Genomic DNA, 72,089 nt, shown 5'->3' with positions numbered 1-72,089 from the left:
ACACTGTACCCTGTGAGCAAGTGAAGCTAAACTAACACAAAGGAAAAAAAAAGTATACCTTTTAGTGCTTGTTATCATTGGTGGATTTGTTTTCTGGTTTGGTTGCTCTCTTCTTTCTTTCATTCTTTTTTAAGTTACTTTTATATTTTTTTATTTTTAATAATTTTTTTCTATTTTAATAATTTTATTCTTTCTTTCTCTTTCATTCTCCCTTTCTTCTTTCCTTCCTTCCTTTCTCTCTCTCTCTGTTTCTTTCTTTCTTTCTTTCTTTCTTTCTTTCTTTCTTTCTTTCTTTCTTTCTTCTTTCTTTCTTTCTTTCTTTCTTTCTTTCTTTCTTTCTTTCTTTCTTTCTTTCTTTCTTTCTATCCCTTTTCTTCTGAGCTGTGTGGCTGACAGAGTCTTGGTGCTCTGGCCAGGTGTCAGGCCTGAGCCTCTGAGGTGGGAGAGCCGAGTTCAGGACATTGGTCCAACAGAGACCTCCTGGCCCCACATAATATCAAATGGAGAAAGTTCTCCCACATATCTCCATCTCAACGCTAAGACCCAGCTCCACTCAATGACCAGCAAGCTACACTGCTGGATACCCCATGACAAACAACTAGCAAGACAGGAACACAGTCCCACCCATTAGCAGAGAGGCTGCCTAAAATCATAATAAGATCACAGATACCCCAAAACACACCACCAGACATGGTCCTGCCCACCAGAAAGACAAGATCCAACCTCATCCACCAGAACACAGGCACCAGTCCCCTCCACCAGGAAGCCTACACAACCCACTGAACCAACCTTAGGCACTGGGGGCAGACACCAAAAACAACGGGAACTATGAACCAGCAGCCTGCTAAATGGAGACCCCAAACACAATAAGTTAAGCAAAATGAGAAGACAGAGAAATACATAGCAGATGAAGGAGCAAGGTAAGAACCCAACAGACCAAACAAATGAAGAGGAAATAGGCAGTCTACCTGAAAAAGAAATCAGAGTAATGAGAGTAAAGGTGAGCCAAAATCTTGGAAATAGAATAGACAAAATGCAAGAAACATTTAACAAGGACCTAGAAGAACTAAAGAGCAAACAAACAGTGATGACCAACACAATAAAAGAAATTAAAAATTCTCTAGGAGGAAGCAATAGCAGAATAACTGAGGCAGAAGAATGGATTAGTGACCTGGAAGACAAAATAGTGGAAATAACTACCACAGAGCAGAATAAAGAAAAAGGAATGAAAACAATTGAGGACAATCTGAGAGGCTTCTGGGACACATTAAATGCACCAACATTCGAATTATACGGGTCCCAGAAGAAGAAGAGAAATAAAAGGGACTGAGAAAATATTTGAAGATATTATCATTGAAGACTTCCCTAATATAGGTAAGGAAATAGTCAATCAATTCCAGGAAGTGCAGAGAATCCCATACAGGATAAATCCAAGGAGAAACATGCCAAGACAAATATTAATCAAACTATCAAAAATTAAATACAAGGAAAAAATATTAAAATCAGGAAGGGAAAAGTAACAAATAACACACAAGGGAATCCCCCTAAGGTTAATAGCTGATCTTTCAGCAGAAACTCGGCAAGCCAGAAGGGAGTGGCAGGACATATTTAAAGTGATGAAAGGCAAAAACCTACAGCCAAGATTACTGTACCCAGCAAGGATCTCATTCAGATTCGACAGAGAACTTAAAACCTTTACAGACAAGCAAAAGCTAAGAGAATTCGGCACCACCAAACGAACTGAACAACAGATGCTAAAGGAACTTCTCTAGGCAGGAAACACAAGAAAAGGAAAAGACTTACAATAACAAACCCAAAACACTTAAATAAATGGAAATAGGAACATACATATCGATAATAACCTTAAATATCAATGGATTAAATGCTCCAACCAAAAGACATAGACTGGCTGAATGGATACAAGAACAAGACCCATACCTATGCTGTCTACAAGAGACCCACTTCAGACCTAGGGACACATACAGACTGAAAGTGAGGGGATGGAAAAAGATATTCCATGCAAATGGAAATCAAAAGAAAGCTGGAGTAGCAGTTCTCCTATCAGACAAAATAGACTTTAAAATAAAGACTATTACAAGAGACAAAGAAGGACACTACACAATGATGCGGTGCAGAAAGTGAGGAAAGGGGGCCTAATATATTAAAATCAGGTGAGCCCACAGACATAGCTGCCATGGGAGGCTGAGGGAGAGGCCCTTGCTTTTTAAGTTCTCAAATGATTGATGGACTAATATCCTGAATGCAGACATGCATTATACACAGGTCAAAGAGAGTGTAAACTTTTTTCCCTCTAAGCCAGAAGCTGTTTTTCTACCTTTTGAAAAGTTATTGAGTACAAGCAGGCACTAAGACCTTTGCTCAGGAACCAGCCAAACTGCAGGCCGTGGTTAGTGGAAATGCATATTTGTTCTGGGAAGCAAAACTAGTGGGAGAAAAAAGGGCAACTTTTAAACAAAATACTAAAAAGAAACAGATCTGAGGAATCTGGTGAAACTGAAACTTTTAATCCAAAGAAGATAATAATGACTGAATGGAAAATAATCTTCATACTCATATTTTGATTTCAAACATTGGAAATTCTTTTATGGTCTAGAATTGCTGCCATCGCAGTGTATAATTGTGCTCGATCGGCAGTTGTTTATTGGAGTTATTTCTTCTCTTAACCTCAGGTTAACTGATCGCAGCAAAAGAATTCGTTGGGGAAATTACTTCAAAGATAACTGTTTCAAATGAAAGCCCGTCAGCTAATACTGGGCTCCTTTGGCTTCCAGTGGAAGAACGATCCCATTATAAAACAAGGGAGAGAACTCTACATAGGCATGGCTACTTTCAGCAACTAAGCTCTGCTCAAGAACATCTCTTCCGGGTACTGATGTGATCTTCCTAGTGAACAGGCTGGCTTACGTTGTAGGGGAAGTATCAGTGTAGATATGTGTCCATTCATAATCCATGTCCAAAAATGCCATGTTTTTCCCCATTTGGCAAATCCAGGTGGGAAAAAAAGAGATACTATGTATTAGAACTAGAAAGACAGACTTTCTAACCTATTGCTCATATTGAGCAAGGTGCTTCCTGTTTTTCTAGTTTAATAGTCTCCTCTGTCGTCCAGTGGGTACAATCTCTTGGTTATATGTTTTAACCAAGATATGCTTATATGTTTTAAGCAGGAATTTTAATTTTTATCTGAAGCCCTCTCGATCCTCTATGGAAACTTCTTGGACTTTCTTTTTTTGTCAGTGAAAACCGTAAGTGAAAGTGTAGTGAAAATTATATCCACTTTTTTTTTTAGTGAATTAATGTTTTATAACTTGAAATGATAGCAATAAGGTAACTTGCATTCTTTCCTTTCATTGTTTCTCAAACTATTTGCTTTACCAAAGCATTTATTTGAATTATTCATCGATATAAAATGTAGTGTCTCTAAGGCAAGCCTCAAATTCATCTCTTTCTTTAGGTAACTGTGAGCCTGAGATAACCAGTAGAAAAATTATATTTTATGATGAAACAACAACAAAGAAGTATTCTAGAGAAAATGTTAACCTCTTTGGTGGAAGAGAGTTAACATTAGATTTTTTTATTATAAAAATGTTACCTTGCACATTTTGTGACTTCTAGTTAATGTTCTCCAACTCTCAGTCTACTCTTTGCCCAACGCCAGACATCCGGTTAGTCTTTTGGAATAACAATATAGCATTTAGCCAAAAAAATCTAAAGCCACCTAAATTTTATGTCATTGTACTTAAATTACATATTATTTCCATTTCTATATTCATATTGGAGTCTGGTTAGTTTCAGCATCTAGAGTTGTGGTTTGGGCGACTATTTCTACTCTTTAAAAATTTTAGAATCAAAAAATGTATTCAAAACAACTAAAACCAAGTTTTAATTACATGCTAAAGGTTTTTAAACTATACATGAATGTGAATGCACTTTCATTATCATATTAAAATATTATATATTGGAATTTTTTTCTCAACCATCTATCCATGAAAGCTCAAATTACTGGAACATATAGTACTCTTTTAAACTTATGGGGAAAAATCTCTGCTTGACAAGAAACTTGATGAGATCTCTGAAAGGGAAAAGTTTAAACAGCAGAATTACATACCAAAATTTCAATGGAGAATGTAATCAAATTATGGTAGTTTCATAAATGTTTTACAAAATTCAAATTGCAAAAATGAAAGATTTATTTTGATTTAGGAGGAGGAAAGTCAAAATGTAAAAAATATTTTATTCTACAAATAATATGAGTTTATAAGAAGTTAAATTATACACAACAGAGTGCCTAACTTCAGGGAAGGATCAAAAAGATATTAATGCGTGTTTGATGATTTACTGTCAGATGGTGGATCCAAATCCAAGATCATTTCTCCTGTTGCAATTTTGGGTGAACATAGCAACATATGGAGAATCCATCTAAGACATGGTCCCTTGATTTTCTTTACTCAACTACTTTCACTTCTATAATCACTTGAGTGTTATTACTTATGATAACAATAGTTATTGTTATTATTTATAACCAGTTATTTGGTCTTTAATTAGGAACAATGCCATTATTCAATATTTATCAAATTTCCATTAATTCTCTAGTAACCATGTCAAGAAATCTACATACAAAATTGAGTAGTGGTTAAGAACACAGTCTGGAGTTAATTTGTCTGCGTTCAAATCCTGGCTCTGCCACTTACTAGCTGAAGATACCCTTGCTTATGGTTCAAACCCTATTCAGATTATGTAAAATACAACTCTGTTTTTAGTAGTGTGGTAAAAGAAATACTTTGAAAACCCCTCACACTTGAAATTATTAAAATTCTGCATAGAATATTTATTTGCTTTAATTCATTTCTGAGCTGACACAGAAGGAAGGAATCTGAGGAACGTTATAATAAAAGAGGAAGCAGGTGGGTAGCCTCATAGGGGACTTCACATAACGCTGGACCCCTTCAGTCAGTGTAAGAGAGGGTGAGAAATAAACCCACTACACAGGAGGGGACAGCTGGAAAACTTGCCTGACTTGATCTTGGCACTAGGTGGTAAGAAAATAAAATCGTCCTTGAGAATTTGTAACCACAACCTAGCCCTTACACGACAGATGTTTCCAGTCTAAATCCACCCTTTTTGCGGTCTTAAAAATCTGAATCAAGGAACTTAATTTAAAGTAGTTCCAGATTGGTAGCGTCCCTTTGGGACTAACTGCAGCAAAGGAAGCTCATCTTAGAGCGATGGGGCTTCAACCCAGGCCTCAGATAATCTACAGATAACCTTCCTGGTTGTGTGAGGTGGCGGGAAGGGAAACGGGGCATTGTCAAAATCACAACAAAAACAAACCAGCAAGAAATTCAGCTATTTGAATTAGCAGATACAGAGTATAAAATAACTATATTTAATTTCTTCAGGAATAAAAGAAGCCTATAAATATATAAAGGGAATAAGATGGTATAAATAATGACCAAGCAATTTTGAATAAAAGCCAGTTAGATCTTTGAAAATAAAAACTCAAATGTGTTGTCATTTTTTAGAATTATGTCTGTCTTTTTCTAATTGATTTATTCAGTAATTCTGGATATAAAAACTTCCAGAAGTGCATTTAAAGTGTTTCTGCCAGTTCATGCTTTGCTTTTTTTTATAATTGAAGTTGATTTATAGCAGTATATTAGTTTCAGGTGTAAAGCATAGTGATTCAATATTTTATAGATTATACTCCAGTTAAACTTTTTGCAATATAATAGCTCTATTTCCCTGTGCTATACAATATATCCTGTAGGTTATATATTTTATATCTAGTAGTTTGTACCCCTTACTCACCTACCACTCTCTTGCCCCTCCCCACTTACCTCTCCCCACTGGTAACCACTAGTTGTTCTCTATATCAATGAGTCTGTTTCTGTTTTGTTATATATATGTTTGTTTTATTTTTCAGATTCCACATATAAATGATAACATACAGTATTTGTCTTCCTCTATCTGACTTAGTTCACTAAGCATAATACCCTCCAGGGCCTTCCATGTTGTTGCAAATGGCAAAATTTCATTCTTCTTTATGGGCAAGTAGTATTCCATTGTGTGCATGTGTGTGTGTGTGTGTGTGTGTGTGTGTGTGTGTGTGTGTATATATATATATATATATACACACACACATATAATAATTTCTTTATCCATTCATTTATTGATGGACCCTTGGGTTGTTTCCATATCTTGGCTATTGCAAATAATGCTACTATGAACATTGGGGTGCATGTATCTTTTCAAATTAGTGTTTTTGTTTTTTTCAGATATATACCCAGGAGTGAAATTGCTGGATCATACGGTAGTTCTATTTTTAGCTTTCTGAGGAACCTCCACACTGTTTTCCATAGAGGCTGCACCAAGTTACATTCTCACCAATAGTCTGCAAGTGTTCCCTTTTCTCCACATCCTTGCCAATATTTGTTATTTGTAGACTTTGATGATAGTCATTCTGAGAGCTGTGAAGTGATATCTTGTGGTTTTGACTTGCATTTCTCTAATCATTAGCCATGTTGAACACCTTTTCATGTGCCTTTTAGCAATCTGTATGTATTCTTTGGAAAAAAATGTCTATTCAGGTGTTTTGCCCATTTTTTAATTGGGTTGTTTGTTTTTTGATATGGAGTTGTATGAGCTGTTTGTATATTTTAGATATTAACCCCTTATCAGTCATATCATTTACAAATATTTTCTCCCATTTTGGTAAGTTGTCTTTTCATTCTGTCAGTGGTTTCCATTTCTGTGCAAAAGCTTTTGAGTTTAACTAGGTCCCACTTGTTTAGTTTTACTTTTATTTCTTTTGCCTTAGGAGACAGATCTGAAAAAATATTGCTGTGATTTATGTCAAAGAGTGTTCTGCCTATGTTCTCTTCTAGGAGGGAGAATTCAATAGTGATTCAATAGTGATTCAATAGTGATTCTTTATGGTTTCAGTTCTTAGATTTAGGTCTTTAATCAATTTTGAGGTTTTTTTTAATATGGTGTGAGGAAATGTTCTAATTTCATTCTTTTACGTGTAACTGTCCAGTTTTCCCAGCACAACTTATTGAAGAGACTGTCTTCATGTTTTACCTTTTCATTCTCTTGATGCCATTTTTTGATAAGCAGAAGGTCTTAATTTTAATGAAGTTCAGTTTATCCTTTTAGGATAAACCTATCCTTTTAGGTTTAAAGTTTATTGTGTCTTGTTTGAGAATGTTTGTCTACCCCAAAGTTATGAAGTTCTTCTCTTAGGTTTCCTTCTAGAAACTTGATTTTTATACTTTTCACTTGTATATCTATGAGTCTATCTCAAATTAAATTTTGTGTATTGTGTGAGGTAGTGCTTAGTATTTTTTTCAAATGGATATCAGATTGATAAGGAACCATTTATAGAAAATATCAACCTTTCCTAATGAACTGCAGTGGTGCCTGTGTCATAAATCAGGAACCGTATATGTAGGGGTCTACTCATTTTGATTTGTCTATCTTTGTGCCAATACTACCCTGACTTTACAGTAGTTGTAAAATTAGTTCTGAGATCTGGTAATGTACTTCCTCCATTTCTTTGCTCGTGAAATTCAAGATTTTCTTGGGTATTCTAGGTTTTCTGCTTTTTCATATAAATTTTCAATTCACCTGACTGATTTTCACATACACACAAAAACAGACTGGAACTTTAATAGGGATTGTATTGAATTTGTAGATCAATTTGGAGGGTATTGGCGTCTTTAAAATATTGAGTTTTCCAATGCATGAAAAAGATATGTACATTTCAATCAACAATTGAATCAAACTTCTCTCAGCATTTGTTTTTTTGGGGTTTTTTAAGGTAAAGGTTGTACATATAATTCATTAAATATATAACTATGTAGTACTTTGGTACAATTATAAGTGAATTTTTAAATGTTCATTTAGTTTTAGTTGCTAGTAAGAAGAAATTCAAACTGGCATTTATATATGATATCTATAATGAGCAGTGACCTTGTTCATTTACTTATTAGTTCTAATTATTTGTAAATTCTTTTGGATTTTCTATGTATGCAATCATGCCTTGCACTAATAATGACAGTTTTAAATTTGTCTTTTCTATATTTTATATATTTTTCCCCTTTTCATATTACAGTGGCTAAGGCTGAAGTAGAAATATTGAATAGAAGTGATGATAGTGTACATCATTGTTTTATTCTTACCTCAGTAGAACATTGTGCTTGGTGTTTAACCAGATTAAGTAGGATGGCAGCAGTAAGACAGTTGTCAATAGCTTTTATCAGGTTAAGGAAGTTCCCTTCTTTTCCAAACCAATGAGAAATTACTTTTTTTTTTGTTAGTGTGCTAATTTTTATCAAATGATCTTTCTGATTTTATTCAGATGATATATGAATTTTCTTCTTTATTCTAATAATGATAATTACATTGATTTCTGAATGGTAAATAAACTTTAAACTAGTAGAATAAATATTCATCATAATAAACATAGTATGCTATCATATATATATATATATATTTTTTTTTACTGGGTTCTATTTGAATATTTTATTTAGTATTTTAGTGTCTTGGGTTGAAATAACTTTCTAGGCCCAAGATGGAGCAAGTACTGATGGGGGCAACAAATCAGCAAACTGAAAAGAAACTTAGATAACATTTGCATTTAGTGTTTTCCTGTAAATGCTCCCCTTGACCAGAAACACAGTATATTCAGTCAGCCAATCCCCAAACACCAAGCCAACCTGGGGCTTCTTACCCAAAACAAAGTTAACTATGTGGCCCCAGCAATCAGGCATTTTCTATTTGTCTCTTCCTTGTTCTTTATTCTTTATCCTATAAAAGCTTCTTGCCTTCTGCCCCATTTGGTAGTTCTCTGAAAGGAGATGGTCCACTTCATGAAATGTTAAATAAATTTTGTTTGTATCACCTAAACGTTTTTCTTTAACCTTTTTTTCTAACATGTATTTTTTGAGAGGTATTGGCCTGTAATTATTTTTTTCTTGTAATGTCTTTGACAGGTTGATATATCAATGTTATGCTGGCCACATAAAACAAATTGGAAAGTATCCTTCATTTTACTACTTTTTGGAAGAGTCTATGGAATTTTACTATTACATTTTCTCAAATTCTTGGATAATTCACTTGGGAAATCATCTGGTCCTGAAGTGTTCTTTGAAGGAATTTTTTTTTCTAAGTTTTTGTTTTTTAATTGAAGTATAGTTGATTTACAATGTTGTGTTAGTTTCTGGTGTACAGCAAAGTGATTCAGATAGATAGATATTCTTTTCCATTATGGTTTATAAAAGGATATTGAATATAGTTCCCTGTGCTACACAGTAGTGAAGGAATGTTTTAAATTACCTATTCAATTCATTTAGTAGATATGTTTTATTAAACTTTTTCATTTTTTCCTGTGGAAGTTTTGTTAAGTTTTCTCAACTGTTTTGCATATTTTATCAGAATTTTCAAATGCATTGGTATAAAGTTATTTATAATATATTTATTATATTTTAATATTTGCAAGATCATAGTGGGTTCCAGTTTTTCATTCTTGATATATCTTGTTAAGGGGGTATCACTTCTATTAATCTTTTCACATAAGAACCTTTTTGATTTGTCTGCGTTCTCTATCATTACCTGATTTCTTTCATCTATTTTTTCTCTTATTATTCTTTTTTCTTCTATAATCTTTGAATTTATTTCGTTATTTGTTTGTGAGGTTCTTGTGATAGAAGTTTAAATCATTAATTTTTAACTTTTTTCCTTTCTACTGTATGCATTTAAAGCTGTAACTCTATATTGAACAGTGCTTTAGTTGTATTACCCAAATGTTTTGGTAACTTTTTCATTATCATTCAGTTAAAGATATTTATAAAATCCTTGTGATTTCATCTTTGACCAATGGATAAATTACTTAATTTTCAAACAGTTGGGATTGTTTTATTTATATTTATCTTTTTTTTTCTAGTTTAATTTCATTATGATCAAAGAACGTACACTGTGTGATTTCAGTCTTGAAATTTGCTGCTTTCTGGCTCAGCATATGGTCCAATTTGATAAATGGTCCATTAACACACATATAGAACATTATTCTGTTGTTGGATGAACTCTTTGATATGTCTCTGTATGTATCAAATAATTTATATTGGTTGATCAGATCTTCTATGTCCTTCCTGATATTTTTGTCTGATAATTCTATAACTTACTAAGACGTGTTAAACCCACCCACCCTCTAAATTGTTGAATGGCCTATTTTTTCTTTTAGTTGTCATTTCTTGATATTGAAGCTATGTTATTTTGTGCATAATATTGATACTTCTTATATCTTCCTGTGGATCAAGATAAATATGAGTCTTTAATGTATAGTTGATTTAGTTGGATTTTAAACTAACATCCAGCCATTTATCTTCCCTTTGTCTCATCTGTTCTTTGTTTCTAAGTTCCTCCTTTCTTGACGTCTTTCAATTAATCAATTCCTTTCAATTTTCCTGATGTATTAGGTTTTTATTTTTACATTATTTATCTGCTCTAGAAATTACAATATGATTTCTTAAATTAATACTTAAATTAATACTGCTACCATTTCTTAATCAATGCAAGAATCTTATAACAGTTTAATTCCATTTATCCTCCTTTGTATCATTGTTATCACATATACTATTGTATATACATTTTAAAATCCACACAGCACCATGATTATCGTCATTTTAAGCAGTTAATATTTATTTATACTTACTCTCATATTCACCTTTCTGGTGTTCTTCATTGCCTCCTGTAACTTCATTTTTCCAGCTAGGATCCCCTTCAGTATAGCTGAAGAACTCCTGACAGTACCTCTCACAATACAGATATTTGGGCAACAATTCTCTTAAATTTATTTTCTTGTAATCCGCAAGTATGTTTATTTCTTCTTCATTTTTGAAGGATGGTTTCTATGGGTGTTGAATTCTGTCCTGAAGGTTTTCTCCTTTTAATACTTTAAGGACATTATTCCCTTGCATTCCATCTAATAGAGTTTCCATTGAAAAGTCATCCATCAGTCTTATTATTGCTCGCTTAATGACAAGGGACCTCTATTTCTAGTTACCTTTAAGATCTTTCATTGGCTTTGACTTTTAGCAATTTGACTATGATGGGCTTAAGTGTGATTTTCTTTTTATATGTCATGATTGGGAGTGTAGAGCTTTTAAAATCTGGCAAATCACTTTGGGAAAAATCTCAGTAACTCAGAGGCATGTATAAGTTGGGTTATGACTATAGATTAAAAGGGTTATGGGGAGAGGGGAATTAGTTCAGTTATCTCCTTCAGAAAACCTCTTAAGCGCCCACACCCACTCACAACCCCCAGGTCTCCCTTAGGTGCTCTCTCTTGGGACATAGCATTAGAGCACATTTCATACTACATTGTAGCTATCTTTTTCACTACTGAAATGAGCAGAATGCAAATAATATGGACACTTTTTTTCAATATTTACAAATGTGTATGTATGTGAAGCATATAAAAATGTTAATAAAATGATTTTATTATGGCATTAAGTTTTTGTTAGATCATTTTTCGTGTATTTTGCTTGTTTAAAAATTTTAAAAACCTAGAAAATAGAATAGGTGATTTAAAATGCCCTGAATAGTATCTAAATAGTAGAGTTGAATATAAACTAATTATTTATATAATAAAGTTATATTTGGCCAAAACTCATTAAAGTTACTTAAGAGGATCAACCCTTACATTGTAATCTGTTTCTAAATGTTTACTACATACAAATTACCTATAGTTAATTCAGCTTTGAAAATACTTTTCAGTAAATATAAAGTACAGCATTGAGTCATCTTTTAATATTTACAATTCTATGCCAGTTTCTCAAATTCTTTTTTTTTTAACATATTTATTGGAGTGTAATTGCTTTACAATGGTGTGTTAGTTTCTGCTTTATAACAAAGTGAATCAGCTATACATATACATATACATATATCCCCATATCTCCTCCCTCTTGCATCTCCCTCTCATCCTCCCTATCCCACCCCTCTAGCTGGTCACAAAGCACTGAGCTGATCTCCCTGTGCTCTGCGGCTGCTTCCCACTAGCTATCTGTTTTACATTTGGTAATGTATATATGTCTATGACACTCTCTTCATCCCACCTTACCCTTCCCACTCCCCATATCCTCAAGTCCATTCTCTACGTCTTCATCTTTATTCCTGTGCTACCCCTAGGTTCTTCAGAAACACTTTTTTTTTAGATTCCATATATATGCATTAGCAAGAAGTATTTGTTTTTCTCTTTCTGACTTCACTCTGTATCACAGACTCTGTGTCCATCCAGCTCTCTACAAATAACTCAATTTTGTTTCTTTTTATGGCTGAGGAATATTCCATTGTATATATGTGCCATATCTTCTTTATCCATTCATCCGATGATGGACACTTGGGTTGCTTCCATGTCCTGGCTATTGTAAATAGAGCCACCATGACCATTGTGGTACATGACTATTTCTGAATTATGGTTTTCTCAGGGTATATGCCCAGTAGTGGGATTGCTGGGTTGTATGGTAGTTCTATTTTTAGTTTTTTAAGGAACCTCCATACTGCTCTCCATAGTGGCTGAATCAATTAACATTCCAGCCAACAGTGCAAGAGGGTTCCCTTTACTCCATGCCCTCTCCAGCATTTATTGTGTGTAGATTTTTTGATGATGGCCATTCTGACTGGTGTGAGGTTATACCTCATTGTAGTTTTGATTTGCATTTCTCTAATGATTAGTGATGTTGAACATCCTTTCATGTATTTGTTGGCAATCTGTGTATCTTCTTTGGAGAAATGTCTGTTTAGGTCTGCCCATTTTTGGATTGGGTTGCTTGTTTTTCTGATATTGAGCTGCATGAGCTGCATGTTAATATGGAGATTAATCCTTTGTCACTTGCTTCATTAGCAAATATTTTCTCCCATTCTGAGGGTTGTCTTTTCGTCTTGTCTGTGGTTCCTTTGCTGTGCAAAAGCTTTAAAGTTTCATTAGGTCCCATTTGTTAATTTTTGTTTTTATTTCCATTTTCCTAGGAGGTGGGTCAAAAAGGGTCTTGCTGTGATTTATGTCATGGAATGTTCTGCCTGTGTTTTCCTCTAAGAGTTTGATAGTGTCTGGCCTTACATTTAGGTCTTTACTCCATTTTGAGTTTATTTTTGTGTATGGTATTAGGGAGTGTTCTAATTTCATTCTTTTACATGTAGCTGTCCTGTTTTCCCAGCACCACTTATTGAAGAGGCTGTCTTTTCTCCATTGTATATTCTTGCCTCCTTTATCAAAAATAAGGTGAACATATGTGCGTGGGTGTATCTCTGGGCTTTCTATCCTGTTCCATTGATCTGTATTTCTGTTCTTGTGCCAGTACCATACTGTCTTGACTACTGTAGCTTTGTAGTATAGCCTGAAGTCAGGGAGCCTGATTCCTCCAGCTCTGTATTTCTTTCTCAAGATTTCTTTGACTATTCGGGGTCTTATGTGTTTCCATACAAATTGTGAAATTTTTTGTTCTAGTTCTGTGAATAATGCCATTGGTAGTTTGATAGGGATTGCATTGAATCTGTAGATTGCTTTGGGTAGTATAGTCATTTTCAGAATGTTGATTCTTCCAATCCAAGAACATGGTATATCTCTCCATCTGTTTGTATCAACTTTAATTTGTTTCATCAGTGTCTTATATTTTTCTGCATACAGGTCTTTTGTCTCTTTAGGTAGGTTTATTCCTACGTATTTTATTCTTTTTGTTGCAGTGGTAAATGAGAGTGTTTCCTTAATTTCTCTTTCAGATTTTTCATCATTAGCGTATAGGAATGCAAGAGATTTCTGCGCACTAATTTTGTATTCTGCTACTTTACCAAATTCATTGATTAGCTCTAGTAGTTTTCTGTTAGCATCTTTAGGATTCTCTATGTATAGTATCATGTCATCTGCAAACAGTGACAGTTTTACTTCTTTTCCAATTTGGATTCCTTTTTCTTCTCTGATTGCTGTGGCTAAAACTTCCAAGACTATGTTGAATAATAGTAGTGAGAGTGGGCAACCTTGTCTTGTTCCTGATCTTAGTGGAAATTGTTTCAGTTTTTCACCATTGAGAATGATGTTGGATCTGGGTTTGTCATATATGGCCTTTATTATGTGGAGGTAAGTTCCCTCTATTCCTACTTTCTGAAGGGTTTTTTAAAATCATAAATTGGTGTTGAATTTTGTTGAAAACTTTTTCTGCAGCTACTGAGATTATCATATGGTTTTTCTCCTTCAATTTTTTAGTATGGTGTATCACATTGATTGATTTGCATATTGAAGAATCCTTGCATTCCTGGGATAAAGCCCACTTGATCATGGTGTGTGATCCTTTTAATGTGCTGCTGGATTCTGTTTGCTAGTATTTTGTTGAGGATTTTTGCATCTATGTTAATCAATGATATTGACCTACAGTTTTCTTTTTTGTGGCATCTTTATCTGGTTTTGGTATCAGGGTGATGGTGGCCTTGTAGAATGAGGTTAGCAGTCTTCCTCCCTCTGCTATATTTTGGAAGAGTTTGAGAAGGATAGGTGTTAGCTCTTCTCTAAATGTTTGATAGAATTTGCCTGTGAAGCCATCTGGTCCTGGGCTTGTTTTTTGGAAGATTTTAAATCACAGTCTCAATTTCAGTGCTTGTGATTGGTCTGTTTATATTTTCTATTTCTTCCTGGTTCAGTCTTGGAAGGTTGTGCTTTTCTAGGAATGTGTCCATTTTTTCCAGGTTGTCCATTTTACTGGCGTATAGTTGCTTGTAGTAATCTCTCATATCCTTTGTATTTCTGCAGTGTCAGTTGTTACTTCTCCTTTTCCACTTCTAATTCTATTGATTTGAGTCTTTTCCCTCTTTTTTTTGATGAGTCTGGCTAATGGTTGATCAATTTTATTTACCTTCTCAAAGACCCAGCTTTTAGTTTTATTGATCTTTGCTATTGTTTCCTTCATTTCTTTTTCATTTATTTCTAATCTGATCTTTATGATTTCTTTCCTTCTGCTAACTTTGGGTTTTTTTGTTTGTTTGTTTCTTGTTCTTCTTTCTCTAATTGCTTTAGGTGTAAGGTTAGGTTGTTTATTTGAGATGTTTCTTGTTTCTTGACGTAGGATTGTATTGCTATAAACTTCCTCTTAGAACTGCTTTTGCTGCATCCCATAGGGTTTGGGTCATCATGTTTTCATTGTCATTTGTTTCTAGGTATTTTTTAATTTCCTCTTTGATTTCTTCAGTGACGTCTTGTTTATTTAGTACTGTATTGTTTAGCCTCCATATGTTTTGATTTTTTACAGTTTTTTTTCCTGTAACTGATATCTAGTGTTGTACTGTTGTGGTCGGAAATGATTCTTGATACAAGTTCAATTTTCTTAAATTTCCCAAGCCTTGATTTGTGACCCAAGATATGATCTGTTCTGGAGAATGTTCCATGAACACTTGAGAAGAAAGTGTATTCTGTTGTTTTTGGATGGAATGTCCTATAAATATCAATTAAGTCCATCTTGTTTAATGTGTCATTTAAAGCTTGTATTTCCTTATTTATTTTCATTTTGGGTGATCTGTCCATTGGTGAAAGTGGGGTGTTAAAGTCCCTGACTCTGATCTTGTTACTGTCAATTTCCCCTTTTATGGCTGTTAGCATTTGCCTTATGTATTGAGGTCCTCCTATGTTGGGTGTATAAATATTTACAATTGTTATATATTCTTCTTGGATCTATCCCTTGATCATTATGTAGTGTCCTATTTCTCTGTAATCGCCTGTATTTTAAAGTCTATTTTTTCTGATATGAGAATTGCTACTACAGCTTTCTTTTGATTTACATTTGCATGGAATATCTTTTTCCATCCCCTCACTTTTAGTTTGTATGTGTCCTTAGGTCTGAAGTGGGTCTCCTGTAGACAGCATATATACAGGTCTTGTTTTTGTATCCATTCAACCAATCTATGTATTTTGGTTGGAGTATTTAATCCATTTACATTTACTTTTAAGGTAATTATCAATATGTATGTTCCTATTAACATTTTCTTAATTGTTTGGGATTGGTTTTTGAAGGTCTTTTCCTTCTCTTGTGTTTCCTGCCTAGAGAAGTTCGTTTATCATTTGTTGTTCCTTTATCATTTGTTCCTTTATCATTTGCTGGTTTGGTGGTGCTGAATTCTCTGAACTTTTGCTTGTCTGTAAAGGTTTTAATTTCTCTGTCAAATCTGAATGAGATCCTTGCTGGGTAGAGTAATCTTGGTTGTAGGTTTTTGCCTTTCATCACTTTAAATATGTCCCGCCACTCCCTTCTGGCTTGCCGAGTTTCTGCTGAAAGATCAGCTGTTAACCTTATGGGGATTCCCTTGTATGTTATTTGTTGTTTTTTCCTTACTGCTTTTAATATTTTTCTTTGTATTTAATTTTTGATAGTTTGATTAATATGTGTCTTGTCTTGTTTCTCCTTGGATTTATCCTTATGGGACTCTCTGTGCTTCCTGGGCTTGACTGACTATTTCCTTTCACATATTAGGGAAGTTTTCAACTATAATCTCTTCAAATATTTTCTCAGTTCCTTTCTTTTCCTCGTCTTCTTCTGGGACCCTTATGATTCAAATGTTTGTGTGTTAAATGTTGTCCCAGAGGTCTCTGAGATTGTCCTCAATTCTTTTTTCTTTATTCTGCTCTGCAGTAGTTATTTCCGCTATTTTATCTTCCAAGTCACTTATCTGTTCTTCTGCCTCAGTTATTCTGCTATTGATTCCTTTTAGAGCATTTTAATTTCATTTATTGTGTTGTTCTTCATTGTTTGTTTGCTCTTTAGTTTTTGTAGGTCCTTGTTAAATGTTTCTTGTATTTTCTTCATTCTGTTCCCAAGATTTTGAATGATTTTTACTGTCATTAGTCTGAATTCTTTTTTAGGTAGACAGCCTATTTCCTCTTCATTTGTTTCGGTTAGTGGGTTTTTACTTTGCTCCTTCATCTGCTGTGTGTTTCTCTGTCTTCTTATTTTGCTTAACTTACTGTGTTTGGGGTCTCCTTTTCACAGGCTGCAGGTTGGTAATTCCCATTGTTTTTGGTAAACCTTATCAGTGGGTAAGGTTGGTTCAGTGGGTTGTGTAGGCTTCCTGGTGGAGGGGACTGGTGCCTGTGTTCTGGTGGATGAGGCTGGATCTTGCCTTTCTCATGGGCAGGACCACGTCCAGTAGTGTGTTTTTGGGTGTCTGTGAACTTATTATGATTTTAGGCAGCCTCTCTGCTAATGGGTGGGGGTGTGTTCCTGTCTTGCTAGTTTTTTGTCATGGGGTGTCCAGCACTGTAGCATGTTGGTCATTGAGTGGAGCTGGGTCTTAGCGTTGAGATGGAGATCTATGGGAGAGCTTTCTCCGTTTGGTATTATATGGGGCAGGGAGGTCTCTGGTGGACCACTGTCCTGAACTCAGCTCTCCCACCTCAGAGGCTCAGGCCTGACACCTGGCCAGAGCACCAAGACCCTTCATCCACATGGCTCCCTGGGCTATTCTGAGGTTCTGAGAGAAGAGGGAATGGCAAGGTGGATCAGAGGTCGGCCTCTGAGCCATGGAAGGAGGCAGTGGTGTCCACCCCGGAGCCATCCATGGCTTCAGAAAGAGCCGTCCTTATTATTTTTTATTAACTATTATTATTCGCTTGGGAAGGAACAGGTCATAAATTTGGCTCTTGGATTTTTAACTGCCAACAATATTCATATAAATAATATATAGAAATTTTCACAAAGGTAAAACATGTCACTAAAGTAACTGTATTGGCTGCAATAAATCTGAGAAAATGTCATAGATAAATTTCTAAAACCTCATCCAAATCTAAATCTGTTTAATTTTATGGGTTAATTATGGAGTCGATTATTAATCTCAACATTTGCAGATGGCCAATTTTGTAATAAATTACAAGATTATTTAGAGTTTATGGCTGCAACATATATATATTCTTCTTGGATCTATCCCTTGATCATTATAGGCTATAACAAAATAAGGCTATAAAAAGGGAAGTGACTGTACAACAATAACTAATTAATTAAACAATTAAAAAGAGTAACCTAGGTATATACTTGCATTATTCTTGCTCTTCCTTCTCCCACTAATACTATTACTGACAGACTACAGATAAAGTTTTGTATTTCTTTGTAGCTCTGTATTTGCAATGTACTCCACTGAGGTTGTACCCTCAAAACACTGTCTTTCAAAATCATTTGAAAAATTTTTGTCCCCTCCATACTGTTTCTTTCATATTCCTGGTGAATATGAAATTGGTGAATTTAATTCACCAATTAAAAACAAATATCTATTATTTCCTGTGTGTATATATGTATCACTCCCTCTTATCTTTCTTACAAGGTTAACATGCTAGTTACACTCTTACATATCCTGCTTTTCACTTGTACTCACATCCTGGCAGACCACTCTATCAATTTAGAGATTTTTCTCATTCCACGTTCATTTGCATAGTATTCTCTTATGCCAATCCCCTTATGATGGACCTTTGAGTTGTGCCTGGCCTTTTACTAGAATAATGTGATAATGATTAATGTTGTACACATGTCATTTCATTATATTGCCAGTGTATCTCTGGAATGGATTTGCAGAATAAGAATTGCTGGGTCAAAGGGTAAATGCATACACAATTTTTGGAGAAAATGGCGGATTGTAAGGCTTGTAGAATTCACTTTTTATGTTAGAAAAAAATCATTTCTGAAGAGATAATTAAGGACATTGCTCAATTTATTATGTGAAAACTCACAGAACAAATCCCTGTCTACACTCACGTTTGGTAAAACGAAAGTGCCCCTGGATAAGTGGTCACATTAACTTCAATCAATAGGCTATCAATAAAGGAAACATGTCAAGACCTCACTCCTCTTTCATCAAGGGAGACATTTGGGGCCAGAGAGATTCAAGTAAGGTTGGTACCAACCTCTCCAGTTTGCTAAGACAAAGCCAGTCACTCCTGCAGTGTTGGCTTAACAGTGCAAGCACAAGTCAGGAAGAAGTTGGCGCCCCTGGTACTGCAATGCCAAGGTGACTGTCTCAGAAGGAACTGGGTCAGAGTCACTGGCAGTGGGAATAGGCTTTGCTCCCAAGAGCATACTCAGCTGTTTCTGGGAAAGCTGATGTTTGCCTTATCAGGGTGAGCCTGCTTCTCATGAGGTGGTCAGTGATTGCTCTCACTGTTGGGGAAGACTGAATGGCATCCGGCACCCACCAGCCCTGCATTTCTTCACTGTCAGAGGTGTGCAAGACTCAGGGACAAGACTTCTTTTGCATCCATCCGGCCTAGTCTGAGGGGCTATAAACTGCAACACACACACACACACACACACACACACACACACAAACACACACACACACACATCAATGAATGAAGCCCCACCTCCTGTAGAGATGGAAAGAACTTTCCAAACATGTGGATGAGAAACTGGAGGCATAAAAGAGGAGGAAACAAAGTGAAAAGGGAAGACTAGCAAGAGAAAGAGAAGCTGCAAGGGAGCCACAGAGTTCTAGGGGGTGGGAGACATTCTGAAAAGGCTTAAGTTAGTGAGGCTTTCTTATCTTATGTGAAATAAGGAGAAATTTAAATTTTAAATTAAGTCCTAGATTTGGGTCCTTCTCAGCAAACTAGCCTGGGAATAACACTCTGCAAGGCAGAGCCACCCTGTAACCAACAGCCTTGGGCCAACTAGTGACCAGAGGTGGTGCTTCTCCCCCAGGAATGCCTATGGTTTCTCTTCTTGCCCTTAATATGGGGAAGCATGAACATTTTTATATTCAACTGCTGCAGTTTTCCTCAGCCAGAACTTCTTGATATAATGTTCTTTTCCTCTTTTTCCATGGAACCGTGTTTTATATTGGTACCTCAAAATATTTTTTGAATTAAATAGAAAAAAAAAATGGAAGAAGGAAGGAAAGAGGCAGGGAAGGAAAAAAAGAAATGGAAAAAAAGAAAAACAGAAGATCTGATGTATTTCAGTGATGCTCAAAGATATAATCATTTCTGCTTTAGAAAAGTAGTCCATTCCTTGTCAAAACTATCATGGCATCTACTATTGTAAAACTACTGAAAGCAAGAAAACAATTAGATTAATTGTTATTAATTAAAAACCTAAAAACAAAACAATTAATTATAATATTTTATTGAAAGAAAAAATACAGCAGAGCTCAAAAAGCTACTTGTTATGCTTTATAAATGTAGATGTTTACACAGGTTTTATAAATGCACACATTCATGACATTATGTCACAATATCAAAGGCACCTTTTACTGCCACAGTATTAGGTAATGAATAAAAAATATCAAATTAATCTTTAAAAAATCTAAAATGATACATTTTAGGATTATGTACATATTTGAAACATTTAGCTATTTTTAAACACTTTATTTTCATACGTGCATCAGAATTATCTCTAATTCTCAAAATATTATGGTACCAAAATTCTGTTTGTCAAATAACAAAACACAAGATGCTGTAATCTATAACCAAGCACCAGTTAAAGTCAGTATTTGAAGCTCCATCAGTTTGGCTTCTAACATGTGCAAAGTGAAGTGGGTATTTAAGATAACCATTGCAAAACATTGAGTCTCAATTTTTTGTGTCTTTAATTAGCTGATTATTTTAGAGAAAATGGGGAGAACTGGATGATTTAGATCAACATTTTTCTAATGGTTCAATGGAATCCTAGGGCTCTCAGAAGAAACTTCCAAGGCACAGAAGAGGGTTTGGGAAATAAGTAGGTCCATTATATGTATATTATATGTTAGAGCTTTGTGCAGGATTGAGATCATACAAAGAGTTCTATTGCTTTAAAATGTTTGAAAATACTAATTTGGAAAACTGCTTCAAAGCATATTTCATTTGGTTATGCTAACGCAGTTTAAGAAATATCTTTGTCAAAACAGATTATCCCACTTAGTCAGTTGCATAACTCAAGTGAAAGTTTATCTAAAAATGTTGCCTTCATTGGTTACAGGGTATATAATTCTAAGTTTTTCTGTACATTTTTAAGTCTAGAAAGACTTTGAATGGAATAATAAAATGTTATCATTAGCTCAATAGTATGACCAAAGAACATTGTCAAATTATAGATCAACACATAAAAGTGGAGAGATAATCCTTTGATATATGGAATTATTTTAATATATAAAAATAAATGATCACTTCTGAAAGTGAGATGCACTATAATTCTGTTTGATAATTTTAACTCTTATTGTATTTATGATGTAAACAAAATTAAAAATGTATTTTATTAATACCTACTTCACAAAAAGAACACTTTAATAAGCACCTCAGATCTGGAATATCATTTAAAAATATTATTATTTAGGAAAATGAATGTCAAGATATATTATCTCTATTAGCTTCCTAGAAAATTATGTCAATAGAGTCAAGCACTTTTTAATGCTCTCGGATTTAGAGAGTATCCAAGAATTTAAAATTGTTCAGCTTAAATTTTTATTGAACGGAAGAAATGGTTTTGTTGCAGGCCAAGTAGCCATCAAGAATTTGTTCTTTTCACCACCAGAGGGCGCCGGTGCCTGCAGCATGGTTGGTGTAGGTGTAATCTAACCTTTACTTGAATTTTACATCGCCGTGCTAAAAAATGCCTTTAAAAAAAATTGAAAACTTCTAAGAAATATATTTACATTCTGTAACATCTAAATAATGTTGGGCTATTAGATTAAAAAATTGAGTGTACTGGCTTATTTTGGTTAAGACTAATTTAATAGGACTTTATTAATATTTCTAAATCAGGAATTGAATGGATAACACTTTTAACTCTGAATAAAGAGTCCCTAAGCTCCTAACAGTAACAATTCATTTAGCACCACATATTTAGCACCACAATAGATATTGATAGTTCACACTTAATAAAAACTTTAATTCCAAAGAAACTTCAAAATTGTAGCAAAAGCATACGGTGGTTGTTATGCATTTTCAGCACCATTAACCAGTGAACTGTGTAACTTTCTAAGTTTTTGATTGACCTCTCATAAGTCAAAGTCAGACCATGACATAATTTTTAAAAATCATTCTGCATGCATTTAAATATGTCTTCCCTCACACATATAACAACAATACAAAAAATATATATAAAACAAAGATAATATTAGACATTGATAGAAAGCTAATTTCACTCTACCTAAACACTTCTTCAGGAAAAGGCTTCCCTACATCCATGTCAAGATTTGTGTCCTATGCTACTGCAGAACATAGGGAATGCTGTTATACACGGGGGAGAACACAGACCCCAGGTTAACCGTGACTTTTCCTTCCTGGACACATTCAAATTATCTGTTTAACTTATGTTAAGCAGGATATGAATACAAAACACATAACTGGCCTAAGTGTGTTTTAGATTTGCTTATGTAGATGTTATAAGGTGATCTAACACAAGCATGTATTAATGAGAAAAAGATATATTGTTTCAGTTCAAATATTCTGAGTAAATTGTATCAGTTGAACTTTCCCTAGTGTTTGGTCAACTCTTCGCTAAAGCTGCATGGAGCTTTCAAATGAATATTTCCATGAAGGTTTCAAATGAACACCACAGCACTGCCAATTGAATTTTGTAGGGAAGCCCTAATGGACCACAGAAGTGATGCTGCTTAGACTACTGAACAGACAAAAGCATGATAACAATAAAAACTGTTTCTGCCACATCTTAAAAGCATGCTTATCCATCATAACCAGCAACATGAAGAGTATGCCTACACAACTCAAATACAATTCTGTAAAGAAAGCCCTCAGTTTAACAGCGAAAATTGTAATTTTTCCAGTCTTTTGATGACACGGAAGCCAAAAAAATCTATATCGAGACAGAAATTTTTTACTTTTCTACTGAATAAAGGATGACGTGAAAAATCTATACCAAAGATAAAACCAATGCTGTAGAATATGCATGCCAATTATTATTTCTTTTGAATGAAACCTGTTAAAATGAAAACCTCAGTAATGACTATTTAAAGCTGCTCTTATGAAATAGCTTATACCCACACCCTTTGTGCTCTGGGAATTACAGTGAGAAATAGCTATCCTAGCACCATTGTTGCATGCTGTGTGAAAAAATATGACACTCTGTGTTGATACTAGCAAACTTTCATTTGCTTTAGCCTGGAAAATAAAACATTTCACATGGCCACTTCATATTACTAACTTTAAAAAGTACAGATAGAATAACAAATATACCCGTTATATTTTCAGCTGAGTTGTTAAGTTATAAATAAACTTACAGTGCTAGTTGTGATTTGGAAAGGACTGTTGTGTACAAGTTATGAGTGTGTGAACCACAGTCATAATCTGATATGTTTGATGATTTATCTGGATTGTTGATGCACTCAAAGCTTTGTATTTAAGACATTTTTGTCTTAATGAAACGTGGAAAGGTGGGGTTCCTCTAAATCCTTGCAATTCTGGACTTTTTAGTTAATTCTAAAAACCCATTCATGTAAACATTTATTACATTACAGCCACTATATAAGAAGCTGGTATAAATACAAAGATAAGACAGAATTTCTGCCAAAGGGGAGCTCAGATAATTTTATCTCAAATAAAAGTCTCACAACATGAATGCTAATTTTAATATTCATACATTTCTGTTACTATGGTAATCTTACCTTCATGTGACAAAATATCATTATACTTTTTGAGACTTGAGAAACGAAGCTACACAAGTAAACCAGCAACAGAACTGGAACTGATAGTAACCTTTTCTGGTTTAATAGTACTTTTCCTACTTCTGTAGAACTAGTTTAGCAAACTCAAGGAAGGAAATATTTTCTAGATAAATCAAATGAATATCGCGCTAATGAGCTTTCTCTTCAACTGCCGATATATATGTTAGCTAAAAGTTGAATTGGGGCCTGATTCTTACTGTTATTTCTATTTTTCATTTTAGTCTCCAAAATTTTTAGTTTTAATAAAATATATGTCCCCACAAAAGCAAAGTAGTATGATATGAAAACATTTGGTCAGATTCAGTTCGTAAAAGGAATCAGGCCAATTGTTTGTCATCATGTAAACCTGAACTTCAGATGGTGGATGTTTCCACCATTGGATTTAATTAACTACCTCACCTTTCAGCGCATCTACCCTAAGAAATTGCAAACGTGTAGGGAGTTTTAAACAAGTAGTTTTCTTCTGTTATTTGTACTCTGGAACTAACCGTGTTTACTTATTCTGTGATCCTGTTGAAGCATTGCATAACCTGAAATATACACACACACACACACAAATGCATGCACATTTGAAATGTAATGTGTTAAGTGTCTTGACCCATGTGTTGAATTCTCCTCTCTGATCCCTGATTTGGAAATAAGCATTTTCAAAGTCACATGAGTGAAATTTTCATAGTGACTTTGATTTGATTTCCACCAAACTTAATGGAGAACTGAAAATTATTCTTCTACTTAGATATGGGAATAAAATTTAGTAATTAGTCCTTAGAAAATCATCTGAAGAGGCCCCTTTAACAAAATCATAACTGTGGTGTGCACATGGGAACTTGCACATGATGCTCAAGGACCATGGTGATTAGATTGATTCTCACCAAGTAAGGATGGGCAAAGCAATGGAGAGCTGGAGGTATCCTTGACACCTACAATGTTTCTTTCTGACATCCCTCACCTCCTGCTGAAAGGCTTCAAGTTACACTAGACCTTCAGTATATGCCCTTCAGAAGCTCTCCACCTGTGTGTGTCTGTGTGTGTGTGTGTGTGTGTGTGTGTGCAGTAACCCTATTTCTGCGACTTTTCTTACCTGTGACTTTTCATACCTGAAGCTCATTTCTCTTGGACCTTCTCAGTTTACTTAGGTCTTGCTTTCTGCCTTCCAAAATCACAACTATTTACTCTCACCCAGTAATCCCTAGGCAGTTGTTAATTTTTCCCTGCCTCATTTAGTTCCAGACGCTATAGCTACATTTTCATGCTAATCAGAAGCCTTACATATTACACAGTGTGGCCTATCACCTATTCCACCTACATGTGAACATTGTTGCACTCACTTCCTCAAAATTACATGGAAAATAAATCTGTTAAAAAATAATAATTTTACAGCAATATAATTAGGTGGCATTATTTCCTGAATATTTTTGTGAGCTTCTTGAAGTCAGGAATCATATTATCTTTGCATGATCAGAACATAACTATCAGAGTGCCTTGCCCATCGTAACCACTCAACACAAGATTCAATAAAAGAGATTAAGCAAAAGGCATGATTTGAACCTTACATAAGTCAAGAGTATCTTTTGGTGAACCCAAGTAAGATAAAATATCTCCAGAATGAAATCTGTGGTTGCTTAATTAAATTATTATATCCAGATATTACTGAGTGTTATTTTGCAAATTATCACTTTTGGGGCACTATAGAAGTGGGTGCTGAAGATGGCCCACCACCTCACATACATTTTAGAATAGGATTTTTAAAAATTTCCCTCAAGTTAACTACAAAATCATATTATTATCATCTATGTGTTATATCAGCTATGTGTGCGTATATACACACACATACATTATAGGCCAAATATATATTCTATTCCTTAAGAACATAATTCCTTTGGAAAACAAGTTTTGGAATTGGATGCATCAACTATGTCAATACTACATACACAATATTTTAATTTAGGCTTAGAGGTCAGAAAACAGAAATGGATGCTTTGTTTACCTCCAAGGATTAAACAAACATAATAGACAAACACTAATTTATACAATGAATAATAAGAGGAAAACAAGATTATGATAAAATATGTATAATATGTGCAAAACTCAATATATATATATGCCTATGATTCCCAGAAACCATTATATTTCCTGGAGGAAAAGACAAGCTTATTTAAACCAGTATAGGTAGTTTGACGTTACTCCTGCAAAACAAAGATTGTCAGTACAAGACCCCCCGTAACTGGGAGGGCAAGCTGAACATGGTACCCCTACTTTATATGGTGCTTCTCCAATCCAGTTGCCCCTTGAAAAAAAAAGAAAAAGAGAGCATTAGTGCTACTTGCCCATTCTTTAAAATCTGATTGTCCTTAAGCACAAGATCACGTGTTGACATGTGATATTTTTAGAAGTCTGTCGTTTTAGAAAAGCACTAAAAGTTATAACCATTTCTTATTTCTACAGTAACTTGTTCTGTATATCTTACTTTTAAAATGTTTTCTTTCTGAGTAAATTAATATTATGTTAATTTACAGATAAGAGGTGAGGCACTACAATGCATGGTGACATTATTAGTCATCCGACACCAGGCTTGATGCTCTATCCACTCACCACAGCTGCCTCGTTCCTGCAGCAGCCTTCTAGAGCACATGGGCTGTGTCCACTTAAACTTACTTCTTAAAAAACTCATGCTAATATTATTATAAAGATAGTAAAGTATATACAGATGTAGATATATCCATGTCCATTATATACATAAAGATATATACACGTAATTCTGGGATGCTTAGAAACGGTGAAATGAGCAAGAAGTTGTTACAAGCATAAAAAATAGGTTTTAAGTGTTCAAAGGATTTCTTCCTCAAGTTGAAAAAATAGTTTAGATTCTCAGTATTCATAAGATGAGATAACGGAAAACTCAGTAAGAGAATAATGGCTCACAGAAGCAGCCATTAAAGGTGATTCCAAAACATTTTCCCATATGTAAACTCATAGTTATAATTTTTAGTAATACTATTAGTTTTTTGATAATGCTGAACCTATTTAACTGAATTATTATGTGTTATCAATATTTTTCTTCATCTGTAATTATGGCCATGATTATAGTGGTACACCAAATTCACCATTTAGGTTAGTTAAAAACAGCCACAATGCCTTATGTTATTAAGCTCTTTTAGCTGTGAGGAAGGAGGCAATGAATGTATTCTCAGTAGCATGGTGATTAGTAACTACAGTACTATACAGCCAGTGATGTGAAGGAAATTGAATCGTCAGGAGAAAATTTGGTTGTAGATAGTAAAAAGTCAAGGTTGAAGATAAGACAACAGTGTAAAGGCTAAAATATGAAACAAGTGGGTCTCATCTTTGAAACCTAAATAAGAACAAGCAGGTGACTCATACAGTGCATCTACCAGACATGAACATATCCTTATTCAGTCAGTTGAAAAGTCACGTTTTTATCTATAAAATATCTGTAAAGGAAAAGTTGTCTGTAAAATGAAAAATATGCTGATTATTCATATTACAAAATGAGATGAGATTACAAGGCTGCCCACCTCTATCTAGCTTATTCTACACTCTGCCTTCCAGAGAAGCTTCCTCAAGCATAATTTTGGTAATGTAAATGTTTGCTTATGAACATTCAAGGAGGTCCATCCCTCAAGAGTGCAGCTCACTCCTTTATCCTAATCTCTCCCATTCTATATTCATAATCTTATTTCCCTCTATATCTTTACCCAAACCTATAAAAATATATGAACCCAGCCTGTGGTATTTTAATTTCATATTTTTCAACTTATTCTACATAGCTTTTAGAAATTACACAGCACATATTTTTGGTAATGTTAACTTAGAAATACAATTTAATTATATAAAAATTATTATATATTATATTACAAACTTTTATACGAATGGAAGATAATTGTATTCAGTATTAGATCAGTCAGTTGATAAACTTATATTATTTTTCCTTCTAATTTTTATTCTATTTCATCTAATTCAATTCATTCTCATTCTCTCATTTTTTTCTCTCTCTCTCTCTATCTCTGTCTCTGTCTCTGTCTCCCCCCCAAACCCCTTTCCTTCTCTGTTTTATTTTGCCCCTGAAAAACAGTTATACTTGAGATAAATTCATATTGGGATTGGAAGAAACATAGTCAACTATCAGTCAGGATTTTAAAACTTTCTTCATTGCCTAGGTTTCAAAAGAATGGTTCTCTATCACAGCAAATATAGCATACTAACACAATATCTTAAACTCTCAGACTTATAAAACAATCAGACATCTCATCAATAGTATTACAAAATTCCAATCATTGGCCAAAAACAGAATAGTTAAATGAATGTTATAAAAAAACCTCTTTCACTATTTGAGTACTACTTGGCCTATTTATGTCAGAAAGAAGGGTTAAAGTCTTAATAGGAAAATATACAGTATAAAACTGAAAATATCAAACAAATGCAGTTTTAATGCTTATCATAATGCAGCCACATTTTACTTTCCAAATCTTACTATTCTAATAACTGTGGAGAGGGGACCATCGGGAAAATTGCTATTTTTCTAACTTTGCAAAAACACTGCCACTGGCATACTACCATATAAATGAGTAATGCAGTTATTTGTGAAACATTTTCTCATTCCCTCCCCATACTGGCAAAGCTGGAGAAAATCTTTGTTTGGGACTTACTTTGGAAGACACCAGGAGTGTCATAAATCCTTTGTAAATTTTAGTATTTATTCCAAATGAGAACAGACTCATGTATAAATACTGGAACATTTTATCCGAAGAGTCATTGTTATCAAAAAGGCATTTTATCAGATGTTAACAATGCTTATTTATCCTCATACTATAAAGAATGTTCATAAATGTGAGCCTATTTTATAATCTTTGATCAATTTTCACAATACCTTTTTATGTATGCCATAAGAAGAAATTACTGAATATTTTTTGTACTGAAATTGAAATCATGGCAAAGCTTTCATTAAAAAGAAGTCATAGCATTTAAATTTTCCCTTCTGATTCTGAATGCCTCCTTAACCATCTATGGAAAAAGTAAACTGTGATTGTAATTTTACTCTTAAAAGAAAGAAGAAGGGCTTGTTTTGCTTTCCTAGTGAAAAAGCTAAGCCAACATTCTAGTACTGATTGATGAGAATACTGTGGTGTTGATAAATTCCCTAGAAGATCCTTTCCTGATGCCTTTTATATAGCTATCAAAAACCTAAAAGCGTATGTTTATTTTATAATTACCATGCCTAAAGAAAGATGGTAAGGAGAATTTAGTGACTCTCCAAATCACAGATAGTCTTGCCTGCAATTTTAATCTAGAATCCTTGTGAAAAGAAACCTTTCAGCTTATAATTTTTCAGATATACAAGAAGATGGAAGATTTGAGGATTAGTGCTTGTTAGTTAAGTCTTACTCATATTATTTACCTGTTAAAAGTATCTATCAGACTGAAGATATTTAACATCATTAAAGATTCCAAGAAGTAGAATCCAACTGGATACTTACTTTGGGGCATAGTTGCATACCAAATAAACTGCACGGCGCCATACAGCTCCCCAAACATTCATGTTTTGACAAGTATGAATTGCACATCCTATTCGATTGGAAGTGGCCCAAACCATCTGAGAAAGTAAATCGATATACTGTTATTGAAGTTGGAGCGAAGAAAATTCATGTTCACCAAAATAGTAAGAGCATTTTTTAAAAGTATGAATCAAAAATGAACAAAACGATTAAAATAACCTGTGTATAATGTGTGCACATGGGGCCAAAACATCTCATAGGACATCTGGGATTGCAATCCTGGGGATACGGAAAAGCATAATCTTTCACTTCATCATACCATGGCTTGACCAACTGGAGAATAGAGCGATATCTAGATATCAAGAAACACAATGAGAACTTAGAGTATAGTAGTGGCAATATATGGTGGACTCACCTTAAATTATAAGTTAATTGGTCCTTTTGCAGATTATTCATGATAAATCAAGAACATACCCACCCCTCACAATTACCATCATCACCTAGTAGAATCCTCTATTCCTCCAAGTAGAGCCAAACATGAAAATGCCCAGGACTGGAGCAAGTGATCCTGTATTTGTCTAAGTATGTGTCTGGTTGTTTCAAAAAGAGAAATGCAAATCTTTCAGGAATTATCATCTTTATCTTGTTTTACCACCTGATTTTCCTCCCCTATGTGGAAGAGAATGAGTCTTTGGAATATTGGATGATGACATTCCACAGTGGTAGAAAAATTATCCTATTACTGGGAACAGCTTTATCCATTGTTGCATATACTTGCATATACATACGTGTGCCTATTTATATATACATATATGTGTAAATATATTGAATTTGTACAACACACACAGATACAGGTATATGCAAACATGGGAAGGTTGCATACACAATAATGGCTTCTGCCACCATGAAGGGATTTTTCTGAAGTAGAAGAGATAGGATACAGGATACAGCCTGATCCTTTCAAAGATTCTGTGAGATAAGGGTAGAATACAGGCTAAGGGAGGGTGTTCCAAGGGTGAAAGGGAAAACTGGTTTTTCTAGGCCCTTTTAAAAAATTAAATAATCCTTGAAGACATCTAAAACAGTCATAGGCCAAGCATCAGTGCCTGACACATAGTGAGCCCTCTTGCAGATATTACTTGAAATTGGTGTCACTAACCCTTGGAGTCCATAAGCAATAAAGTTGCATGGATAAACAGTATCAGTGAAACTACTTCCTACCTTCCAGTTCGTACAGATAGATTTTGACCCAAAAATCTCAATAAGTAAGAAGGCCCATGGTCCCAAATGCAAGTAGCTGCCCAAGCCTCTGCAGATTTTGCAAGATTTTCATCCCAGACCTGTGAAAGTGAAAAAAACCTTCAGCTTTACTGGGTTTGCTAGTAACAAACAAAAAGAGAAAAGAAATGGCGCTACTATTTCCTAAACTTCTTTCAATTCTGCTTCCTGACTAGAAGAAAGCAAATTTAGACCATTGTTATTCAAAGTTCTACAGTGCAATATTGTTATTCCTCAAAAATCTTTATTGTTTTTACAGGGCCATCTAGACCCAAAGTCCAGACATAAATTTTGGTAAAGGATAGGTTAACAAAAATATCGTATCCAGATGTAACTTGGAGATACCTCATACTGACCACTGAAGTTTGAATCCACCAAAGTCAATTGATTTCCCTGGAGTTTATTCACAGCAAAAAGGAGCCATGCTATTGATATATCTTAAAAATTAATGAGATCAAATTTATTCAAATCAATGTACCAAAATTAACAATGTCTCATAGTCCAACTTTTTAATTGAGATATAATTGATATATAACATTATTAGTTTCAGGTGTACAACTTAATGATTTTTATGTACATATATATTGTGAAATGATCACCACAATAAGTCTAGTTAACATCCGTCACCACACACAGTTACAAATTTCTTTTCTTGTGAAGAGAACTTTTAAGATGTATTCTCTTAGCAGCACCCAAATGTACAATATAGTATTATTAACTACAGTCACCATGCTGTATATTACATCCTCAGGATTTATTTTATAACTGAAAGTCTGTACCTTTTAACCACCTTCACATATTTCACACACCCCACCCCCCAACCTCTGGCAGCCACCTATCTGCTCTCTAGATCTCTGAGTTCAGTATTGTTTTTGTTGTTGTTTTTAGATTCCACGTACATATGAGATCATAAGTTATTTGTCTCTTTCTGACTTATTTCACTTACCATAATGCCCTTAAGTTCCACGCATGTTGTCACAAATGGCAAGATTTCCTTGTTTATTATGGCTGAATAATATTCCATTTATCTACTTATTTGTTGACGGACAATTAGGCTGCCTCCATATCTTGGCTATTGTAAATAGTGCTGTTATGAACATTGGGGTGAAGTTATCTTTTTGAGTTAGTATTTTAGTTTCCAGACTAATACCCAGAAGTGGAATTGCTATATCATATGGTAGTTCTGTTTTAATTTTTTGAGGACACTCTATACTGTTTTCCATAGTGGCTGCACCAATTTACATTCCCACCAACAGTGCCCAAGGTTCCCTTTTCCCCAGATCCTCACCAACACTTGTTATTTCTTGACTTTTTGACAATAGTCATTCTAACAGGTGTGAGATGATGTCTCACTGTGGTTTTGATTTGCATTTATTCCAACTTTTAAGTGTCAAACTATATTAAATTATAATATATAAATGATATTTTATATCATTTGAATATTTGATAGTAATAATAATATTAGAACTTTTAATTGTTATGAGCTAGAAACATAGATTTACTTAATGTAACAGTGTATTTAAGTGAAAGGAAATTAATTTAGTGACTTTGAAATAAAATAGGAAAAAAAATTGATGAACCCTTCAGAGACATTTTTACCCTAGAAGACCATGGCACCCACCCTGAAAAAAGATTTGTTAGCCACTTAGAAGTTGTCTTAAATTAGAAAAACAAAGTCATCTTACATAAATCTATCTAGAATTACATTAAAATAAATTCACTCACAAAATTACATGAAATCAGAATTATCAAGAAAGGATCTGGAGTAATTCTGTGGTGACAGTGGCCATATCTCCACTGTCTGTGTAAAAAGAAAGATCATTCAAAAAGCTATAATAAAATACACTTTCCTTAATTATCCAGAACATAATCTGCCCATTTTGTGGATTAATTAAATATGGCAAAACATTACATAATACCCTTTTAATAAGTAAATAATCAGTGTTAAATACAGTATATAAATGGAAAATACTCATTCTATAATATTTTAAAAGTTAGTGTCTCTTTATATACTTGTCTTCTCCTTTGAATTGATATCATGCTTTTTTACAGTTATAAAAAATACTTTGTATTATTCCTTCACACATAGCTCTGTAAAATAATCATTTGATATGTTTTATGAATTATTACTTCAAACCTCTCCTTTTGTTTGTAAAAATTCTGTGCAGAAATATCAGTGAACCAAACTAAATTTGCAATGAAAATCATAGTATTCTAGAACTGAAATTAACTTTTAAAAGCATTTTGTTTGGCTAATAATGGATTCATCTGGTATTTATTCTTCTGATATTTTTAATGAAATATGGATTTACAAAATATGGATTTCAGTTCACCAAAATGCAAAATATTACCATTAGATCACAAATGAATTTTAGACGGAATAGCATCAACAAATTATGTCTCTGAGCTAATTGTAGTCACTTTGGGAAAAAAATACATCTAAATATTATTAACATACTGAAGTGGTGTGCACTCAGAACAGTAACTGCTAAAAACACGGCTTTTCTGTGTTTTTATATAATCTTTCTAAAAACAGTCTTTCTTATAGTCTTGTTCTGAAATATCAGCACTGCATGGCACAAATAATACTGAAAAAGAAAATAAAATATCTTGTATTCTAACCCTAAGCCTACTGCTAAGATCATCTGTGACTGAGGACATGTCAATTATTCTGTCTCCCAGTTAACTCATCTCTAGGGTCCCTTTCCTCTTCAGCATTTCATGATTTAGTATCCCTGAGTAACTCCAGCATCAGAATCAGGAAGATCTGTTATATTGACCTATGACTTGTTCAGTTCTAGCCTTTTCCATACCACAGAAAGAGGAAACCTAGATTCTTCACAAAATAATTTAAAATATTTAAGGCAGTTAACAAATTTAAGGTAACTTAGCATATATAATTCTATATGCTTACTCATATACTTAAAACGTATTGTGTATGTCAAAGAGATAAACCAAAGAGTTCATGCCTGAAAAATATCTTACATGAGCACCATTTTTAAATTATTATAAAGGATTTTGATAGGAAGACCCTGTATTTAGCATTACCGATGCCTACGTTTTTAGGTGTTTCTATGTACAGATATCATAATTAAAATTTTTGAGATGATAGTTGTGAGGGAGGAGAGATGACCACTTTTTTTCACTTCTCCATGTTTGCTTTTAGGAAACTGATGGGAGGGATTTCTGCCTGTCCCTGAAGGAAGATGCTGGAGACCCTGGCAGCACTGGCCAGGTCCCACACAGAGAGTGGGATCATTTTGCCTTCCCATGGGAGACATACCAACTGTCTCTCTGATGCCTACTGCAGAAGAAGTCAGAAAGTCCTGTGCTCTTTCTTGCCTGTTTGTCCCCAGGCAGGACTCACACCCATCCTGTAAAGAGGGGAAGATCCTGCTCTGAAATTTACGAATTGCGTATCTACTGTATTTGCTGTCTCCGTCTTTCTCCACTGGTTACAACTCCCAGGAGAATATGGGTGAGTGATGTATCCCTTTAATCCACAGTGGTATTTAAATCTATTAATATGATGAGAGGTCTTTCAGGGTTGAAAACAGCAAATAAGGATAGCTTCTTTCTTATCCAGAAGCTCTAAATTGTGATGAATGTTGCCAGTTTAACCATGTGAAAGAATTCTAACAACTTATACAAATTTAGGGAATGAAGTTGTAATCACCTAAACATTTGACTAATATATACATTTCTGGATGCTTAGTGGATAATCTATCTGCTGAATTTTGCTGAACACCTGTGATATTTATTTGAAATAAGTTTAGTATCATACCCTACAAATACAGCAAAAGAAAAAAGGTCACAGGTGTGTACTTACTTAACGTTCTATGGAATGACTAGCAAATATGCAACATATTATGATCATTTGTTAGAAAAGCTAAACACCTTATATTTATTCAGCTTTTATGCAGCTAGCCTCAAATTCTGTATTTCTAGTTCTTGTCCCTCTAAATGGATAAAATACTTTCACAGGTAACTGAGTTGTGAACACTTAAAATATCATGCCTTCTAAAAATTAGGCAAAAATTAAGAAAATGATGCATGGAGACAAAAAAACATTTACAGGAGCTAGTAGGAGTTAGATATTATGATTAGATAACTCACAAAGTGAAGATGGCTTAAAACGGTGTCAGAGCGCACAGAAGCCTATATATGTGCCCTATTGCGCCACAGGATTTTCTTCCATTCTTTGCTGTTACGAGCCATTTAGTTGGTCAGCTTGTAAACTGATTGATTTAGCTCTGGACTAAAATGTTTACCATGAACTACTCTGCTTATCAACAAATTTAGCACCTTGTCTGTGGAAACCACATAGTCTGATTAAGCCATGAGAAGCATCCAGAATTCAAACTGATGTCATTTCAATAGCTAGAAGAGTGTGGCTCCAAGAGATAGGAGGCATATGAAAAGAATGAAAAGACCTCAAGTCCAGAGATCTTCAGAGGTTAAGCCAAAGAAATACAAAATTGAGTCAAAGAATGTCTCAGCATGGGAGAAAATCACTGACTTCCGTAAATTGAAGAATTAGAGAGTGATATGATCCAGCCCAAAGATGAGGTTGTTTTATCAGCCATTTCCTTAAGTTTTGTTACCCACAGCACAGTGGGCACCGGGACATCCGAAACTGCCTTCTTAAACCCCAGTCACTATCTCCGGACAATAAGAAATGTAGAACAACTGAAAGGCAACCCTGAAAATTACTTGAGAATATATCCCCAACATTGTTTGATATGACATACTGTTTTTTTTCAAGTGGGTAACATCTTTTAATTCCAAACATAAGAATTAAAGGTAGACGTGTTTGAAAGAATTAAATATAAGGTGTTAAAAAGGATAAATATTTCTAGGTAACGAACCTGTACATATTTGATGTTATTAATATTTATAGTGGTTCAGAGAATGTGGCAACAGGTTATTAAAGCACTACGTTAGCCTTGTAATTTCAACATAAAATATATCAATAATTATTTATATTTGTGGTTTTAAGTTAAAAATTTTAAGAAAATCTTGTTACAATTTTTAAACAGTATTGCAAAATTTAGAACTTAAGAGTCACTGTGTTGCTTAGGCTTTTAAGACATTTAAATATATGGAAATTATTTTCAATAAGCCAGTTGAAGTACTAAAGGTCAAATATGTTAAATCTATAAATGCAGCTTAAAATTTAAATTAATTAGATTTGTAAGTAGTAACAAACATTAAACAAATGTGATTGCCAAAACTTGCTAGATTTCTGAATAGAACAAAAATATATGTAAATGAAGCTAAATTAGAGGAGAACAAGAAATATTAAATTTGAAAATGACCTCTTAAAAAATCTGTTCTGCACGTGGAAACCATCTTCAAAGACATAAAATACTAAAAAATAAAATTATCACACTGAGTTTTTGAAGACACATTTCTAAATTGGTTATTGTCATGGATACTCCGATAGCAATGACATTGGAAACAGTATGGCACGTCATATAGACACTTATTTTCTTGGACTGACATGTGGTCATTTCTCATATATTTAGATAAAAAGTAAAGGCAGTTTAGATAGACAAGTTTTTGGCTTTTAAAAATAACTCAGCTGGGGCTCTTTGTTCTTTTTCTGGGTTAGATTGGGAAAGCAGTGCTGACTTATAGAAGTGAGAAAGAGCCATTAAAAAGATATTAAGTGATGACAAAATTATTTTCCCTGAGGGCTGCCAGAAGCTTTTAAAAAACACTTCATGGGCATGGTTGTGGTTTTGTTTTGAAATTGGGGTTTATTCCCTTTCAGTGGAAATGCTTGTGAAGTGCCAATAAAGGAAACTGAGAGCTGAATATATGACCCAGTGTTAAACCAGACAGAAGGGAAGAATGGGCCTTGGTAAGACTGGAGGGGGTGGGGGGTGCGGCACAGGAAGAGAAAAGGATTTCCCATGGGAAATTGGGGGCACTAATTAGATTAATTAAATGATATTAAACCAATTATACTTTTAAAAAGAACTAGTTAAGGAACTTGATTTAAAAAAAATTCCCTCAAGCCTCAAAAATGACCATAAATATGGGACCACATTATACCACAAAGTATCAACGTGGGGTCCTAAGCATTTTTTAAATGTTTAAATGAAAATAGTGAAGACTTTCCTCAGGTAAGATGAGTGCTACCTTTTATGTAGGTGGGAAAGGTAAATTTCTATTAAAAAAAAAGGTGTAAAAGTATACTTTTTTTTAGAGGTATTCTGAACTGGATCATTGCCAGCAGCATAAAATTCTTAAAAACAAACACAAAAGCACTTCTCTTGACCCCTTTTCATCTTTGTCTTCCAATGCACCATTCCTCTTCTTCCTTTTCCAATGAAATTTGAGTGTTGTCTTAACAGAGAATTTTCAGTTTTTCTTCTTCTACTCTTGAGCCCACCCCAGGCAGGTTCCCCCCGCTACCTCCACTCTACCCAAATTGCTCACATCAATATCATAAATGGTCATTTCCTGGTCACCATGTTATTTGTTCTATCAGCAGCTTTTAGAATGCCTGACCACTTGCTCCTCCTGGACCCACTTCCACCCCCTGGTTTCATGACCCCACCCTTGCCTTGTTTTTCTCTGGCTGCTGCCTTGTTTTCCTCCATATGTTTGCTGATTCTTCCTCATCTCCCTAACCTGTGCATGCTGGAGGGTTCCCAGGGCTGAAGCCATGTCTCTGTCTGTCTCTGTCTGTCTGTCTGTCTCTCTCCCTCTCTCTCTCTTCTGTTTCATCAATTTACTACCTAGGTAACCACATCCAGTCTCACACATTGAAATACTATTTATAAGCTGGTGGTACTCTTCCAAATTATATCTATAGACCTCTCCACTGAATTCCAGACTGATTTATCCACCTATCCACTTTAAACCTCTACTTAACAAGTCCAAAATTGAGTTCCAGTATTTACAACCCTACCGCCACTCCCTACCCTCTAACCAGCTACTCCTACAGTCTTCCTCCCATCAGTGGATGACATTACCCTTTTTCTTCTGGTTCAGGGGTCACCAGATCTATCCCATTGCCTACTTATATGTTATCTATAGCTGTTTCTGTGTTACAGTGGCAGCACGGACCACAAGGTCTGCAAAGCTAAACGTATTTACCATCTAGTCCTTTACAGAAAAAGTTTACCAATTGCTTTTGTAGTTGCTCAAGCCAGAGAGTCCATAGCTATCTTTACTCTTTCTTTGCTTAATAATCTTTATATGCTCTATCAGCAAATCTTGTCGATCCTGCCATCAAAATCCTGTCTATCCAGAATATACCCATTGATCATCACTATTATTACCACCACCTTGAGTGAAGCCACCATCATTTGTTATCTGGATTATTGAAAAAGACTCCTAGCTGAGGGAGTGTTTCCTACATATAAAGCCTTAATATATAAATTAAGGAAGGCATGGATAAAAGAAAAATATTCAGAATTTGAGGTAAGATTATTTAAACAGGGTTGGTGATTAGGAAATAAAGGAAAAAAAAAATTTCAGTGCTTTAATCTATGCATGGCTCAATCTATACCTCAGTCAAGTGCTTTGAAAATACCAAAGTGCTATTTAAATATAATCAAACTCAACTGATTGGGTTGGGGGTTGGTCTAGTAATGAAAATGAGTATTGGGTGTAAGGTGACAAAATGCAACTGCTGCTTGACATCCGGACAGTTATATGAAAGAGAGAGAGAGAGAGACTTGGAAATGAGTGAATTTTTCCCCACCCAAAGAGGCTCTTCCTTTTTAAACAATTGCTGACAAGTAGGAAGTGGGCACAATGTCTCTAAACCTTAAAACTTTTCAGGATAATCTAGAAATCCTGATGTATATGTGAAATGTATCCACTTCTACATGTTGCCAAGTAGCCTTTTAAATGTAAAATTCTCTACAGTTCAACACTTGCAGAGCAAATTAAACATGACTACTAATTGGAATGGTTAATGGGCCTACAGTTTATGAACTCTGATGGGAGGTATCATTGTCACCATTACGCTTATGTAGATGTGTGATCTTAATACACAAGGATGGTGGCAAGAAAGAGTGACCCTGGAACTGTCTTGGCCCCAAATCTCCTTACACCAAACTTACCAGCTGGGGACTGCTGTTTTGTTATCAACAATGGAAAATGCAAGAAATGCAAATTTCCAGATCAACCAATAGAATCCTAGATAATTCGTTAATCTAGGCAGCTAGTAATTGACCACTTATTGGGAGGGCTGCACAGTATTGGGTACTGGGAATTCAACAGTCAGCAAGACTGACATGGACTCTGCTTTACAGTTTAGGAAAGAGACAGGCAATTAACGCACTACCAAATAAATAGTGAATTTATTCCTGTGTGTATGTGTAATGTAAGAGGTAGCATGGGGGGTGGGGAGGGACTTGATTTTCCATTCCCTTAATGGCACAACTTCTTACCTTTTCCAAGATTTTCAGAAAGCAAATATCTTCATGCCACCTTCCTTACGCTGGCTATACTCTGGTTGCAAGAGGTGGTGTGTACAGGTATTTCACACAAAAGGGCTGGAGGCTTAGAAAGAGCTGGGTGACTGGGGGACAAAGGTTTAAGGCATAGATGCTCACAGGCTTCAAAGGCTTGAAACACTATCGTAATACAGAGTTTTCCTATGTGGTTGCCAAGGTTAGAAAGAGTACAGGAAGCAAGATTTGATTCCATATGAAGAAACACTTTCTAATATTCAGCGATGTCCTCAGAGAAAAATGCATGTGGAGCGGGCTCAAGAGCAGGAGATGAACTCATGGAGGGGAGTGTGTATTGTAGTCTTCCAAAGCATGGGCTCTGTTGTCATACAGAACTGCTTTCTCATCATTTTGATTTACTTACTCTGGGACCTGGGGGAAGCAACTTACGCTCTCCAAACTTCAAATTTCCTGTCTCTAAATGAGGAAAACTGTCCCCATCTCACGAGACTGTTGTGAAGGTTAGGCAAGATAGTGATTGAAGAGAATTTAGCACAGCTCTAGCACGGCAGGGTGTACAGAATGGTAAACGCTATTATTATTGGAAGATCAGGCACTGGAAGAGTGGTGGTGTCTGTGAACTAGAAAGATGCCTAAAGTGAGAGGTAATGAGAGGTGCACTTTTGATCACCTTATCTGGCAGCCTGAAGTTTGAGACACATCAAGCTTTAATCTCAACTTAGCAGGCAATCAGAGAAAGTGAAAACATAAACCCTGAAGCAACAAACTAATCAGAAACAGAACTGTGTATAGATAACAAGGACCTTGCTTCTTGGCAACATAACATCAGACAGTGGAAGATAAAAATTAGAGAACATTTCAGAAGTTTTAAAACCTATTAATTCCCCTCCTTAAATCCCTCTTTAACATATGTTTTATCTTTAAATTTAAAGACCATTTGTTGATGGATTCTAGCAACAGTTCTCCTTTCCCAGGAAATTAATACCCACCAGCTATCATTTAATACTGTAGTTATATGCCAAGAAGACATTTTCATGTGTGATTAATTTTTTTCAGCAACTCAGTGTTACAATCAGCTAAAAACTGACTTCTTGATTGTTAAACTATCTTGTGAGACACATGCAAACCCCGTACCTTGCTGTTGCCCACTTAGAAGAATTCAAATGCAAACCCCGTACCTTGCTGTTGCCCACTTAGAAGAATTCAAATGCCTTTCCGCCTACCTACTGCTTGCTGAAAACATGATCTCACTGGAATGCAGAGACAGATTTGGTAGAATGTTCATATTTAATGAAATTATGAAATGTGAATTTGATGCACTTTGTAGGGTAAAAAAATATTGTGCCCTTAAGCAACATTCCTGGACTGTTTCAGTTTGGAGTATGTGATGTGAAATTTTAAGAGTCATGAAGTTTAGTCTAAACACACAACTTTGGCGGCATTCTTCCATATTTGTGTCAAAAAAATGCTTGGTACCTGATTTTAGACTCTATGGGTAACATAGACTGGGAACATTCAAATCATACCCCTCCAAACCTCAGTCCATGATGTATTTTATGCCAAACATTTCTCTTGACCATTTTAAGCTGTTAGTCTTTATCTTCCCTGCCTTCTTTCCAAGCCATTCTTCAGAAATTCTCATAGACAATTAAACATCTCAAGTTCATAACCATTTAATGGCCATTGACTGACTATTAAATGGTTTTCAGATATACTAAATTCAGGACACCAGCCAGACTAGTCAACTTCGATTTTTCTGAAGTCCTTTGATTAGTTTCCAGAAAAACCTTATCCTGAGTGTGTCAGAAGACTAGATGGACCTGGTGCTATCTAGGCCCCTGAAATAGATTTGGAGTCAGGTTGACTTAAGTCTCAGCACTGATTCTAAAAAAAAAAAAAATATTCTTAAAAGATACATGAAACTTTCTTGCAAAAATTCTTGAGTAGATTCCCAGACATAAAATCATGCATCCATGCTGTCTCCATGACACTACCCTACCCCCATTATGTAAAGTGGTCCATTCTGATTACCAAAGCATATTCCCAACCAAAATTCTTTGTATTGGAAGAATGTTGCCTCCCACACACTAGCTACTTTTTTCAACCTCTGTAGATGTGTACTCTGGATGATAAACCTTCAGCTACTTAATGACTACCAGAAACCTGCACTTTATTTTGTGTTCTCCAACTCAGGGAAACCCAATTGTCCTAGTCAAAGATGGAGGCATTCTCCTTGGCTTCTCCATCATATAAATCCTTATGCCACTTCTTCATATAAATCACTTACACATACTGATTTGATCCCCAAATTCATTTTGTCACATCCCTATGTCCTTAAATGTCATTGAGGCTTCAATTATCTCTCGCCCAGGCTATTGTAACAGTCTCTTGACTGTGCCATTACTTCTGCCTGTCTCTAATCCCTTTATCAACCTGTAGCCAGAATGACCCTTCTGAAGGCAAATTAATTACACAACTTAAAACCTTCAACCACTTCCCTTAATCTTAGAATAAAACTCAAACAAGTTTCTGCTTGCCTTCCCAGCCTCATCAAACATCACTTTTTCTTTTATCCTCTACATCCAAGCCACACTGAATTTCATCTATGCCTTCAAGGTACCATGCACCTTCCCAAAACACCCTTCCCCACCTACCACATATTCCCTCCTTCCAACTCCTGCCTGCATAACTTTTATTTATTTTTCATATTTAATATCTGAAATCATTTCCTTTTGGAAGCCTTCCTTGCGTCTCTACCCCCAGTCCAAGTCTGGGCCAGATATGCCCCATGGGATCCCAAAGCACCTGTATTTATTCTACTTTAGCACACAGCTCACTGCTTTGCCCACTTACTCGTCCATTCACAGTACTTCCTATCAAGAAATGTCTTTTTGCTCCCTGCTGAACCCCTCAGCACAATGCCAGGCACATGAATAAATACTGTGGAATGAGTGATTGAATACTGAGTGACCCCTGCCCACCCGAGCACCATAGCCATGTGCTCTTTACATGGAATGCCCAGCAAAGGTTAAAAGACTTCATTCAGTTGTTCCATAGATTGTTACTGAGTGTTCTCTGTGGGACAGATATGATGCTAGGTTCTATAAATAGTCAGCAGGAATATAATAAAATTTTCTATACCATTGCATATGGTCAAATATAATTTGTCACCAAAAAAGCAGTGTTGAATACTAGGAAATATGGTCGATATATATGTAGCCTATGTATGATTCAAAGCTCTTCCTTCTACCAACTGATGGTGAGGTTCTGAATCATATCATGTTAATGTTTTTACATTTGCACATCTTAGAGCCTGTACTCAAAACAATCATAAACAAAATGTCCTTACTTTCAGCTGGCTCCATAAGTGGAGAGCTAAACATTCATATATAAGCAATACTAAGTAACTAATACTACGCAACATGCACCTTGGAAGAAAATTCATACAAAATGTGCCCAGTCTCCATTTGAAGCCAAGACACTTAAAAGGTTCTACATGTAGGAGAACAGGAATGTGGAGTTCCAAATGAGCTGGAGAAATGCCTTCCTGTCAGCAATCTTTCTCAGTTCCCTGCTGGCTGGCAATGTTCTCAGGAGGCTTTCTAGTGGTCATAAAAGCATTCATTGAAAAAATTTAAGTTAGACACATCAAATTTCTCATAAGAAGAAAATTGAGTTATCCTTCCCAAATGAGAAGAAAGGTGCCATCTGGTCCAGTATATGGGTTCATTTAAAACAACGATAAGGATAGACATCACAAGTGTTTTGTCAACTATGAATAATTTAAAAAAAAGGTCTTTTACATTATCTACATTCTCTTACACACAAAGCCCAAATAAACAAAATCCAAATTTTTCCTTATTCTCAAGACATAAATTACTGTAGGCAAATACTTTACTGGCTATTTCTGAGGACGGATTAATCTATTCTCCATTCATTCATTTGAGTCATGCTTTCTGTAACTTTACTACCTGCTGTGACTTGGTAACTAGTATTTTTCTCTTTTCCAGAAGAGTATAGGAGACTGATTCCCTTAGCTCTGCAAATAATATTTGCAGGCACCAAACAAATGAAATAGGGCATATTATCAATATAGCTATTTTGGCTTCTTGAAATTACATTACACATTTTTTTTTCATTTTTAAGTTGTTCAGTTCATATCTGTCATTATCTTCACGCTGTCCCCTACCTGTCTTTCCATCATTCTCTACCATTTATGAAGATGGCTACCATGTGTTCTCATGAACTACTTCCATTAACTGTTCATACCTGTCACTGTGGTAGGTATAGGTGTCCAGTTCCTCCTCACCTTTGACTAAAAGAATGGCCCTGTTGGGCTTCCCTGGTGGCACAGTGGTTGAGAGTCCGCCTGCCGATGCAGGGGACGCGGGTTCATGCCCCGGTCCGGGAAGATCCCACATGCCGTGGAGTGGCTGGGCCCGTGAGCCGTGGCCGCTGAGCCTGTGCTTTGCAACAGGAGAGGCCACAACAGGGAGAGGCCTGCGTATGGCAAAAGAAAAAAAAAGAAAATGGCCCTGCTGATTCAGTGGTTGCCACCTCTTGGGTCACCTTCACAGCCAATCTAAACTCCATCAATTGATAGTGCCATCTTTCTCATATGCACCTCTGACCCTGCTCTAAAACCTCCATGGCCTCCCTAATTGCTCTTGTATTAAGTGATCCTCAATCTTTTCTCAAAATCCTTGAAAACATGGCGAATGTGTTATGCTTTTTCTCTCCTGGCGATTTTGTTCATTCATTGCTTTACCTACTATAACATCCAATCCTACCCTTCCCTGAGCATCTATCTCATATACCCTTCCTCTAAGCAGCCTTCCATGATTTTGCCAACTAGAGATTACCTCTTCTTTCTTTTATTTCTCCATGGTATTTTGGTCTGTACTCTTTTATTACATCAGTCTTACACAGCAGCGTCTTATACTGAATTATGTGCCTAAGGTTTTTTTTTTTTCTGCTTGTTTTTCCTGTTTTGTTTACAGTTTAAATACAAAGATTTCTGTTATCTTTGGATCTCATCCTCTCACAGAAGGACTTCAAATTTTTTTAATTAATTTATTCAATTGCCTTAAATTCAAGAAATATCTTACAAATTTTACTCCATGTATGAGTCTTGTAATTTCATTCTTTTAGGGAATGATTCTTATTCTAAGAAACTAGTGTGGTCTGTGGTTTAGAGTCACGGTTTAAGTTGCCCTTAGGAAGAATGAAAAACAGCTGGTGTCCAAGGAGCTATGGAAATTTGTCAAAAAACTAATCGTAGAACAGAAGCCAAGAGTTTGACTTGCATATCTTCAGCTCTATCTATATTATTATTTTTTGAAAGGATACAGTGTTTGGAAAATCATGGCCAGTATACCCAAAGAAGATATTATACACTAAAATATGAATGTCAACACTCTAGTGTTCAAATTGTGTCCACTTAATTTACTCAAGCATACACTAGCATAACCAAGTACTTAAAGAGGATAAAATCATTTAATTTTAAGGGGCTTTTTGTTTTTTAGAATTTTCAAAAACTTCTTTCATATTTTAGGTGCACAGGATAAAATGTTATTATAAATGATAAGCGAACTTTAAATATAAATAATAATATCAAAATTGATTCAAGTTATAAACATGTAACAATTCATAGGGATTTCAAATTCACCAAATAATGGTTGATTACTGTCTATACACAAGAAATTTCCCAAGAAAATAGTTATACAAAGGTGAATAAACATAGACTGAGCACCCTGAAAGCTTAAAATTAGGAAGATTGCAAGAAATATACAAATAACTGTAAATTGAGTCTGATTTTAATAAGAGCAGTGTGATAAACATAATAGGCTACAGTGGTTCAAAAGAAGGAGAAATCAAATATGACTGTGAATGTAAGAAACATCAGTGAAGGACACAACATTCTTACATAAAACTTGAAGGGTAGGATTATAAATATTGGAATAAGTTAAGGAGGAGACATTAGAAGGTGAGGAAATGGCATGGGAAAAGGCTCAGAGAGTAAAGTTGTGAATGAAGGGGATTGCAAATCAGGCTGGTGCAATTAGAAACAGCCCTGATACCAAGGGGGAAAGGGGTGGGGTGGGAGGAATCGGGAGACTGGGATTGATACATATATATTATTGATACTATGTATAAAATAGACAACTGATGGGAACATACCATATAGCACAGGGAACTCTACCTAATGCACTGTGGTGACCTAAATGGGAGGGAAGTCCAAAAGGGAGGGCATATCTGTATGTGCATGGCTGCTTCATTTTGTTGTGCAGTGGAGGCTAACACAACATTGTAAAGCAACTATACTCCAATAAAAATTAATTTAAAAAAAAATAGAAAGAGCCCTGAGCTGAAGACCATCTTCTATGAGGCTCCCATAGTGATATCACCCACTGATGGGGACAGTTTGAACACAGGGCTGGTAGCCATACTGAGGTAAGTGTCCTAAGCTTTTGAGGTCCATATTTGAAGTTAGGAATTGAACTCACTTTCGAACTGTTCACAGTCCAAAGCAATGTTAAACAAATTAAAATAAAAGTAACAGTGTTCAACTGAGATCTGTATTTTTCACCTGGCCTGGAGGTTAAAGTCACTGACATTCCTGCTCTGACCTGTTAGATTTTATTTCTTTCAAAGTTTCTCTGAGTCTGCATGAGGGATCCAATGAATTATTTCAGTTGGTCAATTTACTCACAGAGACTTAGGATTTCACTAAATTGAGCACATTTTTCTAACTGAAGTAATCTGTTCCTCTCCCCCCACCTCAGGGAGTTTGCCCACTCTCTTCCCTCTGTCTGGAATGGTCTTCCCTCATCTATCAGTGTGGCTTACTGCCTCACCTTCCTCCAGGACATCTCAGGGAGCCCTTCTCTGACCACACTATTAAATGTCCCAGCCTCAACCTGCTTTATTTTTCTTCATAACCTTATCACCTTCTAACATACTATGTAATTTATTTACCTTGTTTATTGCCTGATTGCCCACCCAGGAGGCCAAGGACTGTCTATTTTATTCATGAATTTATCCTAGGTGCTTAGAATAGTACCTAACATATAGTAAATGCTCCATAAATATTAAGTGAATAGATACATGTGTGATGAAGTGTATGCAGTATTTACATGATAATTTGAGACAATGTTACTTTATAGAGCTTAATATTCTGACTACTGTTTCTCATTAACTTTACTAAGTGAAGAAGGATTTATAAAGCATTTACTATATAACAAGCACTGTATCTGGTTCTTACAAAATAAATTATTATGCAGTAGCTCCCATATTTGAAAAGCAAATAATAAGAAAGGAATGACAAATAGAATATGAAAACTATATGATTTCAGCTGGCATTGCAAAGAAGGAAACAGTGATATCCTGACATCTCCAGCAGTTTCCCCCAATGTAGTATCTGCTCGGTCTAGAGAATGAAAAGATGCTCCCCAATACAAGCATAGGCTTTGAAATTACACAGACCTTAACTCTAATTCCAATGATACCGTTCATTATCCAAACCACCTTCACCTAGTCATTAACTTCTTTGTGTCTAAGTGATTTCATTGGTAAAATGAGGATCGAAATCTTAACTTCACAGGGAGACTGAGCTATCAAATGAGATCATCTGTGGAAACAATTAGCCAAGTCCTTGGCACATAGAAACAATTTAATAAATGCATGTGGAATGAATTAATTTTTGATCAGTGGGGAAAAGTATAACGAGAAAAATGTGGCTTTTTAAAATATATTTCTACTGCATTGTACCCCACATATTATTCATGATGATCCCTCTTCCCTCAATATTATTGAAATAATAAATTGCATTATATATTGATTGGTTATCATACAAATTATTGTTCCCATTTCACAGAGAAGGAAGTAGAGTCTTATACATATTAAGTAACTTGCACAAGGCCACAAAGTACACAGCAGAGTTAGGATTTCACCCCACATGAAGTCCTCTCCAAAGCCGGTTCATTTGTCTTGATCCTTACCTTAGTCTGCATAGCTATGCGATTGCCACCAGAAAGTATTCCCTAAACCTGCAGTCTGGATAGCATACCTTTTTGAACTCACATAGAATCTTATGCATATTTCTCTCATAATGCATGATGTTTGAAAACATGTTTCTTCCTCTCCTTTCTATACCTGGGCATCACCTTCTAGAAACACCTGTTCAATGTGAGTAATTGTTCCTATTTTTAGATCTTGAACAGGTTTTCACTGGGCACTTTCACAGTAAGCTCACAGAAACCCATACAAACTAACGTTTATTGAACATTATTATTCTGTAGGCTCTGGTCTAATTATTCTAGTCCTCAACTCCATACATTCCTCATAACAACCCCATATGGCAGATACTACCTTTATCCTCATATTAGAGATGATGAAAATAAAACACAATTAGGTTAATGAATTCACTCATCTTATATTCCAGGACTGGGGTTTGAACCCAAACATTTAGATTCCAGACTACATATTCTTAATCATGAGACTATATTGCCCCTCATACACCAGGACTGATGACATCTTCTTTTCCACTTTCATTTAAAAATCCTAGAAAAATGCATTTTCATAGAGTCTAAATTGTACTTCTATGAACCATGACTCTCTTACATTTGGCAAGTCTGTATTTTTCTTGTGACACTGATTTCTACAATTAGTCAAACTTTAAAAGCTTATTTAAATAAAATAGATACATTTAGAATCTGACAGAAACCCCCAAATTTTAGGTCAGCACTTACAGAGTGTTGTTAGTGGTACTGCCATACCCACCCCAACTTAGAAATACCATACTGGTGGTCTTCATTGCCTTAAACAGGCTCCAAGCTGTGCTCTTGGAAGGTGCTGGAAGTTAAACCATAACCTTGTATAAATGCAAAACCAAAAACAAAGAAACTTTAAAAAGACATCTATCCTTTTAATACCAACTTTTTTAAAAAAACTTTCCAAGTAAAATGATTTAAACACAGAGAGCCTGTTTTTTATTTTTAAGAGAGAGCAAAGAATGTGTTCATGGCAAGTTGGAACAGTGTGCAAATGTGCTGACTTCACTGTTATCTGAACGACAAAGCATTAAATCACAAGAAGGAAAAAGTCAGCATGTTCTCTGAGAATACAAATAGATTAGTGTCAGGAAGAGCTTTGTCCAAGAAAGGGAAGAGACACCTACCCAGAGAATAATTCATGCACATGAAACCTATAATTTAAAAAAATCATTTTCAAAAAATATTTTAGCTGATAAATATGACTATTAGATAAACAAAGCACAGAAAAAGTTCCATGTGAATTTTTTTTTTAAGTGGACCTTCCAAATGTGATCAGTCATCACACCCCACTCTTTACCTCTTTCTTATATAAGACCTGATTCATTAATGGTTATGGAACTCACACAAAAATATTAGATCCCTTTCCTCCCTTTTAATTATATGATGGAACAGTACTTAAGTTTACCAGGCACTTAAGAACATTCCCTAAATTAAAAGGTATAAAAAACCCCATATCCCTTAACATATGAATTCTTTAGATTCTCCTAATGTACAATTTAAGTAAAGCGTCCTCACTCAGAATTCAAAGAAAACAAGGTTCTCTTACCATATATTCCATGTTTGCTGCTGGTGGGAACACTTTGCCCCGAACTTGGTTATGATAATCAAGAATGGCGATCATGTCATTCTGCGAAATGTAGCGCTTCCGCCTGGCTTTGGGGATGTCCGCAGAATCTAGTTGTGCTTTTAGAGCTGCTTCAATATCAGTGAAATTATTGGTTGGCGGGGATGAGTCAGTGGAATTGAGTAAGATGACGGCACTTGCTTCACAGAGAAGGGAGAGCAGGAGTGCACTGCTGATGGCAGAGATTGCTATCATTTTGAGAGGTGGAGAGGGAGAGGCCACAGAGTTTGCCTTAAAGCAGAAAGGTAGAGTTAGGGTCTATGAAAGAAAAAAAAAATAGGGCCAGAGGGTATGAATTTACAAAATCATTGCTTGACTTGACTTTCTTCAAAAAATCCAAGCAAATGCTGAACTCAAGCCTAGAAGACAACCTGTAGTGGTCTCTATACATTTTACTTGGTGTTATGAAGCAGTCCCCTAAGAGGAACTTCCTATAGCTAGAGAAAAATAAACAGCATGGCTACTAACCCTAAAATGAATGTGAGCCATTTACCCCAAACTCCTGAGCCACAGAATGCATTACTGCATATTTATTTTCAGAGGGAAATCTTTAGGAATTGAAATTCATCTTGAGAGTGAAAAGGAAAAATGCATCACAGGTAATAACAGAGAATGTGCTGATAATGTCCCCCAGACATATATGGACACCAAGTAATAGAACAGATAGAAAAAAAAAGTTATAATAATCCAATCTCATTTCTAAAAAAAATTAAAATGTGAACTACTTTAAAAGCAATGCATGCAAAATAAACTTGTTGAGCTAAATAGCTTACCTCTGCACAATGCCAAAATGAATATAGTATTCTTCCAAAAATTTAAAGTTCTTTGCTAGGTTGTAGCATGAACTCTTGTAAGAGGAGTGTGTCTTATTACAAACTCTCAGAGCAAAACTCTGCAAGGTTTGAGTGCTGCTGGCTACAGGAGCAGCTAACAGCTTTTATATGTCACAGTCTGCAACGTCCAGAAAGGGCAGTCTTTCTTAGGGTCTCTCTTAGCCAAAATCAAAGGGGAGGGGTTTTGGATAGAAAAAACAGTGATTGGGTGGCAACCTTTTTATGTGGGTGGTGAGGAAATTGAGTCACACCCACAGCTTACAAAGTACAAACCATAAAAGACAAACCCTTTTTGCTCTGAGCTTCCACCTTTTCTGTGACTGGTTAATTTTCCTCATTTAATGCCTTCTAGTTCCTGGTTCCCATACAAAAAAAGGAGAAAAAAAAAAGGGACTGTGAGTTTTTGAAAACACAGAAGGTTGAGTAACAAGCAGTACATTTTTTTTTTAAGACAGTAAATGACATGGGAGCTGAAAAGAGCAAGCTGATATTAACTCAAAAGATCAGCTCACATAGTTAATCTGGGTGGCCACAAATATGATTCAAAAGAGATGCCAAGCAAATCAGTAGTAGTCAAACTATAGCATATGATATTGGGATAATAGATGCTCAAGTGGTTGCACTTTCTGTCTCCATGTGGCTTTATTCCTCTAATTTTCATATTTAGTCTCTCTTTATCTCTTTCTCTTGTTTCACTCTCTCTCCTTTGTTTCCTTTCTCTACAGAGAGGCAGCAAATTACCTGCCTTTTACCTGCCTTGTATAGAATGCAAATAGAGAAGCTTATGACAAATGACAGCAGCCAAGATAACATCTGTTTCAGGTTTAGAAGCATAGAGTTGAAATTTTAAGCAAAGAGTAGCCCAGCCTCTTAGGAAGCATATTGGAGGGCACAGCTCCGAGGCCATGAAGAATGTCACAGCAGCAGCTGCAGCTGTCAACCGTCAGAAGTGCCTTCCTAGAAAGATGCCATTGGAGCAAAACCTGTGTCTGGCAAGACAAGAGCCAAGAATGTGACTATTAGGGCAATTTGTAACAAAAGGACCCTCACAAATACCCTGTGTCATGAGAACTTTAACAAAATGTGGGATATTCCCAGTCTGTGGCAACAGGAATCTTAGAAACTACACATTATTCAGTTAAACTTGCGTAACGTACACCGACTAGTCTAGTTGGTCATTGTGTGTTGCCTCCTGCATGTTTCAGCAGGAGGAGTACTACGTGGATTTATATTTGTCAGAAAGGATGATCATGTGGTAAGAAGCACACCAGGCTGGGAGCCAAGTTTCCTGGGCTGTATTCCCAGTCGTGTCTCTAGCAGTATGTGTGGCCTGACGCACATAGTTTAGCTCTTCACTGGTGCATCTAAAAATGGGAGGGAAAAGGTGTGTATTCTATTCTTCATCAAATTCCTTATGAGAGCAGGACAGTGTTTGAAACTGAAAGTGCCACTGAATTTCAAAGTTCAGTGTGGAGATGCATTCTTTGATGTTGATAACGTGCCAAAGTTCAGGTTTTGCTATATTTTCATAAGCCTTAAGTTCCTAACTAATTTCGAGTAATTTGAGAAGAGCTCAAGGTGCAATACTGAAAGCTGTAAATAGGAATTAATGAACACTGTTAAATTGAAAAGGCAAGAACATCTAATAGGAGCACAGAAGGTGAGCATGAGTATTATGAAACCTCAGAGCAGCTTCAGGGAATGCACGTGGCTGCTCACAGCTGCCTATGTTTAACAACTGGAGCTGTCCAGCTAGGGTCTCACCCCTTCAGAAAGGACTCATGGCACATTGAATGAATCTCAAGGATGCTGTGTCAGAGATTCCTGAATCGAATAGAAGATTAGATGACATATTCTCTGTAGGCCATCCAACTCAAAGATCCAAGACCTTTTGAGAAATAGTGCCAGCACTGATTAGCCTATACTTTTCAACATATCTCTTATAGCTGTCTAGCATACAGGAGACTAAAGGACTTTTAATGCCTAAGCAGCAGACATGAATCTTTCTTTCTCCAGGGTGACTGAGTTCTTGCTTAGAATCTCATAAAAATCAACCATTGCTTTCACGGTTACCTCTTTGTCATGTATACAAAGAGATATTGTTCATCTATTGAAGTTTGACTTGAGGTACTTCCACAGGGATGAAAATGTGTCCCTCGAGAAACTTGTCTGAACCATAAATGGATTTCCTCTACGAGAAAGTGGAGGGATGGAGGAGGAAAAAGAGAAAGAAGGAATTTCTGAGATGGACCTAAGCATGCCCAATTACATGAGGACAGAGATGATAGTTACTTAATCCTGAGACCCTGAGGCATGTCAATGATTTCAGATGTCTTTCAACAAACATGAATTATAGTGTGGAATTTCAGACTATTAGGAAAACCCCCAAGGGTATGGAATCATAAAAGAAAAGACCTGTGGGAGGAGAGTTAAGAATTCTGCTTCCAAGCAGACATTATTGCCAGAAGAAGTATTTTAAATGCTTTGGAAGTCATTTTAATTTTAAAATACTTACAAAATTAAGAGGCATACATCCAAGTTGTCAGTAAAAGAACTACTAATGAACAACTAACAATGAGGTGGTTCTTTATGAGATCTCTTCTTGAAAAAGAACATTGATGTGTATAGAAACATTTAGGGGAATGCTTGCCAACATGGACAGAAAGGAAATGCAGTTATATTACTGAGAAGAAATATATAAACAATTGGCAGCAACTATTGTATACCTTGAAACCTGTGAGAAAATGGTTGCGATTTTAAAATTGAAATCAGATATATTATGTATCCCAGAATGGCACAACTGCTTAAGCAAATGTACTGTGAGTGTTTGTGTGTGGATACAGATACACATATGGTTTTAGTCTAAAACATTTCTAATCAATGGAGAACAAAGGAAGAGTTACACGAAAATGAGTGAAATGATTCAGTTCACTTTTTAGGAAGGTAACAAAAGGCAATGTTGATAATGAATGACAGGAGAGGCACTAGAGTAATACTAGGAAAAGACTGTGGAATTAACTTTAAGCAGTCATAAAAATGTTTAAAAGGGGGGAGAAATTGGCAAGACATTTCAGGCATAAAAATCCACAGGTTTGGCCAAGCTGTGGATGTACGAAGCAAGGTGAGAAACAATAAGCAATGGATAATTTGGGTTTCTGTCCTGGAAATGACAGAAGAAAGTTATAATTTCTATTTATATGGCACAACACAAAACACTGTCACACACACTCAGCCACCTGGACCAAGATGGTGGAGTAGAAGGGTGTGCTCTCACTCCCTCTTGTGAGAACACCAGAATCACAACTATCTGCTGGACAATCATCGACAGGAAGACACTGGAACTCACCAAAAAAGATGCCCAACCTCCAAAGACAAAGGAGAAGCCACAATGAGATGGTAGGATGGGCACAATCACACTAAAATCAAATCCCATAACTGCTGGGTGGGTGACTCACAAACTGGAGAACATTTATACCACAGAAGTCCACCCACTGGAGTGAAGTTTCTGAGCCCACGTCAGGCTTCCTAACCTGTGGGTCCGGAAACGGGAGGAGGAATAGCTAGAGAATCAGACTTTGAAGCCTAGTGGGATTTGATTGCAGAACTTTGACAGGATTGGGGGAAAAAGAGACTCCACTCTTGGAGGGCACACACAAAGTAGTGTGCGCATTGGGACCCAGAGGAAGGAACAGTGACCCCATGGGAGACTGAACCAGACCTACCTGCTAGTGTTGGAGAGTCTACTGCAGAAGCCGGGGTGGCTGTGTCTCACCGTAAGGACAAGGACACAGGCAGCAGAAGTTCTGGGAAGTACTCCTTGGCATGAGCCCTCCCAGAGTCTGCCATTGGCCCCAACAAAGAGCTCAGCAAAAACCACATTCACAGAAAGATAGACAAGATGAAAAGGCAGAGGGCTATGTACCAGATGAAGGAACAAGATAAAACCCCAGAAAAACAACTAAATGAAGTGGAAATAGGCAACCCTCCAGAAAAAAGAATTCAGAATAATGATAGTGAAGATGATCCAGGACCTCAGAAAAAGAATGGAGGCAAACATCGAGAAGATGCAAGAAATGTTTAACAAAGACCTAGAAGAATTAAAGAACAAAAAAACAGAGATGAACAATACAATAACTGAAATGAAAACTACACTAGAAGAAATCAATAGCAGAAGAACCAAGGCAGAAGAACAGATAAGTGACCTGGAAGACAGAGTGGTGGAATTCACTGCTGTGGAACAGAATAAAGAAAAAAGAATGAAAAGAAATGAAGACAGCCTAAGAGACCTCTGGGACAACATTAAACGCAACAACATTCACGTTATAGGGGTCCCAGAAAGAGAAGAGAGAAAGGACCCGAGAAAATATTTGAAGAGATTATAGTCGAAAACTTCCCTATCATGGGAAAGAAAATAGCCACCGAAGTCCAGGAAGCTCAGAGAGTCCCATACAGGATAAACCAAAGGAGAAACATGCTGAGACACATAGTAATCAAATAGGCAAAAATTAAAGACATAGAAAAATTATTGAAAGCAGCAAGGGAAAAACAACAAATAACATACAAGGGAACTCGCACAAGGTTAACAGCTGATTTCTCAGCAGAAACTCTACAAGCCAGAAGGGAGTGGCATGATATACTTAAAGTGATGAAAAGGAAGAATCTACAACCAAGATTACTCTACCCGGCAAAGATCTCCTTCAGATTCGATGGAGAAATCAAAAGCTTTACAGACAAGCAAAAGCTAAGAGAATTCAGCACCGCCAAACCAGCTCTACAACAAATGCTAAAGGAACTTCTCTAAGTGGTATACACAAGAGAAGAAAAGGACGTACAGAAACAAACCCAAAACAATTAAGGAAATGGTCATAGGAACATACATATTGATAATTATCTTAAACGTGAATGGATTAAATGCTCCAACCAAAAGACACAGGCTTGCTGAATGGATACAAAAACGAGACCTATATATATGCTATCTACAAGAGACCCACTTCAGACCTAGGGACACATGCAGACTGAAAGTGAGGGGATGGAAAAAGATATTCCATGCAAATGGAAATCAAAAGAAACCTGGAGTAGCAATACTCATATCAGATAAAATAGACTTTAAAATAAAGAATGTTACAAGAGACAAAGAAGGACACTACATAATGATCAAGGGATAATCCAAGAAGAAGATAAAACAATTATAAATATATATGCACCCAACATAGAGCACCTCAATACATAAGGCAACTGCTAATAGCTGTAAAAGAGGAAATCGATAGTAACACAACAATAGTGGGGGACATTAACACCTCACTTACACCAACGGACAGATCATCCAAAATGAAAATAAATAAGGAAACAGAAGCTTTGAATGACACAATAGACCAGATAGATTTAATTGGTATTTTTACTACATTCCATCCAAAAACAGCAGATTACACTTTCTTCTCAAGTGCGCATGGAACATTCTCCAGGATAGATCACATTTTGGGTCACAAGTCAAGCCTCAGTAAATTTAAGAAAATTGAAATCATACCAAGCATCTTTTTTGACCACAACACTATGAGATTAGAAATGAATTACAGGGAAAAAAACGTAAAAAACGAAACACATGGAGGCTAAAATATACGTTACTAAATACCCAAGAGATCACTGAAGAAATCAAAGAGGAAATCAAAAAATACCTAGAGACAAATGACAATGAAAACACGATGATCCAAAACCTATGGGATGCAGCAAAAGCAGTTCTAAGAGGGAAGTTTATAGCTATACAAGCCTACCTCAAGAAACGAGAAAAATCTCAAATAAACCATCTAACCTTACACCTAAAGGAACTAGAGAAAGAAGAACAAAAAAACCCCCAAAGTTAGCAGAAGGAAAGAAATCATCAAGATCAGAGCAGAAATAAATGAAATAGAAACAAAGAAAACACTAGCAAAGATCAATAAAAATAAAAGCTGGTTCTTTGAGAAGATAAACAAAATTGATAAACCATTAGCCAGATTCATCAAGAAAAATGGGGAGAGGACTCAAATCAATAAAATTAGAAATGAAAAAGGAGAAGTTACAACAGAAACCCCAGAAATACAAAGCATCCTATGAGACTACTACAGGCAACTCTATGCCAATGAAATGGACAACCTGGAAGAAACAGACAAATTTTTAGAAAGGGATAACCTTTGAAGACTGCACCAGGAAGAAATAGAAAATATGAACAGACCAATCACAAGTAATGAAATTGAAAGTGTGATTAAAAATCTTCCAACAAACAAAATTCCAGGACCAGGTGGCTTCACAGGTGAATTCTATCAAACATTTAGAGGAGAGCCAATCTTCTCAAATTCTTCCAGAAATCTGCAGAGGAAGGAACACTCCCAAACTCGTTCTATGAGGCCACCATCACCCTGATACCAAAACCAGACAAAGATTCTACAAAAACAGATTACAGACCAATATCACTGATGAATATAGATGCAGAAATCCTCAACAAAATACTAGCAAACAGAATCCAACAATACATTAAAAGGATCATATACCACGATCAAGTGGGACTTATCCCAGGGATGCAAGGATTGTCCAATATACCCAAATCAATCTGTGTGATACACCATATTAACAAATTGAAAAAGAAAAACCATATGATCATCTCAATCGATGCAGAAAAAGCTTTTGACAAAATTCAACACCCATTTATTATAAAAACTCTCCAGAAAGTGGGCATAGAGGAATCCTACCTCAACATAATAAAGGCCATATACGAAAAACCCACAGCAAACATCATTCTCAATGGTGAAAAACTGAAAGCATTTCCTCTAAGATCAGGAACAAGACAAGGATATCCACGCTCACCACTATTATTCAACATAGTTTTGGAAGTCCTAGTCATGGCAATCAGAGAAGAAAAAGAAATAAAAGGAATACAAATTAGTAAAGAAGAAGTAATACTGTCACGGTTTGCAGATGACATGATACTTTACATAGAGAATCCTAAAGATGCCACCAGAAAACTAATAGAGATAATCAATGAATTTGGTAAAGTTGCAGGATACAAAATTAATGCACAGAAATCTCTTGCATTCCTATACACTAATGATGAAAAATCTGATAGAGAAATTAAGGAAACACTCCTGTTTACCATTGCAACAAAAAAAGAATACAATACGTAGGAATAAACCTACCTAAGGAGACAAAAGACCTGTATGCAAAAAACTGCAAGACACTGATGAAAGAAATTAAAGATGTTATAAACAGATGGAAAGATATAGCATGTTCTTGCATTGGAAGAACCAACATTGTGAAAATGACTATACTACCCAAAGCAATCTACAGATTCAGTGCAATCCCTATCAAATTACCAATGGCATTTTTTACAGAATAGGACAAATCATCTTAAAATTTGTATGGAGACAAAAAAAACCCCAAATAGCCAAAGCAGTCTTGAGGGAAAAAAATGGAGCTGGAGGAATCAGACTCCCTGACTTCAGAGTATACTACAAAGCTACAGTAATCAAAACAATATGGTACTGGCACAAAAACAGAACCATAGATCAATGGAACAAGATAGAAAGCCCAGAGATAAACCCACGCACCTCTGGTCAACTAATCTATGACAAAGGAGCCAAGGATATACAATGGAGAAAAGACAGCCTCTTCAATAAGTGGTGCTGGGAAAACTGGACAGCTACATGTAAAAGAATGAAATTAGAACACTCCCTAACACCATACACAAAAACAATCTCAAAATGATTAGAGACCTAAATGTAAGACTGGACACTATAAAACTCTTAGAGGAAAACACAGGAAGAACACTCTTTGACATAAATCACAGCAAGTTCTTTCTTTATCCACCTCCTAGAGTAATGGAAATAAAAACAAAAATAAACAAATGGTACCTAATGAAACTTCAAAGCTTTTGCACAGCAAAGGAAACCATAAACAAGAAGAAAAGACAACCCTAAAAATGGGAGAAAGTATTTGCAAATGTATCAATGGAGAAATGATTAATCTCCAATATATATAAACAGCTCATGCAGCTCAATATTAAAAAAACAAACAACCCAATCCAAAATTGTGCAGAAGACCTAAATAGAAAGTTCTCCAAAGAAGACATACAGATGGCCAAGAAGCACATGAAAAGCTGCTCAACATCACTAATTATTAGAGAAATGCAAATCAAAATGACAATGAGGTATCACCTCACACCAGTTAGAATAGGCATCATCAGAAAATCTACAAACAAGAAATGCTGGAGAGGGTGTGGAGAAAAGGGAACCCTCTTGCACTGTTGGTGAGAATGTAAATTGATACAGCCACTATGGAGAACAGTATGGACATTCCTTAAAAACCTAAAAATAGATTTACGGTATAATCCAGCAATCCCACTACTGGGCATATACCCAGAGAAAACCATTATTCAAAACGACACATGAATCCCAATGTTCATTGCAGCAGTGTTTACAATAGCCAGGTCATGGAAGCAACCTAAATGCCTATCGACAGACAAATGGATAAAAAAGATGTGGTACATATATACAATGGAATATTACTCAGCCATAGAAAGGAACGAAATTGGGTCATTTGTTGAGATGTGGATGGATCTAGAGACTGTCTTCCAGAGTGAAGTAAGTCAGAAAGAGAAAAAGAAATATCGTATATTAACGCATATATGTGGAACCTAGAAAAATGGTACAGATGAAGCGGTTTGCTGGGCAGAAATTGAGACACAGATGTAGAGAACAAACGTATGGGGGGAAAGCCATGGGGGGAGTAGTGGGGTTGGTGTGCTGAATTGGGCGATTGGGGTTGATATGTATACACTGATGTGTATAAAATTGATGACTAATAAGAACCTGCTGTATAAAAAATTAAATTAAATTAAAATTTAAAAATAAAACAAAAAATAACACTGTCACATATCTTAACCACCTTGTGATAAATTAATATGTATTAAATAACAAATAGGGTTTAGACAATGATCTTAAAAAGTCTCTGACCACTACTAAATCCATTGCCATAGAATCAAGTTCAAGTGCCTTGACCTGCCTGACCAGGGTCTTGAGAATATAAATCAATTTACCTTTTAAGGTTTATTTGCTTCAATCAATGGTTTCTATTTCTGTACCCTGGCCACACTTTATGCCCCCACTACACTTAACAACTCTTTTTCTGTTGGCTTCAGTAAGTTAAGCCCATGTGTGTTTATTCATTGGGTAGGATGGCAGCCTTTTTGCCTTTAATAATATAATTAGTACAGATAATTATGTATGTTATTATAAAAAGAGCTTAACAAACAGATAGCACTGCATTAGCTGTGAATTGACCTCTGTTTAATAAATTATTTTCTTAATTACAAGTCTCACATAGCATTGTAGAGTGCCCAACATCTACAGATGTTTAAATGAGCTTTGCAAACATTTTCCCCCATATTTAGCCGTTAATAACTACTAATCAAACTATAACATATATAGGGGATAGTTTGATGAAAAGCGCTAGAATGGTAAAATATTTCAATGTCTAATGTGTATTTCAATTTGTAATGTAGAGGATTGTGAATTTATTGAATTCAGAAAATATGCAGAATAAACATACAAAATATTTTCAAATTTTAGCCCTCTGTCTAATTAATACTATATATAAATATATAATATGTATAGGTTATATATTATATACTTATATAAATTTTATACATTATATAATATATATATATTTATGATATGTAATACCAAAGTACAGCATTTGGGGAAATATTTGAGAAATTATGTAAGATACATATGAACTACCATCTCACATAATTATGATTTCTTTTATTATATTACCTAGTATTATGAAACCAGATTCAGGGTATCTGTACATTAATTCACCATTATCTCTTCCTTTTCTCTTTCTTACAAAAGTGATTAGGAACTAAATATCACATTATGATATTTGTGTGATTATTCCAACTTCTGTGTGTTTATTTTTCCTCAAATAAAAACAAAGCCAAAAACACTTTTAGGTATTCTTCAATAAAAAAGCATAAAAATTTACACTTGTGTGTGACCAAACTTGAGCTTTCTCATTGAAAAGCATGAGAAAGCTCATTGAAAACCGTTGAAAAGCATGGTTCCAAAGCAGCCTTTTAAGTCCCTGACACAGCTTGTTTCGAAAATAAACAAATAATACAAAGTAATAAAGAATGATAGTTTAATGAAATATTTAATGTAAAAGTAGAATAAAATTGTTTTATATTCATACAAGCTTTTAAAATCTTATCATTCATGTACTTTTTTTGAAAAGCTATTGGAGAATTTGCTACAACAAAACAAGTCAAGAAGAAGATAGATGTGGAATTCAAGAAATAGGTCCATAACATGAGAATAAGAGATTCCCTCAATGATGGAAATTCCTGTGATAATGGTGGAGGGAATTCTCAAGCAAAATTTGTGGTACCCTAGGGGCCAGCCAGTCTAGGTTGGAATAGCAGCACAAAGAACACCAATATAGAGTATTTCTGAAGGGGAAAAGAATGAAATTGATATATTTCATAATACTTTTTAACATGTTGAGCATATACTCGTGAAATAATGTAGGAGAAAGGAAATATAATCACAGAACACTATGTGATTCTGCCATGAATAATTATATATGCATAATATAAACAATGAATAGTGCTGTAACCCAAAGAGATGAAATTACTCTGTCAGAAGGATGAAGAAAGAAGTGTGAATTTGTATGTTAACAGGGAAGGAGGTGGGGGGCTTGAAAGAGAGCTTCTTTGAAACACTCACCTTCTGTTATAGTAAATGTATGACATCAACTACTGCAAAGCAAATTATTCTGAAGCTTAGAGATTAAAACAACAGTAAACATTTATTATCTCACACAGTTTCTGTGGGTCAGGAATTTGAGAGTAGCTTAGTTGGTGTTCTGGCTCAAGGTTTCTCATAACATTCCAGTCAAAATCTTGGGACTAAATGTAGTCAGATGTGGCTGGGAGACTTTAATAGGGCTGGAGGATTAACTTCCAAGATGGCTCATTCACTTGCCTGGAAGGTTGGTGCTGTTGGCATGAGGCAAACATATATGGACCTTACCACATGGACCTCCCCATAGAGCTGCTTGAGTGTCCTCACAGCATTGAAGCTGGCTTCCTCCATAGTCAGTGATCCAAGAGTGAGCAAGGTAGAAGATCCAGTGTGTTTTACGACCTACCTATGGAACTCACACACCAGCATTTCCACTATATCCTGCTGGTTACATGAGCCACTCAGACCTATTCAAGGAGGGAGGAGACTGTACAATACCATGAAACAGTAGGTGAGAATTACTGAGGGTCGTCTTGAAGACTAGCTACCACAGGAAATTTTTGGATAATAGCTAATTTTTTAAAAATCAAGACATATGTATATTAGTTGAAAATATGGAGTAAACTATCAAGGAAAACTATTAAAAGAGGTGAAAGTGGGAAGCAATCCGAATGTCCATTGACAGAGGAATGAGTAAAGAAGATGTGGTTCATATATACAATGGAATATTACTCAGCCATAGAAAATAATGAAATAATGCCATTTTTAGCAACATGGATGGACCTAGAGATTATCATACTAAGTGAAGTAAGTCAGAGAAAGGCAAATATCATATGATATCACTTATATGTAGAATCTAAAAAGGTGATACAAATGAACTTATTTACAAAACAGAAACTGACTCACAGCCTTCAAAAACAAACTCATGGTAACCAAAGGGGAAAGTTGGGGAGGAGGGATAAATTAGGGGGTTGGTTTTAACATATATACACTACTATATATAAAATAGATAACCAATAAGGATCTACTGTATAGCACAGGGAACTCTACTCAATATTCTGTAATAACCTATATGGGAAAAGAATCTGAAGAAGAATGGATATATGTATAGGTATAACTGAACCATTTTGCCATACACCTGAAACTAACACAACATTGTAAATCAACTATACCTCAATATAAAATAAAGATTAAATTAAAAAAATAAAAAAGGTGAAAGTGGCTGTTTCTGGGGAGCAGAAACGTAGTAGAAGTGAGGGACATGAGACTAATGTATTTTTTTATTTTACCTTTATAGAATTATTAGACTTTTTAAAGTATATACATTTATAACCTAGTTAAAGTAAAAATTAATCAACTAATACAAATTAATTTGGTAAAAAGTGCAGAATAACGTATGTCTACTGAGCAAATAAACAGATGACAAAACTGGAGATGAAGATCAAAGTGAAACCACAGCTGAGTTTGCCTGGTCTCTCTCTCATTGGATTTGATTATGTTACAGGAGCTTCTAACTAACTGGACCATTTTATCTTAATAATTCAATAGCTTCACTCCTAGAATAACTGTCCTATAGGTCTTTGTCTACCTTCCTTGTCTGAGTTTGAGGCTACGCTTTCATCCTTTTGTGTTTCAATGGAGAAAATGAGGCCCTGAAGGAACATATATGTAGCAGTTGCTGTTGTGGATGTTTCATGGTCCTGGATAAAGAGGAGGTAGCCATAACTCTCATCTAAGGGACTTTAAAACGTTGTTGCTTTAAAACGAAGTGTATGAACGCTGTAGTCACGGTTTCTTTAGCATCAGTATTAAAGGAAGGCACACCGTCTCTTTTCTAATTAATCCTTAAAATGAGTACATACTTTTCTCTACTTCCTCTAGATATCCTTCAGAAATCTCAAGACTCTTAAGACCAAAGTGTCTGGTGAATCAAGAAGAATCTCATAGCTTAGCTACACTTCATCAATTTAGACTTTGCCAGCCCTGAAGGAGGACAAACATGAAGGGACTCTTCAAACAGCTAATGAGTTTGTGTTGATGTAAGAAAAATAGCCAGTTGGAGAGCTGTATTGTTTTCCACTAAGACACTTTAATGCATCTGAAAGATTGTGTAACTGAATTTATAATTATCTGGCTTCAGAAGGTATAAAAATCACATTCATGATTAGCAGATAAGAGAGAAAGTTATAGTGGTAAATTCTGGTATGAAATGTTGGTTATATCTGGTAAAACACACAAAGAGCCAAACATGTTAGAGGGAGTTGGTTGGAATTAGAGGATGAGTATTGGTTTCTTAATGAAGGGAAAAGGGACTTGGATATTAGGATCATCCAGAAATTGTATGGTTACCTTATGGAGATGAAAAACCCTAAACTTCTATGCTATATATACATATTTTTTTCTCCCTAATCTTTAGGATAAAGTTGATTCTAGAAAAGAAGAACAGCACAGTGACCCAATGGTAGGATATTTCTTTCCATGTGCCAAGAGTGTATCAAAATAAAGGCCAAAAGGTCTGTGCTGTGGCCAAGTAGACAGAGAGATTTTAATGCACTTATTCATGGCATTATTTCAGACTTTGCCTATAGTTGGCATTCAAAAGATGTTTGTTAAATTTGATAAATAAACAAATGCTATATCAGTATGGCCCTTTTCTAATCCAGGACCGTAGCACACAGCCAGAAAAAACTTGCACTCTCCAAAAGCCATCTGCATTCTGGCCAGAGTCATCAATTCTGCTTGGTCCTTTCACAGTGAAGAAGGTCTGGATAAACTTTGTGGGAAAGTCTCGTTAGCTGCCCAGTAAAAATTTAGAAAAGAACATGGGAGATGGTGGTATTAGGATGCCTTGAGTCATTGGGTAGATTATATATCACAAAGTCCATCATTTGTCATTCACAATGACCATGATTAAAGGTGTGCAATCATGTGACCCTTGTGAAGGGGAATGGAAAGAACATTAAAATCTCTTGAATGTGTACCATTCCAGACATTATATAGCAACCTCAGACCATCTGGTAATCAACAGTTATGAAAAATTCTGCTGAGTAAAGTTTTGCTTAGTGGGTTAATACTCTGAAAATAATAAACTGAAATAATTATTATGCTTCCCATTAATCATGTTCCCACAAAGGCTGACTGCCACTGTGGCCCCAAGGAAAGGAATGGGTTACTGACACCTCAAGGATAAGGATGCTATCACATAGCACAAGTCCCTTCTAGACAGAAGAGGAAGAAAAAGAAAGCCTTTCTTGTTCCAGAGAAAAGAAAAGAAACAGGAAGATAGATGCAATAACTGTAACTCAACATTCTCGGTGACAGTCCTGGATAATGAAGCATGGATGATAAAGGATAGATACTTCATGTATACAAAGCAGAGAGCCAAAAATAGGAAGGCTTGAACTTACATCTAATTGGGGCTTTTAGGAGGAGAACCATTGCAGGGTGCCCAATACCAACATGCCATTCCCACCTCTGAATGTCGTGGTGGCATTGGCAACATGGCATATTTGAGCAGAGAAAAGAGCAGATGTAGTATATGTCAAATCTCTTCCTGATCACAGGTATCACAGAAAGCAATCTTCAGCATGCTCCAGTGGTGGAGAGGATTGGGGGACAGAGGGCTGTAATGAAGAGTGAAGTAACTTTGTTAACTGAGGCTGCAGATGGAGCTGGAGAGCCCAAAGCAAGAGTGGGGAAGAACAACCTGATTGAAATTCAGAAACCCTGCAGTGCCATTGAGAGCTGAAGTGAGGGCAAGTCTACAAGGGAGGGCCACTGGATTCTCAGTGTCCTAAGTGAGAGACTCAAGTTTCAGCACTACAGTTTTGAAAGTAGATGTTAACATAATGCCCAACTACCAGACAGTACAGATTTTTGACACTAAAGCAAATTAGCATGCAGGGGAGATAAAGACAGACACAGAATTTAAAATCTCTATCCTCAGGAAATTATCCAAGATTTACTCTACTCTCTAGTGTCATCTTGAGTAAGAGGATGAAGGAGAAATCCTGAATTACCGAGTATTTACTGAAGACATTGAGTTGCGATTCCCTCTTTTGGCAAATTTAAGGATATGTTTACCTCCAAATCCAACTAGCAGAGTGAGGGCTTGGGGGAAGATTAAGGAAAAGAAAAGAGCTAAAATGTTTTGGGAGCAATCCTGAATTGTGCTGTGTAACTTTCTAATACACTATAGATGTTTAAGTAGGATTGTTTGGAGGACCTATCTAGATTGCTTAGGTGTTATCTCTGTATTAAGCTAAATGTCAACAGAGAGCCACACTTTTGGAGCACATTTCTTTTAGTGCTACAACAGTGCTTTCACGGACTTGTGCATCGGTACTATGCCTCAGATGTAGAAGTGCTAATGGAAAGGGAAATGGCGCTAGCTCAGTAATTCCAGGGATATTGTTAAGGGTGTTGCCAGCCACATCATTCAGTGTTTCCAACAGAAGTCTCAGCATGAAAAGTTTATTTCCTATAGCTAATAGGAAAAGCTTCATTTCTCTAGCAGAATTTGTATGTTTTTCCTTTATGACCATTTCAAACCTTATAATTGGTTGTGTTTCCTTTTCTGCTTTGGTTAACAGAACCCAGATAGTCAATTTTAGCGTCCAACATAGACTGTAGGTTTACATATCTACATATTCATCTGATTTTATGTTCCTGATCTATTTGCATTTTTGCTGGCCGTGATTTTAAATTATTATTTTCCCTTTAATATTGTTCTGAATCATTTTAAAATGTCACTCAATATTCTTGAATGACAACATATAATGATAAAAATAATAGTTTTGATATATTGAGACTTCCTATGATAGGAACTTTTCTAAGATAAGATTTTATTCTCACTACAAATCATGACCTGTGAGAAAGTTTCCACACATCTCTATTTTACTGCAAAGAAAATAGGTTTAATTAGATTGGGCAATTTACTCAAGCACAAAGCTAGAAAATGCTGAGGCTGGGATACAAACCTATATTTTCTGAGGACAAAGCGTGATCTCTTAGTCGCTATAGTATACATCATTTTGGAACAAAATGAGGTTTATATAAAAAAAGTTATCAATTATTAAACAATTATTAGAAACTTTCTCAAATTTCAATCCTCTATTGAACACTAAAGATAACAACAGAAATACTCATAGAAAATCAATTACCCTATGCTCTTAAGGGTCTTATATGTTAGTTGTAGAAATAAGACATGTGTATTGAATTATCTAAATTTATAGAAGATAATTTATAAATAAATATATTCATATACTAAGTAGTAGAAGAAAGCCATCTGGAAATTTTTAAATGGAGGAAAATCTGCAAGTATTAATTGTGGATTTCTTATCAAAAGGTGAAAATTAGGCTGAATATAAAGGTGGCTAAGAATAAACTGATGTAGGTAAAGACAGAGACTTCCACATAAAAAAAAATAGAAATTAGGTACAGAAACAAAAACAAAAGATAGCACATTTGTGGGACAGAGGAATTAGATGTAGTCAAGGAATAGGGTTTAATAAGTAGATCAATAATAAAATTTAAATGTCTCAAAAGTTCTAAGCCTAAAAGCTTGGGAAAAATATCTTTGCCTAAGAATTTGGGAAGAAAATCCCATCTGGGGAGTAAAATGAAAAGCTTACTATGCAAGTGTTGAGTTTGAAATGATATTCAATTGGAACTATCAAGCTGTGGAGTTGGAGACATAGTACTGGGAATTGGGTAATTGTCAGGATTTATGACACTGGGACAGATGGAAGTAGGACATAGAATATACTGCAGGTCAGGTTCTGTCCAGAAACCAATCAACACTAGAGAATTAGTTAATATGTGAATAAGTAACTTAGCATATCTTCTTAGTTCAGACAAGGAAGCAGGTATAAATTTGAGAAGTCTACATAAATGAAAAGAAGAAGTGGAAACAAATCTAGGGGTAAAAAGCAAAACCAAGATATACAGTCTCTGGTGTGAGGCCCTATTGTATGTTGTTAGCTATAGGTGGGTTGTTAGATAAGAGTGTGTGCATGCGGAACTAAACAAAGACTGAGTCCCATGAGACTTAGTAGACTATGATCATAAAAAAGAGCATTACACCTTCAAAAATATTCTTATAATACTAGAAATAAATATAATCTTCAAATCCTAGATGCAAGTGAAATCCTTGAAAGTATACTACCTATTTAAGGTAGTGATGGTAAACAGAAAAATATACAAAAATAGGTAAATATAAGCTATACAATCTAATATAGAAAATAAAGGTCTTGACTAATCTGAAGATGTCATTGTGTAGGGCTGGATTTCCATGCACAAATAGTGACTGATTATAATATATTTTGAAGAAATTTCAAGACTACTTATCACTTAATTTCCCCACTCCCTACTGTGGTGTAACCTCCTGGCCTTTCTCTGATAAGAATACCCAAACTAGAGTTGCTAACAAAATAGGCAACAACTGCAAGGTGAATGTGTCCATAGGCCAATGGTAACATGCATTTATGATATCTAAAGCAACTTTTTACGTCTTTTCCAGTCAGCACGCTCATATCATAAGTTGATTTTGCTATATAACCCTTGAAAGGCATAGATGGTCTGCCTCAAGCACATCCCAAACCCCACCTCATCCTAACTCCAGCTTGTAATTCACCTTATCTTCCTAATTCTCTCAGAACAGAGGCTCTCCAATTTTAGCATTATTAGAATTATCCAGAGGTCACGTTAAACCACAGATTGCTGGGCCAGAGTCTCTGACTTAGTAGGACTGGAGTAGACTCAAAACTTTGCTTTTCTAATATATTCTGAGATCATAGTGATCCTGCTGGTTGGGGAAGCATGAGAACCACTGACTTAGAAGAAGATCGTAGGTATTTGTATAGTTAGAGTTGCTAGTTAATTTCATATTGATTTCCCTCACAGGGTAGTGAGGTAAGGAGAAGACTGTCTCTGGTGCATCTCTGAACTCCCACTGGGCTGGCACACTACCCAGTACAATAACAAACATGGACTGAACAGATGGATTCACCTCTCCATTTGAACTCTGATTACTCCATCTTAGGCATTCATGAAATGAATGCTCAAATAAATGCTTAACTAACTACTAGACTTCAGTTTTCCCTAATGCTTATATAACTAACCCATTATTTACCAGAACTTTATAAACATCCTTATTTTTTATTATTAATTTCATAAACACCCCTGTCTTATTATTCCCCTATTTAAAATTGCAAAAGTCTCTTACTGCAGAAATGTAAATCCTTCTTTCTCCATCATACTGTCTATTCCTATTTACCATTAGTATTAGGCTAGTCAAGCCAGTTGCCTCCACATGAGATGATGCCTATGCTCATTGCAGCTTTGCTCAGAATGTGTCCCCAGTGGCATAAACTCACTCCGTCATTACTTCTGCAAATCCTATCTACAGGCTTTCTAGAATACTTGAACAAATTGTCTCAAATCCTTTTGGAGACAAGATGAAGAAGTGCAAACCAACACTTACCTCACCTATAACTGATGCCATTTTTATTCTGTATTAGATTATATCTTTTATTATTCCTTATGTGTCTAATGTACATTAGTCTTCTAGCTACCACACAATCATAAATTCCTTGTGGACAAGGACTATATCCTCTGTAGCCCCACAGTACCTAGAAAAATAATTTGTACTTAATATGGATTCAACAAATACTTTTTGGCTGTTGAACTGTTTAGACAAATAAAGGTCAAGAAGAACATATCTTACCTTAATGAAAAGTACAGATCATAATATGAGTGGAAAAGAACTATATAAAAAGGTTTGAACTGTGATTAATATAAACCCTTAAAAATTTAAATAAAAAGTACCTTTTTTTTAAAGTGACTGCCCTTTAATATTTGAAATTGTCTTGCACAAACAACTATGTGCAATCTCTAACAGTGACTAAAGCAAAAAGAACAATTTCCCAACATTGTGGTGGGAAAATCATCCCATAATACCCACTTTTCTGTAATTTTCTATTGTTTATTAAACAGTTTTTTTGATGTGTACATACTCTCACTACAGTTTAACGTCAGCTGGGTAATCTCTTAACTCCTCCAAGTTTGTGTTCTTGGCCCAGGGCCATATCTTCAAGCCAACTTTTCGAAGATCTGAAAAGTAACAAGTGGTACCCAAAGCTGAAAAGTCCTATAACACAGAAAATTGTATTTTACTTTCCCAGAAAATGGTGGGAATTGATCTGTGAGACATGCAGTAAGGCTTCTTCCTTCTTATCTCTTTCTAGCTCTAAAAAACTCAAGCTTGTACAAGTACAAGGCTCACGTTTACCACAAGTTTTCCATATATTGTGAGAAGAAAAATGAGACAATATAGCAGGGCAGCTGAGAGCATGTACTCTGAAAATACACAGCCACACTCCAACATACATCTTGCTCCACGACTCACCACCTCTAGGATTGTCAGCCAATTACCTAATCTTTCCTAAGACTAGACTTTTTTCTCCTTAAAGGAGGGATAATAATGTACCTCACAGGGTTGTTGTGAGAATTAAGAAAAGAAACCTACGGAAAGCATTTAACAGACAATTTTATACACATACATATACATATATTATATAGGACATTTAGGGCATTTCTGCTTCTGCCCAAAGACCCTGAGAAGAGGGTAAAAACTGTGGGAGTTAGGGGCAGGGGTGTGTGTGTGAAGAAGGCAAGGGAGAAAAGGAAAGAGGATACCCAAATTGTTGATAAAAGGAAAAAGGAATCATTTCTTACAATTTTTGAATTTTCTTCAAATGGTATGGAGTTGAGAAGACAATCATAAAGAGAGTAATAGAATTAGAATTTGAATTTAATATGTGCAGATATAAAGTATGATTTTAATGCAATGAAAGAGAGAAGAAAGAAGGTTAAAAGGAAACAATAACTGAGGGATGCAATCTCCCACAGCTGTTCAGAAGCGCCATTCTCAGCCTCAGAGTGAGGTGTTCAGACCAGCTGCCATAGAAGCATGTGCCAAATCTTGAAGAAGGTTGAGATGGGAAAGGTGAAGATGGAACTAATAGAGATAAAGTAAGCAGGGATGTGTAGGACACATGGGTAGTAACAGGCAGTGATGCAATTCATTATAATGTGTGGGAAAAGCCTGGATGACTGAACACACCAGTGAAGTCTTGATGTCACACTGTCTTAGTACATTGAGTAACATCTAGAACAGGACTCAAATGTCTTTCAGATTTTCCCCTTGTTCCATTTTCCCACCATAGTGATTGCCTCTGTGCTTACAAAATATCTGTGCATCATCTGAGCTACATGAGTCCATTGAATGATGCACTTGTTCAGAAAGAGATACATGTGACTGTCCAAATGTTTAGGCCAACTTTAGAGGGTGCCAAGCAAGATCCACTTCAACAGATCATAATTTATACTGGCAGCTGGACAAACAAAAGCAGAGTGACGCATGAACCAGCTTAAGAAAATTGCCAATCCTCCACCAACTGCTTGTTATATTACTCTTAAATGTTTCTAAATAAGTCAGTTAGAATAACATCATGTGGGCCATGGTAAGTCAGAAGAAAATAAATGTCACTTTCAACAAGTTGAATTCTATCTCTAAATGCTTTCTCTTTGGTCCTTTTATTTAACCATCATCTGGCAAAGGGTAAAAAACAAAATTGTCATGGTTTTGTAGTGGTCAGCACTTTCAGTGATTCACATTTCAACGTGGCCTTGTGACAACTATGGGTCTTTTCCAGGTGGTTTTTGGCATTACCTACATGGCTGGTCACACAATGTATTTTGCCTTGGAGACTGGAAGAATAATAACAATGACCCCATCTTTCAGAGAACCACAACCTCACTCTGGCAGAGGTTCTGAGCCAAAAGCTCTGAAATCATGAGCTCTAGGATAGTAAGAAGTTCCAGAGTCTTGGGTCACCCAGCTTCTCCTTCCTCAATATTCAAAGAACATGATAATCCCTGGAAGTATCCCAAATCAGTTCTTTTGGCTGAGGTTAGGTATCATGTCAGAAGTGCCCTCTAATAACATTTTAGCCAAATGGAGTTGGGTTTATGGTTATGCACATCTGGAAATGCAACCAGAGGAAATCTGTCAACAATGATAACTATAAAGGGCAGCTGACTTCTTTTTGCTTGTATATGCTGTTGGGGGGAGGAAATTACCAGGGTTCATCTTTTTTTTTTTTTTTTAACATCTTTATTGGAGTATAATTGCTTTACAAAGGTGTGTTAGTTTCTGCTTTATAACAAAGTGAATCCGTTATACATATGTTCCCATATCTCTTCCCTCTTGCATCTCCCTCCCTCCCACCCTCCCTATCCCACCCCTCTAGGTGGTCACAAACCACCTAGCTGATCTCCCGGTGCTATGCGGCTGCTTCCCACTAGCTATCTATTTTACGTTTGGTAGTGTATATATGGCCATGCCTCTCTCTCGCTTTGTCACAGCTTACCCTTCCCCCTCCCCATATCCTCAAGTCCACTCTCCAGTAGGTCTGTGTCTTTATTCCTGTTTTACCCCTAGGTTCTTCATGACATTTTTTTTTCTTAAATTCCATATATATGTGTTAGCATACGGTATTTGTTTTTCTCTTTCTGACTTACTCCACTCCGTATGACAGACTCTAAGTGCATCCACCTCACTACAAATAACTCAATTTTGTTTCTTTTTATGGCTGAGTAATACTCCATTGTATATATGTGCCACACCTTCTTTATCCATTCATCTGTTGATGGACACTTAAGTTGCTTCCATGTCCTGGCTATTGTAAATAGAGCTGCAATGAACATTTTGGTACATGACTCTTTTTGAATTATGGTTTTCTCAGGGTATATGCCCAGTAGTGGGATTGCTGGGTCATATGGTAGTTCTATTTGTAGTTTTTTAAGAAACCTCCATACTGTTCTCCATAGTGGCTGTATCAATTTATATTCCCACCAGCAGTGCAAGAGGGTTCCCTTTTCTCCACACCCTGTCCAGCATTTATTGTTTGTAGATTTTTTGATGATGGCCATTCTGACTGGTGTGAGATTATATCTCATTGTAGTTTTGATTTGCATTTCTCTAATGATTAATGATGTTGAGCATTCTTTCATGTGTTTGCTGGCAATCTGTATATCTTCTTTGGAGAAATGTCTATTTAGGTCTTCTGCCCATTTTTAGATTGGGTTGTTTGTTTTTTGTTATTGAGCTGCATGAGCTGCTTGTAAATTTTGGAGATTAATCCTTTGTCATTTGCTTCATTTGCAAATATTTTCTCCCATTCTGAGGGTTGTCTTTTGGTCTTGTTTATGGTTTCCCTTGCTGTGCAAAAGCTTTTAAATTTCATTAGGTCCCATTTGTTTACTTTTGTTTTTATTTCCATTTCTCTAGGAGGTGGATCAAAAAGGATCTTGCTGTGATTTATGTCATAGAGTGCCCTGCCTATGTTTTCCTCTAAGAGTTTGATAGTGTCTGGCCTTACATTTAGGTCTTTAATCCATTTTGAGTTTATTTTTGTGTATGGTGTTAGGGAGCGTTCGAATTTCATACTTTTACATTTACCTGTCCAGTTTTCCCAGCACCACTTATTGAAGAGGCTGTCTTTTCTCCACTGTATATTCTTGTCTCCTTTATCAAAGATAAGGTGACCATATGTGCATGGGTTTATCTCTGGGCTTTCTATCCTGTTCCATTGATCTATATTTCTGTTTTTGTGCCAGTTCGATCCTGTCTTGACTACTGCAGCTTTGTAGTATAGTCTGAAGTCAGGGAGCCTGATTCCTCCAGCTCCATTTTTCTTTCTCAAGGTTGCTTTGGCTATTCGTGGTATTTTGTGTTACCATACAAATTGTGAAATTTTTTGTTCTAGTTCTGTGAAAAATGCCAGTGGTAGTTTGATAGGGATTGCATTGAAT

The 72,089-nt window shown here is 35.7% G+C and overlaps 1 protein-coding gene across 1 annotated transcript; it reads right to left on the bottom strand.

The window, feature by feature from the left end:
- Positions 1 to 20,145: 20,145 nt before the first annotated feature.
- Positions 20,146 to 49,513, bottom strand: PI15 (peptidase inhibitor 15). Its single transcript, XM_033407092.2, has 6 exons — positions 49,381 to 49,513; positions 48,530 to 48,838; positions 30,435 to 30,553; positions 29,433 to 29,565; positions 29,196 to 29,311; positions 20,146 to 25,987 (listed from the first exon to the last, which is right to left on the bottom strand). Exons 2-6 carry the CDS (start codon positions 48,800 to 48,802, stop codon positions 25,852 to 25,854), a joined length of 777 nt encoding a protein of 258 aa, XP_033262983.1. The 5' UTR covers positions 48,803 to 48,838; positions 49,381 to 49,513; the 3' UTR covers positions 20,146 to 25,851.
- Positions 49,514 to 72,089: the final 22,576 nt, after the last annotated feature.

This window comes from Orcinus orca, chromosome 17 (genome assembly GCF_937001465.1).
Source record: "Orcinus orca chromosome 17, mOrcOrc1.1, whole genome shotgun sequence".
Lineage (NCBI taxonomy): Eukaryota > Metazoa > Chordata > Mammalia > Artiodactyla > Delphinidae > Orcinus > Orcinus orca.
Note: the sequence above shows the minus strand (reverse complement) of the source record. Positions and strands in the feature narration are given on the sequence as shown.

Excerpts from the sequence above, each read along its gene's own strand:
- PI15 (XM_033407092.2), bottom strand. The coding sequence starts at position 48,802 with ATGATAGCAATCTCTGCCATCAGCAGTGCACTCCTGCTCTCCCTTCTC. Across the intron at positions 29,312-29,432 it reads TGTGCACACATTATACACAG|ATGGTTTGGGCCACTTCCAA; the intron begins GTTATTTTAATC and ends TTACTTTCTCAG. Across the intron at positions 25,988-29,195 it reads GTATGCAACTATGCCCCAAA|GGGCAACTGGATTGGAGAAG; the intron begins GTAAGTATCCAG and ends TTTTTTTTCAAG.